Consider the following 57,668-nt stretch of genomic DNA (forward strand, 5'->3'; position numbering starts at 1 on the left):
CAGATGAAATGTAGAAAATCCTTCCAATACTTGCCTTTGGCTTCACTGAGTCCCCTTGTAGCACGTGCATGTGTGGGCATGTGTGGGCATGTGTGGTTTGATCTAAGTTAGTCTGTTTGCTACCTCAAAAATGTCCAGCTCAGGGCACTGTTAAGAGCTGAAAAGAACAAGTCAGAAATCCTTTAAAAATAATACTTTTATTATTGTGTTACCAGCTGGTGTCTTCTGTCTGCTTGGACCTTTAAGTCAGGGAGCCTAATGGGCGTCCCTTCCTTCTGGTACGTTACTAGGACTGGGATTTGCCAGGCATATGTTTCTTTCTTATGAGCTAATGTTTCTTATCAGACTCATAAAAATAAAATATTGCAACAAACCACCCCTCCCTCTACTTGCAAAGAAAGGTGAGGGAGTTTTCTTAACAATGTCTTTCCTAATGACCCTACAAATATGAACTTAAGCTACAGCTTGGCTTCGAGAATTAGTTCCTGGTCTGACCTTTAGTTCAATACATGCCCTGAACAGAACCCTGTTGTGTGGGAAATTATCTAGAAGCAATTGTGGTCTCCGAGTACGTGGCCAGTGGCAGAACAAAGGGGTACACAGACCAAATTAAGGTGTGAAACCTGCTATTTATTAAATCGATTGACAGCATGTAGTGGAAAATGAGGGAAAGAGGAGGTGAACACCTCATAGAGGTGTGGGAGGGTAGAAGGACCGCACGCCTGAATTCTGGCCACAAGGCAGTTGTGTGTCCTCTCCCTCTCTCCACCTTCTCCACCAGGGTCATGGTAATGGAGATCTCAGCTGGGGACCAGGAGGTGGAGGGAGCCTGGGGCTAACACATGCTCTTGCTTCATCTAAGAGATTCTGGGTGAGGGTTCCTGAGCCCGGCTGCAGCCCCGCATGATCCTCAGAGCAGCCCGTGTTTACTGCGTATTTCCAGGGCCAAGTGCACAGGGGCGTCACCGAGAGATGCTGGTTCAGGGCTGAAGGAGTTGTCAGCCTGGAATGCACCATTGGTTCCCTGTGATGCGGCCTTCTTGTCCTTTTCTCTCCCTAATGATGTTCTTGTTGGTTCCATCCTTCTCATCACATAGCATTTCTCACGGGGGACCACTCCCTCACTATCCACCTTGAACATTCCTTACGAATGTATGCCCCCATATGCATCTGACACACCTCCAGTTTCCCAAAATCCACTTTGTTTTCTTGTCACCCACAGCAGAATTGCCTCGCCTCACACAGTGGTGAACAATGGTGAACAATGGTGAACAATGGTGCCGGCACTCTAATTATTTGCATTGGCCAGGGCTCCTTGGTTGCGGGGAACAAATACCACTGTTACGGCCCAACTGTTCTTCTATGTGGAAGCCGGAACCCCCAGCACCTCAGAGTGGGATCATATCTGGAGAAGGGGTCTTTAATCACCTTTAAAGAGATGATTAAAATTGTGAAATCAAGTTTAGCCTAAAGTTGCCCCCTTACATATTTTAACTTTGACCTAAAGGTTTCTCTGTACATCGTGGACTATAACGGGTGGAGGCGTAAACTGACCGTAGCCTACACTTGTGCCAATCATAGAGTTCTGACCAATCAAATGTAGCCAACTGTCCGAACTTAGTTCAAGTGAGGCAAAGGCGGAGCTGTAACCAGTCCGGCTGTTTCCTTGCCTCACATCCGTTTTCTGTGGGTCACTTTCCTGTCTCTGTCCATAAATCTGCTTCCACCACGTGACCGTGCTGGAGTCTGAGCCTACTGCCCAATTTGTGAATGGTTCGTTGCTCAATTAAACTTCTTTAAATTTAATTCAGCTGAAGTTTTTCTTTTTTTTCTTTTCTTTTCTTTTCTTTTCTTTTTTTTTTTTTTTGAGACGGAGTTTCATGCTTGTTGCCCAGGCTGGAGTGCAGTGGCACAATCTTGGCTCATGGCAACCTCTGCCTCCTGGGTTCCAGCAATTCTTCTGCCTCAGTCTCTGGAGTAGCTGGGATTACAGGAATGTGCCACCATGCCTGGGTAATTTTGTATTTTTAGTAGATGGGGTTTCTCCACGTTGGTCGGGCTGGTCTCGAACTCCTGACCTCGGGTGATCTGCCCACCTCAGACTCCCAAAGTGCTGGGATTACAGGAGTGAGCCACCATGTCTGGTCAAGTTTTTCTTTTATCAAGTTACAATGGGGTTGTTAGGGTGGGCCCTAATCCAACCTGACTGGTGTCCTTATGAGAAGGGGACATTTGGACATGCAGACCCCAGACACACAGAAAGACAAGCATGAGAAGACGCAGCACAAGGATGCTGCTTGCAAGCCAAGGAGCAGCTTACAAGAGAAGTGTAAACTGACATGTAACTCCATTGAGCAGATCTGAGTGGAAGGGCGCCTCTTTTTTTTTTTTTTTTTTTTTTTTTTGAGACAGTGTCTCACTCTGTCACCCAGGCTGTAATGCAGTAGCACAATCTCAGCTCACTGCAGCCTCCACCTCCTGGGCTCAAGAAATCCTTCCACTTCAGCCTCCCTAGTAACTGGGACTACAGGCATGCACCACATACTCAGCTAATTTTTTTATTTTTAGTAGAAACAGAGTTTTGCCCTGTTGCCCAGGCTCCACTGGGTGGAGGCCCAGGGAAACCACAGGAAGGCAGTGACTCACCTTGTTAAATGGCTCTACCTGCAGTCCTTGGTGAGAGCAGTTGTTCCTGGTCATTGTGGCTGGGCCATAGGCTCACTGCTCTATGGTAGAGGGAAGATATGGACCTTGGTAATATACTGAAATGTAACAGGAAACCAAACTGGCAGTGATTTAACCCATAAGCACACTTAGGTTTATTTGACATGATGTCTGGAGGTGGTTGAGGGGTTCAAATCAGCAACTCAGGGTTATTAAGGCTCTAGCGCTTGGGCCTTACCTCATTATCACAGAATGGCTGACTGCAACACTACATCACACCTACCTTCCACAATAGCCAAAGGCAGGTTGCAGGGGCTGGCCTAGGAAGCCAGAGGGCGCTCTTCAATCATTAAGGGAGAAGCCTGTCCCACATTCAAGTAGATGCCCCCTACGTCTCATGGGCCACATAGAATTGCATGGCCATTTCTGGCTAAAAGAGGGGCTAGAAAAGTGAACTCTTTTTCCCCTTTCCTTTGTAGAGTGCAAATTAGGTAGGAAAGAAGGGAAGGAATGGATGGTGGATAGCCAGGAAACGGTCGGCTACGAGGTGTCATGGGGAAAGCCCACCTTTCGGGCACTGGGGAACCGTGGGGAGAAGGGACAGGCCACACACCAGCTGGGCTCTGAGAACCCCCAGCCACTGCTCCACAGTGGGCCAGCAGGAATCCAAGGGGCATGGGCAGACCCAGGGGCTCCTTCACCCCACCCAGGGGTAGAGAGGGCAAGATGGGGTGGAGCGAGGTAAGAGAGTGAGCAACGCGTCCCCAAAGACTGTGACCGACAGAAGCTGTGCAAATTATTATGACAAACTGAATTTTAAGAGGAATTGGACTAAATAGTTAGCTTGTTTTTGCCTGTAATTAGCAGGCAGAAAGTGTAAGATCAGAGATACCATAGATGGAAAAGAGAAGCTAAAACTTCCTTGCACATCTGAGAGGTAAGAGAAGGTGTCTGTGGCCCCCCTGACACATATGTGACAACATGTATTGTTACGGCTCATGTGTGTGCTGCTGTGTGCCGGGGGCAAGGGGTTTCCCGTTCCTGATGCTTCTTCATGGTGGGTGTCTCCTGGCCTCTCGGGCCTCTTTACCTGCTGATCCTAGTGGCCAAGGGTTTGGGAATGATTTACCGGACTGGTTAATGTGGAGAGAGCTGGCCCCACTCAATTCTGCACCTCCCTCTTCCTCCCTGGAACCAGCTGCCTGCAGAGAGCAGGAGTTTTCCAGAACTCCTGGGACCCCATCTCCAGTATAATTGTGCAATGTATGCCCAGCACAAGAGCACCAGATGGAGGGACAGGTGGGAGGAGTAGGAACCCAGGGTGCAGTTGGCTTGGGGCTTGCTGAGCTGAGGCCCCTGGAGCAAGGATGACTAGGTCGGAGGGACACCCTCTCCCAATCCTTGCCAAGGTACAGAGGGGCCAGTGGGAAGAAAGTGACATTTTGGCTTCTGTATCCCTCCCCTGCTGTTCTATTTTCTAGTTCATTCAGATCTCAAGTTGGGGAGGGGTTTTCCTGGAGGGGTCAGCCCATGCCACCCTCTGCAATTTTTATTATGCATGCTTTCAGACACTCTGCTATGGGTTTCATCTCCTACGCCAGTTTCTATTTGGGAAAGCAAATACATGGAAAGGTAACTTGTATCACTTGGTCGCTGGGGCATCCGCGGTGAGTAGTTAAGAAATGCCAGGGGAGTTGGTGTCCAGTTTCACGACTGGACAAGAGTACGGCTTGGACTTGCTTCTGGGGGACTCTGTGGTTTCGTAGAAGGAGCCTGAGGTCTGGTCCTTGGGTATTAGCACTGAGCGCTGAGCCGGGCACCTGCTGCACACCTCACCGTCCCTGCTTTCTGCACTCAGCTGCCCACTCATATCCCAGTTCAGGAAGCCCAGAAAACTCAGAACCCACAGAGAAAGCCCAGAGTGAAAGGTTGTACTTCACTTTCAAGAAAGGAAAATCATTCATATTCTTTACAAGAATGAAAAGCACAGATTAACATTGATCTCTTTTAATTTTTAGGCCGATTTTGAGTAGTCAAAGTCAGAGCAGTCAATCTGTGTCGTGAGCCGACAGCTGCAGAAGTGTGTCTGAGGTGTCCGGTGGAGGTGGCGGCCGAGCTCTGGGACTAACCAGCATGCTGGGGATGGCACCGTGTCAGGATGCAGGCAGATCCGCGCAGAAGTGTCTAAAATTAACAGTCCTCTACAGGGGTGAGGGAGAGGGAGGAAGAGATGCTTTAGTGAGGATAAATATTTTCTTTCACATTTAAGCAATTACAGAGTTTTTACTTTCAACTATCAACAGGCACATTCTTTAGAAAACATGAACTGTCAGCCGGGCACGGTGGCTCACGCCTGTAACCCCAGCTCTCTGGGAGGCTGAGGCAGGTAGATCACCTGAGGTCAAGAGTTCAAGACCAGCCTGGCCAAAATGGTGAAACCCCGTCCCTACTAAAAATACAAAAAAAGTTAGCTGGGCACAGTGGCACACGCCTGTAATCTCAGCTACTAGAAAGCTGAGGTTGTCCTCGCTAACCTGGCGAAACCCCGTCTCTACTAAAAAATACAAAAAATTAGCTGGACGAGGTGGCGGGTGCCTGTAATCCCAGCTACTCGGGAGGCTGAGGCAGGAGAATGGCGTAAACCCGGGAGGCGGAGCTTGCAGTGAGCTGAGATCCGGCCACTGCACTCCAGCCCGGGCCACAGAGCGAGACTCCGTCTCAAAAAAAAAGAAAGAAAGAAAGCTGAGGTTGAACTCAGGAGGCGGAGGCTGTAGTGAGCCGAGATCCCGCCATTGCACTCCAGCTCAAGGGCAACAGAGTGAGACTCCATCTCAAAAAAAAAAAAAAAAAGAAAGAAAAGAATACATGAACTGTCTTCAAATTTTGTCATGCCTTCCCCCTCTATCCTAGGCAAGCTAGAAAGCATTACCAACAGTGGCTCTTCACAGGCTTTTGGTTGGAGATGTGAAGAGAAGCCGGGGAAAAATCAGGTTTCTTTCCAAGCCCCTCAGCCCTGCCTTTCTATTCCCAGACCTGAATGCAGTCTGATTCAGGCTACCCCATTGCATCACCACCTGCGGCCATGACTCTGTGGAAAGGCACAGCTGGTGATGCCGATCAGAGCCTCTGCAGTCTTATGTGGCTTTTCTAACTAATTCTAAACCTTCAGATCCCATGGTATAAAAAGGTCGTACCTTCTGGAGGGACTTCGATGGTTTTAGGATGGAAGCACCAGAGGACCCCACGAACGCTGTCATTGAAACAGCAGCCCCTACTTGCACACTGGGAGGCCGTGATGCCAGGATAACCACAGTTCTGTCTTTCTTCAGGGTCCACTTCACATGTCTCTAGAAGTGCACAGGTGAGAAGCAAAGTAAGTTGTGGGCTGAATTCCTTGATGTTATTGTGCACACACCCATCCAGCTTCCTTCTCCAATGACATCAGCAACCATCCGGTGAGGCAGATAGAAAACCCTCAGGACATGAGAGGGAGATGTGGTCCTCACATCCTGATGTGCAAACATTACCCTCAGGGAAAATGCAAGGTGCCCCGGGTTTGTGGACTTTGCATCTTTCTAGGTAACTTATTTATTCACTTTTTAATTTCAACAAATGATTATTAAATTTTACTCAATACATAAATATTTACTGAGCACCATCTGTGTGCATGAGAAGTGGGAACTAGCATGGCAAAAGCCAGGCACTGTGCCAGGTGAGAGGGACCCAGAAATTAAAACCAGAGAAGTCGTCATTAAGAGTCTAAGGATCTGGGCCAGGCTCACGCCTGTAATCCCAGCACTTTGGGAGGCCGAGGGAGGTGGATCACTTGAGGTCAGGAGTTCAAGAGCAGCCTGGCCAACATGATGAAGCTCCATCTCTACTAAAAATACAAAAAATTAGCCGGGCATCATGGCACATGTCTGTATTCCCAGCTACTTGGGAGGCTGAGGCAGGAGAATCACTTGAACCCAGGGGGCGGAGGTTGTAGTGAGCCAAGATCGCACCACTGCACTCCAGCCTGAGTGACAGAGCAAAACTCTGTCTCAAAAACAAAACAAAAGAGTCTGAGGATCTGATGGAGGAGAAAGGCAAGAAAATGTGCGAGACAACGCAAGGCCGTCATCCCAGGGTGCCCGGGGTAACCACGGGGGTAGGGGGCGCTCCCAGGAGGAGCCAATGACAAACAGGCTGAACAAAGCAGGGGGGGTCCCTGCCGGAGGAGATTCACCAGGGGAAGATGGAGCCACACGGGCAAAGGCCATTCCAGAGACCCAGATGTGCTCAAGAGGTGGAGGGCCATTGCAGGTAAGGTGAGAGGACGACCGGGTGGGGTGGTCTAGGAGGAGCTGACAGAGGGCTGTGAGCTGTGAAACAGCTTGAAGCAGGGCAGTGAGGAAAGGGGCTAGAGGGGGAAGACACGTGGACAGATGGAGCTGGCTGGGGCTGCCACAGGATCTTATACAAGACGTTCTAACACAAGAGCTTCAGACTCAGAGCTCCGCAGAATCAAAGGTCTAAGAAAGCAACCTATTAGGATCTGGCGGTTGACAGCCTGCAGCAGGGCGGGAAAGAGGAGCCCAGAGCACCCTCCCTGTCCCTGTCCCTGTCTGTGTCCCTGTCCCTGTCTTGGGGCATAGGAGGGGAGGAGCTCCGCTGGCCACACTGGCTCAGGTGAGGGTGCCCCAGGGGAGGCCAGGAGGGGCTGCTCTCTTGTCTGCTTTGCTATCGGGGACGGCCTCGAGCTCTCTTTGGAGAAAGTGTTCCTGGCTTGCTGGGAAGGATCCGGGTTCACCTCCCGCTGCCCAGCAGCTTCCATGGGAACGTTGCCCTCCTGGGGTCTGGATCCATCACGAAGTGAAGTGACCATCGCCCACCCCCAGGGTATTGTGGGGGTCAAGAGAGGCCCTGTGGTGAGGGAGGATCATCATCCTGGGGGGTGAGGGAGTTTCCTCCGCAGGAAGGATTTCCAGCCCCGGCGCTCTGCCTCCAGCAGACGCTGTCTTGCCCACCCGCTTTGTCGGGTGACGGAAATAAATGGAAATGGTTTCCACATGTGAATGCGCTAAATTGTAATCACAATTTTCTAGATTTCTGTTGTAACAGGATCATGGACCTGAGTCACCCACAAAGAAGCTCTGAGCCTTGAGCCAGAGGGTGTGTGGGGCAGGGGGAGAGGAGTTAGCCGCGGCCTCTGTGATCTCACAGCACAGGGGGCAGGGCTGGGGGCTGGGTGGGAGCAAGGGCGGAGGCAGATGGGCCTGGGGGTGGCCAGCATGGGGACCCACCCAGTTCATTCTGTACACTGAGGCCACCTCCTCTCTCGGGTTCCAAAGCTCCCCCGCTCCCTGCCATGGGCTTGGGGGCTTCCCACTGGCACCCAATGCTGGCTTCTATGCTGCGCAAGCCCACCCCTCAGGCCCCGTACCCCACAACAGCGATCAAGAGGTGGCTGGAGGGCAGTAGAGGCATGGACAGCACCACTGGGTGCCCCCTCTTCAGGCCTCTCTGGAAAGCCTTGCTTTGGAAACGTGGAAAGCCCTTTCTCCTGCCTCCACCTTGAAACTGTACCTAACAACAGCAAATAACTTATTCATCTCCCTGCAGCTAACAAAGTGCAAGTCCCAGACGCTGCCACACCACATTTCCTGACAGCCCTAGGGCAGACCATTGATCCATTCTGCAGGTAAAGGAGTTGAGATGCAAACACTTCCCAAGGAAGCAAGAGTGGGCTCTTCCTCCACTCCCTAGAAGGAGCCAGGGCAACCGATCCACTTGACAACACCAGGGAACAGGGGTTGCCAGCCACGCATTCATGGGATGATGGCTTTGACTCCCAGAGCATGGATCCCAGGGGAGCCCAGGAACCTGTGGGAGAGGGTCTCCCAGTTGGCCACCACTGGGACGGGCATTTGGGCCTGTGGAAGAGGGTCTCCCAGTTGGCCATCACTGGAATGGGCATTTGGGCCTATCTGGATGGGCCTTGGGAGGGTCTGCCCCTGGGGGAAATGTTGGCATGAACACTCGGAAGCACTATTCTGAGACTCCACACCAACACTTCCTCTTTGAAACATGACACTTGGGAGGATTGTGAAGTCTTCCCAACATGGGAAAACAGCCCTGACCGAGGGCAGCACCCTCCTCATTGCACATCTCAAAGGCCTCCTGGGGCCCTGCCATCCTGTGTTAGTTATTCTCCCCCTGTTTTTGCCGATCCTGTAACATTGGACCTAGAACAGCACCTGGCACAAAACAGGTGCTCAAAAATATGTATGTAAAACAGTGGCTCCAGGCAGAGGCTGCCCGAGCTGGCTGTGGCCCCACAGAGCAGGAAGAAGCACGCCTTACCTGTCTGGGCCTGGGCCAGGGTGCCAAGGGCCAGCATGGACACCAGGACCAGGACGCAGATCACCTTGTTCTGCATGGGGGCCATTGCCTTCTCTCTGCTCCAAAGGCGACCCCGAGTCAGGGATGAGATGCCGTCCGAGCCCCGGATTTTATAGGGCAGGCTCTGTTTGCTTAAAGAACATTAAGTAACGTTTGCCTAAGGAGGTTCTGGGATCCTCTGAGACAATAATCTCCACTGATTTGTAGCAAAGGTGTTTCCCAGACACGGTTAAGCCACATGGAAGGATTTGCTGATAGAAGAGAGGGCATGTGGGGAGGTCATCTTGGCTGAGGGATCTGAGATTCAGAAAGTCCCTCTTATCCCGTGGGAGTCTCCTCCAACCTGACCGTAATCCAGGTCCTACCCATATCTGAGAGGCCCTCCCACCAGGGTAAATACTGCACTCACTGCAGAAGTGATTCATAGTGAGAGATGGCGGGGAAAGGCTCGGCCGTGACAAGAGTGGCTCACAGGGTGGCCACCGTGACCTTGCAGGGGGAAGGGAAGGAGCTCATGAAGTCCATTCCATCTGCTCTGGTCTCAGATTGAAATGGGCCTGTGAGCAGTTTTCAACTATTTTGAAATCCAAGTCTCCAAGTCTGTGTCTGAACAAGACGAGTAGGGAAATACAAGGCCTGTTCCTCCCGCCCCCAAGGGATCTGGGCCTTCAAACTGCATCTTTTCTCATGAATTTCATCCGGTTAGACATGTCCACGGCAAATTTGCATGTGAGCAAAGCACCCGAGGTCCTTCATGGGGGAAATGGGCCCCATCTAAAGGGGCTCCTGCTTGGGTTCGCACGGACGGCAGTAACTGGCAACCGTTCAGCATCCTAAGCCAAGGAACTGCATGCACATTTTTACTTATGTATCTAAGCTAATTCTTTCTTTTCTGTTCTTTTCCCTTTTACAGTGGAATTGTTTTAGTAATGAAATTGTAGGCCTGGTGCAGTGGCTCACGCCTGTAATCCCAACACTTTTGGAGGCCGAGGCAGGCAGATCACTTAAGGTCAGGAGTTCAAGACCAGCCTGGCCAACATGGTGAAATCCCGTCTCTACAAAAAATACAAAAATTAGCTGGCATGTTGGCGGGTGCCTGTAATCCTAGCTACTCCTGAGATTAAGTCAGAATCACTTGAACCTGGGAGGCGGAGGTTGCAGCGAGTCGAGATCACACCACTGCACTCCAGCCTGAGTGACAGATTAAGTCTCCTTCTGGGAGGGGTTGGGGGCAGGGGGGGAGAAACAAATTGTATATACCAGCTGCCATCAAAAACTGACAAAGTGAACATGGTTCACTCTGCTGTGTCTATGGGACTCCCTCCCTCCCCCTCCCACGCCTTCCCAGTTAGTCCCCTGGACTCCTGTATTTTAAAGGACAGCCTCCTCCTCTCCTGCTCCAGGCCTCCAGAACTGTGCGAGAATCCATCTCTGTCGTTTAAGCCACTCAGTCTGTGGGACTTTATTACAACAACTCCAGGAAGTTAACACAACCAGAGTGACTCTGCCCTGGGAAGAAGAAAGTATCGAGATCTGACTGCACTAAATATTAGCTCTAAACTAACACCAGTCAGAGACCCAGACCCCATCGTGGTTCACCAAAGGGTGCACCTTGTGGGTTGGAGGTGACGGGGCAGTCTGGGCCCACGTGGGTCTCACAATGGGTCCAATAAGGTCACACACCCTCCACTGGGGGAAACAGATACCTACAGACACAAAAAGTGGAAATTGGTGTCACCTTTTTGGAAATTAACATGGTACTTTGTATCAAGAATCTGAGAAAAAGTCCACTCTTAGACCCAGTAGATCTGCACTGGTGGGTGTTCTCCCATCTAAGTCCTAACCAGGCCCAACCCTGCTTAGCTTCTGAGATTCAGACAAGATCAGATGCACTCAGGGTGCTATGGCTACAGACTATGTTGGTGGATGATCTAAAGAAAAAATCCTATACACAGGGAAAATCACTTTGCATGAAGATATCCATCAAAAGAAATCTTAGTTCATAATAAAAACGTGTAATACGAGGAATTATTAACTAAATGTTAGTTTAGCTACATGATGAAATATTATTGAACCCTCCCTAGCATATTTCTGTGGAATTTGTAATAACATGGAATAGTTTCATGCTTTAGTGTTAAAAAGAACAGGATACAAAAGTTTACAAACCACTCAGTAGAAAAAAGCAAAGAAAAAAAAAAAGAAAATATACAGTGGCCATCAGAGAGTGCTTAAGTATCAGTTACGTCTTTTTCCCTGGATTCTGCCTTCCTATTTACTGAAATATCTCTATGATAAACATCATTAACTTTTACAGTGGAAAAATACTGTATGCTTACAGATAAAATGTTAATGATTTTACTCTCCCCAAAAAGAGAGAGGAGTTCCCCTACCTTCCCCAGTCAATGACTCAGTGAGTAAGAGACGGAGGCGGGTGTTTAACTTTGGGGTTCTCTGCAGGCCATGTCCCATGACACGCTTGCCCCATGACCTGTGTCCTCGCACCTTCCCTGAAGTTAAACACAGGTCTAAGGTTGTGGTGTGAGTGGCCTGTAATCTCTTAGATTGTAGCACCTGCTAGGGAGAAGCTGCCCATTCCTGCCCACTGAGTCCTCCTCGTCCCACCCAACAAATCCCAGAGGCCCAACTCAGTACAAACCAGTGAGATGCAGATGTGTCCATGGAGGGAGGAGAACACATCTGACCTCATCAATGGTAAAACGGCCCCCGCCCCTCCTCTCCACACTCCCTGCCCCTCACAGCCACCTGCTGCAGCTCCCACCACCATTCCTGTTCAGAGGGGCACTGCAAGGCAGGACAGCCCTTCCATCGATCACGGCTCCAAGAGCCAAGAAAGCCTAACCGTGGCCTCCAAAGAGCTGAGAACTGGGAGTGAGACATCACTCACATCATCAAATGTCGAAGAGAAAAACCTGACAGAAGCAATGGGGAAAAGATTCCCTATTTAATAAATGATGTTGGGAGAACTGGCTAGCCATGTGCAGAAAATTGAAACTGGACCCCTTCCTTACACCTTAGACAAAAATTAGCACAAGATGGACTAAAGACTTAAAGGTAAAACCCAAAACCATAAAAACCCTAGAAGAAAATCTAGGCAATACCGTTCAGAACATAGGTACAGGGAAAGTTTTCATGACAAAAATGCCCAAAACAATTGCAACAAAAGCAAAAATTGACAACGGGTTCCAATTAATGAGCTTCTGCATGGCAAAAGAAACTATCATCAGAGCAAACAGACAGCCTACAGAATGGGAGAAAGTTTTCACAATCTATCCATCTGACAAAGGTCTAATATCCAATCTACAGGGAACTTAAACAAATTTACGAGAAAAAACAACCCCATTAAAAAGTAGGCAAAGGACATGAACAGACGCTTCTCAGAAGGAGATATTCATGTGGCCAACAAACGTGAAAAAAGCTCAACATCACTGGTCATTAGAGAAATGCAAATCAAAACCACAACGAGATACCATCTCATGCCAGCCAGAATGGCAGTTACTAAAAAGTCAACAAACAATAGATGCCAGTGAGGTTGCAGAGAAAAGGAACGCTTTTACACTGTTGGTGGGAATGTAAATTAGTTCAACCATTGTGGAAGACAATGTGACGATTCCTCAAAGATCTAGAAGCAGAATTATCACTTGACCAAGCAATCTCATTACTGGGTATATACTGAAATATAAATCATTCTATTATAAAGATATATGCACGCATATGTTCATTGCAGCATGATTCACAATAGCAAGGACATGGAATCAACCCAAATGCCCATCAATGATAGACTGCATAAAGAAAATGTGGCACACCAGTGGAATACTATGCAGCCATAAAAAGGAATGAGATCATGTCCTTTGCAGGGACATGGGTGGAGCTGGAAGCCATTATCCTCAGCAAACTAACACAGGAACAGAAAACTAGGCATCAAATGTTCTCACTTATAAGTGGGAGCTCAATGACAAGAACACATGGATACATCGGGGAAAAAGACACACTGGGGCCTGTGGAGGAGGGACGGGGTGGGTGGAGGAAGAGCATCAGGAAGAAAAGCTAATGGATGCTGGGTTTAATACCTGGGTGATGGGTTGATCTGTGCAGCAAACCACTGTGACACATGCTTCCTTATGTAACAACCTGCACTTCCTGCCCATGCACCCTGGAACTTAAAAGTTGAAGAAAATAATAATAATAATAATAATAATAATAACTCCTCTTGTATTGGTAATTTAGGTTGCTTACAATATTTCACTATAAAGGAAGATTTCTTTTGATGGACATCTTCACACAAAGTGATTTTCCTGAGTTTAGGATTCTTTCTGGGACGCAGATACACAGGTCTCAATTCTACACCCTCCTTTCCAGGTGACACCAACTCTGCCAAGCTGTAGTTACTTAAACTACCAATGCTTAGGCACAGCTCCAACCAGGCTAGAATGCAGACCTGCTCCTCCCAGTGGGTGACTTTGGAATTAAGCTGCTGACTCCTTGCCAAGGTTTCAGCCTGGGTTAGTGTGGACTCTGTGGATTCTCATTTATCAGCACCCCAGTCCCTGCAGTGAGTGGACTGGGCCAGCTCCCTTCCTCGACACCATGTCCCTTCCTCCCTCTCACGGGCACTGCTGGAGCCTTGGCTCCTTGGCCTCTGTGCTGCCCCTGTCCTGGCCACGTGCACTGGCTGGTGCAGCCCAAAGACCCTCCTCCTCCCATGACCCAAGTATTCCCTCTGGCCACCTGCCCACCACCCTGGCCTCAACCCTGTGAATATGGCCCCTGGTGGTGGTCAACCCATACCTACCCAAGACATAAACATGTGGTGAAGTTTTTAGTCCAGGTGTGAAGATTTTCTGTCTGGTTTGGACTGATGATGAACAGTTCCTGCTTCTACTGAGGAAAGGTCAAGAACTACAAATTATCTGTATGGAGAAGGTCCCAAGGATGGTGGTGGCTCATCCCTGGTACTGCTTCCAAGGCCTGTTCCCACCATGATACTCCATGAGTCCCAGAGATAAAGACATGATGAAGAAGAGGCCAGAGTGTCCATTGGTTTAGTGATCCGTCAAGATTGACCAAGAGGAAAACTTTCGTTTGCTGGACAAAGGCCCAGGATTTGATCACCTCTAAAGACACTCATTACACTTTATTTCTATTTTTATACCTTGTAACCATGTCTTCTCTTTGTCAATTACTTGCTCTGAAGCCCAGGCACCCTGACCGAATGTCCATCATCCATCGGTGGGGGATGCGTGCGGGATTGTGCCGTCTGGGCATATCGTATCTCGTCGGTTGTGTCCTTATCCGAGTCTCTGTGTCCCTGTTGTGCTGTGCCTTTGGAAGACAGAGGCCCTGACAACAGGTGTGGCCCGGGCCACCTGTCTGAGGGGGCCACCTGTCTGAGGGGGCCACCAGTCTTCCGCCTCTGTACAAACTTCACACCTGCAGGAGACACCGAAGACGTTCATACCACTTTTATCATTCGACTTGCTGCTGGAAGTTAATGCAAAAGCATAGGGCTGCAATGGTCCCTCCCAACAACAATCCTGTTTCATCATCCTAACAACCCTAGGATTTAGCTAAGAGAAGTTACGAGGGAGGACTCAGGAAAAGAGGGGGCTTAAGGAAAATGCCTGAGCTGCATGATCACCCAGGGGGCAAGGCCTGGACTCCTGGGGTTCCTGTTCCCACCCCGGGTTCACTGCCCATGTTCTAGGGTGGCACTGCCTCACTCTTGGGCCGTCCTCACCACTAGAGAACCACCGAGGCACTCAGTGGCACGCAGGCTGTTGCCCTTGGTAACAAGGGCCCACGCATTGTGTGGCCGCAGTCAGCGCTGCTCAGCAGTCCTCCAGGATGTCACCAGGTGTGTTAAATGCATGACTTCATTTTTAAATATATGTTGGGGGAGATCCAAGCATCTCTCTGTTTTGTTTTTCTAAGACCACCAGAGCGGGTACAAAAGAACCAGCGACTAGGCAAGGGTAGGAGCAAAACTGCAAGTTTATTTTGGTCACCTAGCTTCAAGGGAAGAAGGTGGGTAGGGAGAGGTCTGTTGGCCCCCCGACAAAAGGGGCCCCCAGAGTCACCCATACAGCTCTCGGACGGAGTTCCCACAGTCCTGACATCCCGACAGGAGTGGAGGACTGAGGAAGGCCGTGCGTGGCGTGCCTCCGGAGCGGCTTTTCTAGGAGTGGGAGGGCAATAGACGGGGCACGGGCGTGTCCGGGGCGTTCCACAGGTGCGACCAGGTAAATCTTGGTCTCTTCAGATTGACATCACCTGGCGCATGCCTAGTTGGTCTGCACCTTCCCGGGTCACCGGCTGGATTTTCGCGCGCGCGGGAAAAGTTGGGGGGGGATGAAGAACCCGGAAGTGCGCCATCTTGCCTCCGTTCATCCAAACAGTCCAACCTTTTATTGATAATAGTGATAAGGGGCGCCGTGGTCTGTCTGGCTACTTCCTGCTGTTAAGGGGCACTGTTAAGGTCGGGGCCCATGGTTGGCATTTGGACGTACGGATGAAGAATAAAATAAAGCACAGTATTAGTATAGGAACGAGGTATGGAAGCATTTGAGGGTTTGAATGTTAGTGTCTGCTAGGCCTGACTTGCTAACATAATAGCAACACTCTTCTCTAAGGAAGAGACAAGTGCCTCCTTTTTCAGCTGTAAACAAGCCTAGGGCTTGCCTGTTTTGGGCAGCTACTTAGGCTATTGAGGTAGTTCGGCGCTGTAGGGAGGCCAGGCTTTCAGCTGATTTCAATAACTAGAGGGAGGAAAAACAGCCCGTTTTGACGGGAGTGGCGTAGTGGCATGGAAAGTTGCTGGAAAAGCTCTGCTACTTCTGCCTGGCTGTATAGAGTTAGACTGGGGACCAAGGACATGGGGACATAGAGGGATCAGTTAGTGGCTGTATGGTTAAGAGTTTTAGAGAGAGATCAGTTGCACGAGAAATAGCCTTCAATGGGGGCTGTTTTGGCCTCCATTGGGTGCCTGAGTATGATTACCTCAGGATGAATTTGGAGTTGAATAACGGAAAGGAAGGATTGGGCAGTAGCACGAGAAATAGCCTTAAGGAAGACAACTGGCAGAACTATGTACTACTGAGTGTGTTCGGCTGTCTTATGGCCAAGTTTCAGTGATGAGAAAAAAATTGCCATACAGTAGGTGGACTAGCAAAGGTCTGAGTGTATGAGTGAAACAGCAATATAAGTATAAAATGAGACTTCATTTTCAGTGTAGTCACGGAGTGTCCCTTGCCACTGGAGATGTGTCTGGGTCCTCCCATGTGAAAGCAAAAAGGAACTGGCAGTCTGTGTGTAGGGGTATGGTAAAGAAAGCATCCTTAAGGTCTAGCACAGTAAAATAAGTAGAATTGGTGGGGATATGGGACAGAAGGGTGTAAGGGTTGGGAACTACAGGGTGCGTGGGACGGGTGGCTTCATTGACTAGCCGAAGATCCTGTACTAACCTATACGTTCCATCTGCCTTTTTAACTGGAAGTATTGGAGTGTTACAGGGGGAATGTGTGCGGACAAGAATATGTTGGCTAAGTAGTCGCATGATAATTGGCTTTAAACCTTCTAGATGTGTTGGAGAGAGAGAGAATTGGGGGCAGTTTGGGAAACGAGTGGGATCTTTGAGCTTGACGAGAATTGGTGGGTGGTGAGCAGCTATGACCGGGGTGGAAGTGTCCCACACTTGAGGGTGTACAGAAATAGGGAAGATGGGGGTTGGGGGCGACATAGGAGGAGCCTGTGCACTTGCACAAAGCATGAGCAACAGGTCATGAGGGGGTTGAAGGGGAGTGGATGAGTTGGTGGGAATGTATATGGAGGCCTTTAAGGTGCTCAGGATGTCTTGGCCTAGTAAGGGGGTAGGGCATGAGGGTATAATGAGAAACGAGTGCGCAAAGTAGTTGTTGGCCAGGCAGCAATTAAGGAGTGGAGTTTTTCGTGGGGTGGATGGCTTTCCGTCTACTCCTACTACAGAGATATCGGATGGAAGGCTAGGTCCAGAGAAGGACGGCAAAACAGAATAGGTAGCCCCGCTATCTATTAAAAAAAAATCAATTGTCTTACCCGCTACCAGGAGAGTTACCCGCGGCTCAGCGAGGGTGATGGGGGTCCCCGAGTCTCGGCACCTTCAGTTGTCGTCGTCGTCCAGATGTAGGAGCTGGAAGGAGCTCCCAGGATCCTGGGAAAGGGGGTCACGTGGAGACGCAGCACCTGTTCTCAGGGTGGGGCAATCAGACTTCCAGTGTCCTCCCTGCTGGCAAGCAGGGCAGGGGGTTGCTGGTGGACGAGGCTTAGGACATTCATTGGCCCAATGTCCTGACGCCTTGCACTTATGGCAAGGCTGCGTTGGGGCTCAGGGACCTTGCGGACACCTGTTGGCATAGTGTCCCGCCTTGCCGCACTTATAGCAGGCTCCTTTCGTGGCCTTGGAGTCTGTGGGGTGTGTACTCTCTGGTCTGGGGTTACAACTGGGCTGTAAAGCCGCTGCTAGGAGCTGGGCCTTCTGTTTGAGGCGTGCCTGTCGCACTGCCTCAGCCGTCTCCTCTCTGGAGTTATAGACCTTAAAGGCTAATTTAACCAGGTCTTGTATTGGTGCCTGAGGACCATCCTCTACCTTCTGAAGTTTCTTACGAATGTCAGGAGCTGATTGAGAAATGAAATAAGACGCCAAAATGGTGGCCCCTGTGGGGGAGGCCGGATCTAACTGGGTATACTGGGTTAGAACCTCAGTCAGCCTATTTAAGAATGCGGCTGGATTTTCTTCTGGATTTTGAATAATTTCTTTTAATTTGTTAAAATTTACAGTTTTGTTTGAGGCCGTTTGCATACCAGCCAACAGACACTGAACCATTATGTCTCGACTACGGCACCCAGGCTGGTTTGCTTGATAGTTCCAGTCCGGGTCTGCCGAGGGGACTGCTTGCTCCCCTAGTGGGATGGTGGCGTCAGTTAAATGTAGTTGGTTGGCGTGCTGCCTGGCGGCCGCTAGGATGCGCTCTTGCTCCTCAGGGTTTAGGGTGGAGGTTAGGATAACCTGGAGGTCATGCCAAGTTAAGTCATAGGCCTGACAAAGGTATCTAAATTCCTTTATGTAGACGGTGGGATTAGCTGAGAAATCCCCTAAACACTTCTCAATTTTGGAAAGATCGGCCAATGAAAAAGGGACATGCACTCTGACTACCCCCTCCGCCCCAGCCACCTCTCGCAAAGGCGCTAACACTGTAGGAGGGTGTGGGGCAGGAGTGGAGGCATCAGCAGGGCACTTAGAGCGGGTGTGTGCATAGACAGGAGACTCAAGACAGCCAGTTGGGGGCCCCGAAGGAAGCACGGGACTGAGTGGATTACTAGTAGGTAAGGAAAAGGAAGGAGGAGTCCAAGCGGAGGGAGGAGAAGTATAGGGCGGAAGTGAGGGAAACCCTAGATCCTCCGGCTGAACAGAAAGGAATGAGGACTCCTCTTTTTCGGGTTCCTGTGAGCCGGCGTCCTTGGCTAGCATAACTTGGGCCAAAGAGCATCGGCTACACAGGTCGGGATGAGAGCGTAAGGCCCAAAAGCCTTGTACGTAATTAATTTCAGACCACTTGCCTAGCCGCTGGCAGAAGTTGCTGAGGTCGATCACGCCACAGTGGAAAGGAAAATTAACCGCTTCCTCCTAAGGTCTTGTTCAAGCTGTAAGGTTTTTAAATTGGCTAGGAGGCACCCTAAGGGGGTGCTCTTTGGAAATTTGGACTGGGGGTTTCCCATTTGTTTCCTCTTTACCGACACAATGGACCCAATGGACATGGGAATGGATCCCTGCCTGGCTTCAAAGCGTCCTTTGGAACCAGCAGAGACAGACGAGAGGCTCTTGAAGCCTAAGTGGAGATTACCTTCAGGCGGACGTCTCCGTCCTGAACGGGTCTCCCGAGCCACTTGGTGGCTCCAAATGGACCCCGGACCTGCGCAGGATTTCTGGCCGAGGGAGGTAAAGAGGAGACAAGGGCACTTACCCCAGAGAGGCCGTGGGAGTGAGGGAAGCGGGTCTCAGGTCCTGGTCCGTCTGCTGCGTGGGAGCAGGAGGAGGTTCCTCAACCCTTAGAGGCCTGAGGAGGGGTCTCCTCCCTGGTTTTCGGCACCAACTGTTTTGTTTTTCTAAGACCACCAGAGCGGGTACAAAAGAACCAGCGACTAGGCAAGGGTAGGAGCAAAACTGCAAGTTTATTTTGGTCACCTAGCTTCAAGGGAAGAAGGTGGGTAGGGAGAGGTCTGTTGGCCCCCCGACAAAAGGGGCCCCCAGAGTCACCCATACAGCTCTCGGACGGAGTTCCCACAGTCCTGACATCCCGACAGGAGTGGAGGACTGAGGAAGGCCGCGCGTGGCGTGCCTCCGGAGCGGCTTTTCTAGGAGTGGGAGGGCAATAGGCGGGGCACGGGCGTGTCAGGGGGCGTTCCACAGGTGCGACCAGGTAAATCTTGGTCTCTTCAGATTGACATCACCTGGCGCATGCCTAGTTGGTCTGCACCTTCCCGGGTCACCGGCTGGATTTTCGCGCGCGCGGGAAAAGTTGGGGGGGATGAAGAACCCGGAAGTGCGCCATCTTGCCTCCGTTCATCCAAACACTCTCTATCAAGCTGCTCTCCCTCTTTTGTATCCTCACATACTTGCTTCAGCATGAGAGGAAGGGGTGACTGTGTTCTCTCAAGCTCAGAGCTGAACGTAGCCAGGCTCCCCGTGACAGACTCGTCTTTAATGCACATGGCAGAGAATGTGTGAAGTGCACTCCTCTGTCTGTTACTTTCTGTTTTTAAATTCCTACTTTATCAAGGGGATGGAATGTTTAGAAAACTCCTTTGCAAGTCCACCCTTCATCTCTTTTCATTTTTCCACAGAAGGAGTTGCCCCTAAGATTGGGAATGAGGGAAGGATGTTCATTTGTATTTAACATAGTCCTAGATGTTCTAGTCACTGGAATAAGGCAAGAAAAACAAAAAAACAAAAATGATACAGATGGAAAGGGAAGAAATAAAATTAGCTCTTTGCAAATGGCATAATCCCCTATGCACAAAATCTCAAGGAGTCTGTGAAACAAAATGAAAACAAAAAAACTTTCAGAAATGGGAGAGCTCAGCAAGATCATAGCACACAATATCAGCACACAAAAACCAACCACATTTCTATACACTATCAGTGAATGCGAAGAAACTGACATTAAAATCACAAATGCCATTTACAATCACTCAAAAAATTGAATATGTAGGTATACACTTCACAAAACATGTATAGGATCTATATGCTGGAAATGACAACATTCTGACAAAGGAAATTAAATGACAAATGGAGAGGCATACCATGTTCATGGATTGGAAGACAATGCAGCAAAGACGTCATTTCTCCCCAGATTGATTTATAGGTTTAATGCAATTCCTATCAAAACCCTGTGGGGAAAAGAACGAGAGATCAGCTTGTTACCATGTCTATATAGAAGGAAGTAGACAAAAAAGACTCCATTTAGTTCTGTATTCGAGATGCTGTTAATCTGTGACCTTACCTTCAACTTTGTCCTTGCAAGAGACATGTGCGAAGGTGATTTAAGGTTAAAAGGATTTTGGGCTGTGCAGAATGTGCTTTGTTAAACAAGTGCCTAAAGGCTGCTTGTGGTTAAAAGTCATCACCATTCTCTTAAATCTCAAGAAAGAGAAAAACATTTGTCTCCTGCCCCTCCCTGGGCAATGGAACATCTCCGGGTAATACCCATTGTGTGCCTTGTTTACTGAGTGAGGAGAAACCGCCTTTAGGAATAAGGTGGGACTTGCTGGAGCAATACTGCTAAAAGGTTTATGGAGATGTCGCATATACATCTCAAGGCACAGCATTTTCTGTTAAACTTATTCATATTACAAGGATTTTTTCATATGTCTTACTGCTGATTTCCTCCCTACAATAATCCTATTGTCCAGCCACTCCCTTATCCTTTTAATGACTAAGATAATTCTCAATAAATACCAAGGGAACTCAGAGGCTGGTGCCGGCGTGGGTCCTCTGTAAGCTGAGTGCCGGTCCCCTGGGCCCCGCTTTTCTTTCTCTACACTTTGTCTCTGTGTTTTATTCCTTTTCTCAAGTCTTTCGTTTCCACCTAACGAGAAACACCCACAAGTGTGGAGGGGCAGGCCACCCCTTCAAACCCCAATAGGCTTTTTGGCGAACATAGATAAGCTTATTTTAGAATTTTCAAGGAAAGACACACTCCCTGTAATAGTTAAAACAGTAAGAAGCAAACGGAAGGGATCACTCTACATGATATGAAAGTTTACTATAGAGCTGTAGAAACCAAAGTAGTGTGGTAGTGGCAGCAGGATAGACACGGAGATCAATAGAACAGACCAGAGAATGCTGAAATAGCCCCACACAGATATGCCCAGCAGATTTTGGCAACGGTGTAAAAGTGATTCCATGGAAGAAATAGAGGCTTTTCAACAAACAGTGCAAGAACAATTGGACCTCCATGGGGGGAATGGGGGGAATGAACCTTGATCTAAATAAACCTTGTACAAAACTCAAAATACATCATAAAGTGTAAAGCATAAAACCATAAAACTTTCAGAAAAACATCTTTGGGACCTCAAACTGAGCAAAGGCATCTTCCACTTGACACCATGAACATGATACTTAAAAGGAAACATTGATAAATTAGATCTCATTGAAAGCAAAACTCTTGCCCTGTGAAAGCCCATGAGAAGAGGATAAAGAGTTAAGCCACAGACTGGGAGAAAATATTTACAAACTACATATTTGGCAAAGGAGTTGTATCTAGAACATATAAAAACTTTCAAAACTCAGGACCTTTGCAATCCAATGAAAATATGGGCCAAAGACATGAGCAGACATCTTACCAAAGAGGATATACAGCTGGCAGAAAACATCATTTGCCATCAGGGAACCCAAATTAAAAGCATAATGAGATACTGATCAGAGTGGTAAATAAACACAGTGGCAACACCAGATGCTGGTGAGGGTTTGAAAAACCATATCCCTCCTGTGTTGCTGGTAGAAATGTAAAATGGTGGCGCCACTCTGGAAAAGAGTGTGGCAGTTTCTTTCTTTCTTTCTCTTTCTTTCCTTTCTTTCTTTCCTTCTTTCTTTTTTCTTTCTCTCTCTCTCTTTCTTTCCCTTCCTTCCTTCCTTCCTTCCTTCCTTCCTTCCCTGCCTTCCCTCCCTCCCTCCCTTTTCTCTTTCTTTCTTTCTTTTCTTTCTTTCTTTCTTTCTTTCTTTCTTTCTTTCTTTCTTTCTTTCTTTCTTTCTTTCTTTCTTTCTTTCTCTCTCTCTCTCTCTCTCTCTCTCTCTCCTTCCTTCCTCCCTCCCTCCCTTCCTTCCTTCCTTCCTTCCTTCCTTCCTTCCTTCCTTCCTTCCTTCCTTCCTTCCTTCCTTCTTTTTAGACGGAATCTTGCTTTGTCACCAGGCTGGAGTGCAGTGGCACTATCTTGGCTCACTACAACCTCCGCCTCCTGGGTTCAAGCAATTCTCCTGCCTCAGCCTCCCAAGTAGCTGGGGCTACAGGTGCGCACCACCATGCCTGGCTAATTTTTTTGGTATTTTTAGTAGAGATGGGATTTCACCATGTTGGCCAGGATGGTCTCGATCTCTGGACCTCGTGATCTGCCTGCCGCCTCAGCCTCCCAAAGTGCTGGGATTACAGGCGTAAGCCACCATCCCTGACCCAGTTTCTTAAAAATCGAAGTATGCAGCTATTAAATGCCCCAGTAATTGCACCTGGGCTTTTACTTAACAGAAGTGAAGACTTGTACACAAATGCAAAAACCTGAAAACAAACCTTCGTAACAGTCTTAATTGTAACAGCAAATAACGGGGATCCATCCAGCTGTTTTTCAATAGGTGAATGGTTATCTAAGCACTGGCATAGCCACACTATGGAATACTACTCAGTAATAAAAAAAAAGGAACAAAGTACTGATACTCCAAACAACTTGGATGACTGTCTAGGGAATTACTCTGAGCCAAAAAGTCAATTCCAAACGGTTCCATACTGGATGATTCCATTTCCGTAACACTTTTGAAATGACAACATTGTAGAAATGGAGAACTGATTAGTGGTTGCCTGGGGTTAGAGACAGGGGTGGAACACTCATGAGGGAATTGGGTGTAGTTTTATAAAGAACAACAGGAAGGGTCCTTTTGATGATGGAATTACTCTGTATCTTCACTGTGGCGGTGGATACTTGAACCTGTACAGGTCATAGTATCTTAGAGCTGAACACACACACACACATACACACACACGCAACTGGAGAAATTTGAGTAAGATGAATTGCCTACATCAATGTCAATATCCCACTTGTGACCTTGAACTATGGTTTTGCAAAATATTATCATTAGGGAAATGGGGCACCGTTTACACGGGCCCCCTGTGTGTTACGACTGTGTGTGACTCTGCTATTATCTCCATAAAATTTTCCGTTACAAAAGGTATTATTAGTCCAGTAAGAATGTTTCTGAAATCATAGTTCTCATGACTTCACAAACCAAAAATAATTTTAAAAAATCCTTTTCCTAGGTAGTTTTTCTGTGGCTAGCGATGGTCTCCTCTCCTGGGGACGTGGGAACACTCCTCGGAGGTGATTAAACCGAATACTCAGCCCTAAGTCTCCTGTCCCTGGGGTGTCGCGGCTCCTCCCGGATCCAAAGGACTCACTTAGGAGTTCTTGCCTGAGCCTTACGGAAGCCCCTGGGCTGCAGAACTGTTCTTAACATTGCCCAGCTGAAGGGTTGACTCCTAATGAGATAAAAGACCTGTCTGCTGGGGCTGAAGTGGGTTGCAGACTCTAAACCCTTGACCGTGGTCCCTGAGGCCTGCCTAGCCATCGAGCCTATTTCCTGCTTTAGCTTTCAGGCCAACTCTCACTACAGAACCCCCAGGTATGGCTGCTGTGAGTAGCTCTGGTCTGGCAGGAAGTAGACCCCCAAGTTGCCCAGTCCTTCTATCCTCCAGGGAGCTCTGACAGCAGGAGGGAGGTGAGATGAGGCACCCAGGCCACAGGCCTAGAAGACAACTGCCTAGGGGTCTGGAAATAGCACCTGATCTGGAAGTTTCCAGGTCCGTGGAGGAGTGGGACTGGCTGCCCTCCCCGGAGCCCTTCCTGGCAGCCAGGTCTGGGAAGTTCTTGGGTTTCCTCCGAGAGTGAGCTCGATAGGCCAGCAGCACTCTGGTCCTGGGCTCCGTCCCCCACTCCTGTCCCTTCCCTTTCCCCGCCTCTTCCTCTGTGGCCTCCAGGAACTGAGTACACAACTTTAATACTGCATTGGGAGCCAATAATATTGTAGAAAATATAACTTAAAGGTTTGGCCAGCTCCTACACAACATCCCTGCCTGGAGGTTCCCTGGCCTCTGCTGGACCAGTCCCAGGTGCTAACGAGGGAGGATTAGGAGCAGGAGGGTTGAAGGTGGGGGGCTGCGTCCTTGCACCAGCAACTCCTGGTGAAGAGAGTGATTGGTAAATGGCCATGGCACATGTGAAGGGAACAGCAGACCTCAGCAACTCCTGTGACCCTTGGGTCACTGCTCACACCCTCCAGCCACCACTCACTCCCTGTGGCTAAGGCCAACTCCCTCTAGCCAGCGCGCACACCCTCTGGACACCATCCACTCCCTCCAGACACTGCTCACACCCTCCAGCCACCGCCAACTCCTTCCGGCCTCCGATCACACCCTCTGGTCACCGCTCACTCCCTCCAGTCAGGGCTTACTCCCTCCAACGACCACTCACACCCTCCGGCTACTGTTCACTCCCTCCGGCCACCACTCAAACCCTCTGTCCAGGTCCCACATCTTCTGATCAGTGCTCACTCCCTCTGGCCACAGCCCACACCCTTCAGCCACCACTCACACCCTCTGGCCACCGCTAACACCCTTCGGCCACTGCTCACTCCCTCAAACTACGGTTACTCCCTCCGGCCACCCCTCACACCGTCTGGCTGTTGCTCACGCCCTCCTGCCACTGCCCACTCCTTCCAACCAGAGCTCATTCCCTCTGACCACCGCTTACACCCTTTGGCCACCACTCAAAACCTCCGGCCATGGCTCACACAGTCCGGCCACCACTTATACTATCCAGTCACTGCTTACGCTCTCTGGCCACCGTGGACTCCCTCTGGCCACCGCTCACATTCTCCGGCCACTGCTCACACACTACTGCCACCACTCAGACCCTCCATCCAGGCCTCACACCCTCGAGCCACCACTCACTCCCTCTGACCACCACTAACACACTATGGCCACCACTCAGACCCTCCGTCCAGGTCTCACACCCTCCAGCCACCACTCACTCCCTCCTGCCACCACTAACACACTATGGCCACCACTCAGACCCTCCGTCCAGGCCTCACACCCTCTGGCCACCACTCACTCCCTCCTGCCACCACTAACATACTATGGCCACCACTCAGACCCTCCGTCCAGGTCTCATACCCTCTGGCCACCACTCACTCCCTCCGGCCACCACTAACACACTATGGCCACCACTCAGACCCTCCGTCCAGGTCTCACACCCTCTGGCCACCACTCACTCCCTCCAGCTACCACTAACGCACTATGGCCACCACTCAGACCCTCCGTCCAGGTCTCACACCCTCTGGCCACCACTCACTCCCTCCAGCTACCACTAACGCACTATGGCCACCACTCACTCCCTCCAGCTACCACTAACGCACTATGGCCACCACTCACTCCCTCCAGCTACCACTAACGCACTATGGCCAACACTCAGACCCTCCGTCCAGGTCTCACACCCTCTGGCCACCACTCACTCCCTCCAGCTACCACTAACGCACTATGGCCACCACTCAGACCCTCCGTCCAGGTCTCACACCCTCGAGCCACCACTCACTCCCTCCGGCCACTGCTCACACCCACTACTTTGCCTGGCCTTGCTCTGCTTTTGGGTTTTGTGTATGACATGAGCCGATGCTAATCTGCTGAGCAACCTGCTCTGACAGAAGAATGCCAAATGCGCAGTGCACGCAGGAGAGATGACGGTAATGGAGCCTCTGGAATTCAGTGGATGACTTTGATTCACATGACCAGTCAGTGTCCACTCAGACACGCCACACAATGAGGGAAGAAAACATATTATTTGGAATCGAAGGACGATAATACATCAAGCACCAAATGCTACAAAGAATCATGAAAACATGCCTTAAATGAGTCATTCATAGATTAACTTCCCCGCGTGTGAAAACAAGTCTTGGAAGTGAAAGGGTGGGTTTGGTTCTGGTCCCTACGGATAAAAACGTGCAATGACTGCAATTGTGCAGTTCTGGGCCGGTGCGTCTTTACTGAGCGGCTGTTAGTGGCTTTGCACATGAGGTCACATAACTGCTTATCTTATCAGGAATTTTGCAAGACCCCTAGAGAGAAAGCCAAGTGGACCAGTGGGAAAGGCCGCACTTGTGAGTTGCTCCTTCTGTTGTTCTTAGTGAAGATCAGAAAGGAGCACGAGGCTGGGCATGGTGGCCCATGCCTGTAATCCCCGCACTGTGGGAGGCTAAAGCAGGCACATCATTTGAGGTCAGGAGTTCGAGAGCAGCCTGGCCAACATGGTGAAACCCCATCTCTACTAAAAATACAAAAATTAACTGGGCATGGTGGCAGGTGCCTGTGGTCCCAGCTACTGGGAAAGCTGAGGCAAGAGAATCACTTGAACCCGGGAGGCAGAGGCTGCAGTGAGCAGAGATTTCGCCACTGCACTCCAGCCTGGGCGACAGAGCAAGACTCCATCTCACACAAAAAAAAGGAGCTGGAAGGTTGTGCTGGAATCCGATGGAAGGGCGCCTCTCTCGGGCCTGCTGCTGGTGCTGGGACGCAGAGCTCTGAGGGTGTTTGCTTATGTGCAGGTTCCCACACGGGAAGCCAGGGGAGGATTGGGCTGTCTTCATCACCGCAGGAACTCAGGTTTGTCCCCTCCCTCTTCAGGTTTTTAGGTCTCTCTGTAAATGAAAACAAAGGTGTTATTGTTTTTAGCACTTCCATTCGTCCATCCATCATGGTGACGGAACAGGCACCTGCATTTTGCCCTACAGGAATTGTGAGGCTGTTCTCCACAATGAAGGCAAGGTTGGCCTCCCCCTGGGGCTGCCAGCTCTGAGCGGATCTGAGGCAGGCAGGAAAAGCTCCGACCAGCAAAGCATCTGCAGGTCCCATCTCTGCCCTGTGACCGTCCCGTCACTTCCATAGGAAACTTCTAGGTCTCGGCACTGTGTTCCTAAGTTCTGGTTTGAGTCAGAACAATTTTGTTTTAAGCCCTCAACTAGATAGAGAAAAGTGCTGGATGAAAATGAAGATGAGGCCGCGGGCATGCCACCAACTAGCACACGGGACAATTCCCCGCAAGAGACTGAGTCCTCGGAAGGCCCTCCCGTTGACATTCCTCACAACGGAACAAGTGAAACGCACAGCGGGCCCACTGGAAAGCCTCCCAGGAAAGGAAATCTCTTCTGAGTCTCCCCTAGGATGTCTGAAGAGGGACTTGGGAAAGGGTGTGTCTGAGGCCGCGCATCTCACACATGCACTAGTGGGTTGAAGGCAGCAGATGACTAAGGCGTTGTGCAAGGAGCAGGGGCTCCAGGCACCACCGGAGCCAGCGTCACAGACGAGCTCCTCCACCACAGCTTCCCACAGCTTCACCACAATAGGGGAAACTGCCTCCAAGACCCTCCCAGGGCTTCTCAGTGTGCCCTGAAGCCCCCGTGCAACAAATTCACCAGGGTCTTCACCCCAGACCTCCCAATCAGACTCTGGAGAAACGCCCTGCAATCTTCACATTTAACAAACAGCCTGAGAGAGCTTTCTGCACCCCTAAGTTTGAGATCTGTTGATTCCGCTGTGCAGTCGCGCTGGAGAACCACGTCGGGATCTGATGTGACTCACACTCTGCCCTTGTTAGCTGGGGGCCTCATGCAGGTCGCCTCCGCTGTAGTACAGGAAGGGTCACAGGCTCTGTGGCCCAGGATGGTGCTGACAGGGGAGGGGCTGAGGCGGCCCCGTCGTGGCACCATTGTGAGCGGGCTCCCCAAGCTGATTTTGAACGTTTTTCTCCAGCTCGCCCACGACAGCTGGAGGACATGGGAGTGGGCTTCTCTGCCTTGCACCTTCAGTGTCTTAAGGAGGACTTTTAGGCTCACCAGCTCAGTGCTCAGCCCCTGGGGATCTGTGTCCCGTGAACGCTTCCGCAGACCCATGCAGAGGACCAGCTTCTCCTTTCCTGCCCTTTGCCCTCTGCACACACGACCCTCCTGTGCCCCAGGCTCCCACAGAACCCTGAACAGTGAGGAGGTCCCCCATTCAGCTGTCCATCCTGGTCCTTTCTACAGTGCGGGCAGGCTGAGCTGAGCTTTGTACTGAAGAGCACTGCAGGCCACTCAGTGCCCAGGACGAGGCCAGGCTGCCTCTCCCAGCAAGGTGAACAGGAGCAAGCACTTTCCACCAAGCTGGAGCACAGCCCTCACCACGCCCCGAGGGTTGTGACTGTGCTCAGGGCTGCAAGCAGCAGTGCTGAAGGTGAAACTAGCCCAGGTCTCAGTCCCAGGCCTCGCCCTCTGCCGTGGGCACCGTTCTGTAGTTTCTCATTTAAAGCACAAAATCAATGAGAGCAAAATGGGAATTAATGCCTGAGGCACATTCAGCATTTGATATCCTTTCATGGTCAATTGTTTCAAATGAAAGGTTTTTAAAAAGGTCCTTGAGCCTTGGAGACAGAAAGCTGACTGGTGGGTGCCAGAGCCTGGGGAGAAGAGTGGAGTGGGGAGGAACTGCGCGCTTCTAGGGTGCCACGTGTCTTTTGGGAGATGAGAATGCTGGGAACTGGCAGAGGTGGTGGCTGCACAGCCCTGGGAATGTGCTGATGCTACAGGGTTGTTCACTTTAAAATGGTGAATTGTATGTTATATAAATTTCACCTGAATTAGGAAAAAAACCGTACTCACTTTGACATCATTGTTAGTTATTGGAAACTACAACTTTAAGCAAAATGATATATAATGAAACCAATTTTTTTCTCATCGACTTTAAAACAAAATTATGTTGCAAGCAAGGACGTTGCTGGAGGGCCTGTGTACGCTGTTTCTCCTAAAGCTGCAGTTTCCAAGATCCCATCAACCGTATTGAGTGAGGACCTCCTGTGTTTAAAACCATCCCAAGGAGTGGGGTGAGAGACGTTGAGATCAAGTCAGCAAATGTTTCCCCAGCGCCCACATGAGACAGGCTCTGCGTTCACCTGCCAGGATCCCAGCGAAGCCCTAAGCCTCCTTCTTCCTCCTCCATCGTCTCAGCGTTCCCCTCCATGCCCGGGTCCTGCCAAGCCAGCCTCGCTGTTCGGTGCCCCCCTGTAGGCCCCTCCCACTTCCACCCCTCCCCCTCCAGGACCCCCCACCCCTACACCACCAGTGCAGAGCTCTCCAAGCCCCTCCTGACTGCGGACACCGCCTCACATTCCTGGCTCCCAGCGAGGTTCCCGCCCCTCAGCGGTCGGGCAGGGTCCTCTCTCCAACTGTCTCAGCCCCTCCCATTTTCTCCCTGCTCCTGGCACACAGGGGCACACCTGACCCATCCCCATCCCAGCAGGGGCTCCTCCTCACTGCCTCCTCCTTTCCCATGTCATGAGGCTCCTTCTTCCTCCCGGCCCCAGCTCCTCTGCCTGCCAGGCTGTACCCACCCAGAGCTGCCCAGGACTAGCTGTGATCTCTGTTTTCAGCACAAGCGTCTGACACCCTGGGGTCACCAAATCACTGCTGCTGAATTGACAACCACTTGGTCACTCCCTGGTTCTTTACGGCAAGGCCAGGGTTGCATTTAATGAACCCTAGGGGTCAAAAACCAGGGACAATATGAGCCTGGGGGCGCTGCACCCACCTCCATCTGCTCATGGATCCAGTCCAGGAAGGAGGTGACGCGCGTGTACACCCCGGGCTTGTTCGCCTCAGCGCAGCCGATGCCAAAGCTGGTCGCTCCCACTAACTTCCACAGCCTCCTCTCTTGACACACCAGGGGCCCCCCGCTGTCCCCCTGGGTGACAGGAGAGAAGCAAAGGTTGGGGGACAGGCACTGCCATGCGAGGTTGCTTTCTGGGGACAGACTGCCATGCGAGGCTGTTTGCTGTGGAGTTGGGATCCCCTTCATGATGTCACAATGGACCACCCAGGTTACAGAAGAAAACCCACCAGCCCTTCCAGACACAGCATTCCCAAGAGAGGATGTCCCTGGACCCCTTTGGGGTGCCGCCTCCAGCTATGTGTTCCTTCCAGAATGCAGACCCCGACCTTTTGTAGCTCAAGGCAGCTGGTGAGAGGGAGGGTCTGCCTGGCCAGGGCCCTCAGGTGACCTGAGATCCACCTGGTAGAACTGGAGTCCCACCCACTGCAGCTTTTGGAGGGCCAGATTCACTGGTTCCCTGCCACCTACCTCCCCTGTGGCCCCCCACAAAGTCAGAATTGGAGGGGAGCAGCACGAGACCCCTCCCACCACCCAGCACCCACGCAGAGCCAGATCACTGGGTAAACATAGGCCTGGCAGCCAGGAAAAGGAGTGATATCTTGAGCAAATTTCTTCTCCACGCCCTGTAAATTTACTTTTTGTTCTGTCACAGGGAAATGCTGGCAACGGCCTGTCCCAAGGGCTGGGTCACCCTGCCATGGCACCACCCACTGCTGTGGCCCCGTACCTGGCAGCTGTCCACGCCGCCCTTCAGGTAGCCCGCGCAGAGCATGGAGGGGGAGATGATGCCACCGTACACATCCCTGTGGTTGCAGATCTTGTTGGAAATCAAAGGGACGGCCGCGTGGTTCAGTACAGGGGAGGCATCACCTGCTTCAATGCAAGTAAGGGGAGGCGTGTGAGAAGGAAGTCTGGCTCAAAACACAGAGGGCACGTGCTGGGATCAGGGGGACGAGGGAACGAGGGATGAGGGGGGTGCTCCCTGGTGTGATGCAACAGCAGAAAAGGACAGGGCCCTGTTGGTGGGACGAGTAGACTCCCACTGTCTTGAAGCATGTCACGCCCAGAGCTTGCCCACCTATTAGGTGGCTGCAAGGGGTCACTCTGCTTCAAGGCAGGGCCACCGACTCTCCTAAAGTGTCCAAAGTGGAGGAGGAGGGGGGCAACGGTGGCCAAGGCACCTCCCCAGGGCACCAGCCCAATCAGCCATCAGAGCACCCCAAGTTATGGGAGGGAAACTGAGGCTCAGGAAGGTCACTCAGCATCTTTGTGAACTCTGGGATGGTCAGCAGAAAAATGACCCCCAAAGACATTCTCACCCCAATCCCCAGAAGCTGTGACTGTGTCACCTTACAGGGCAAATGGGACATCGCAGGTGCATTGAGGGACAGGGCTTGAGCGGGGAGATGATCCTGAGTAAGAGGGTGGACCCAACGAAGTCACAGGGGTCTTTGGAGGAGCCGGAGGAGAAGCCGTGACGACAGAGCAGGGACCAGAGTCAGAGAGTCAGAGAGAGATTAGAAGATGCGGCACTGCTGACCTGGAAGACCAAGGAGGGGCACGAGCCAAGCAGTGCGGGCAGAGCGCAGATGCTGGGGAAGGCAGGAGACAGGTTCCCCAAGGGCCTCCAGGAGAAGCCAGCCCAGCCCACACTTGACACCAGCGCCCTGAGACTGAGTTTGGACCTGTGACCTTCCTAACTATGAGATGATACCTTTGTGTCATTTTAAGCCACGAATTTGGGGTCGTTTGTTGCAACAGTCACAGGAGACTCCATCCACCTGCAGTGGGCCAAGCACACCCCCGACACCGAGCGATGGACCCCTCCAACCTAGCTGGTTTATGTGACCCAGGCATCTTGATGTTTTAAAGACTCCATAGACTTCATGGAGACAACAAAATCACACAATGACAGGACCCTGAGGGGCTGCTCTGAGGAGCACATGGTATCACAAGACACTCAGCTTCCTGCCTGGAATGTGGCAAAACAGCTCAACGCATTATGGGAGAAGATTCCAGCACAGGCTGGGGCTGAAGCCGCATCAGAACAGGGGCTCACTGGACCTTTTGTGCTGGACAGAGCAGATTGACAGCGAGAAGCAAATCTGCAGCAGGATGGAGAATCTGCTGGGAGGATGAAGCTGTTGCACAGCCTCCTCTTCAGAGCCCAGTGTCATTAGAATGACTCTGGTGGGCGGGGTGGTCCTGAATGAGAGCCCACCATGAGAGGAAGGGAAGCAAAGATTGGTCTCCCAGCTCCCACCACACAGCAGGGGTGCTGGTTCTGATGAAGCTGGAAGGGCCCTGGACCAGCCACAATGGCTCAGAGCTGGGCCTGGGCCACATGGGTGGGCTGGAAACTACAGAGAGCTCTGAGTGCCCTCGGCCAGCTGAGCAGCACTGCCAGTGGGCGGGGGGTAGGTAGGCCCCGCAGACTCGAAGCATCCGGGTCAGCCCCTGCGTGCCTTCAGCAGGGCGAGGGGCTCAAGTAATCGGTGTTGAGAGGAAAACACTGAACTTCCTGTGTTGGGCTGAACTGTGGGCCCCTCCAAAATATGCCTACCTGCCACTATGGAGCCCAGCCTTATTTGGAATAGGGTCTTTGCAGATGTAATTAACGTAAGAATCTCAACATGAGATCTCCCTGCGTTTAGGGTGGACCCTAAATCCAACGACTTGGTGTCCTTATAAGACACAGGAGAGGGAAGTTTGAGATACAGAGACACAAGGGGCAAAGCCACAAGAGGATGGACGCTGAGGCTGGAGATCCAGCTACAAGCATAGGAACGCCAGTGTAGCTGCAGCCACCAGAACCCAAGGAAATGGGTCAGAGCCTCCAGGAAAACCACCCTACAGACACCACAATTGGATGTGGAAATAAATCTCCACATTTTCCTTATTTGCTGTTGTTGTTGTTTTTTAATTTTTGTTTTTTTAAACACAAAGTCTCACTCTATCACTCAGGATGGAGTATGGTGGCATGATCACAGCTCACTGTAGCTTAGAATTCCTGGACTCAAGCAATCCCACCCCAGCCTCCTGAGTAGCTGGGACCACTGTGTCAGGCTAATGTTTGTTTGTTTGTTTCTTTGTTTGTTTGTTTGTTTTGAGATAGAGTCTTGCTCTATCACCAAGACTGGAATGGAATGGCGTGATCTTGGCTCACTGCAACCTCTGCCTCCCGGGTTCAAGTGATTCTACAGCCTCAGTCTCCTGAATAGCTGGGATTACAGGTATGTGCCATCATGCCTGGCTAATTTTTGTATTTTTAGTAGAGGCAGGGTTTCACTATGTTGGCCAGGCTGGTCTCAAACTCCTGACCTCAAGTGATCCACTTGCCTCAGCCTCCCAAAGTGCTGGGATTATAGGCATGAGCCACTGCACCCAGCCCAGGCTAATTTTTTATAGAGACAGGGTCTTGCCATGTTGCCCAGGTTGGTCTCAAACTCCTGGGCTCAAGCAATCCTCCTGCCTTGGCCTCCCAAAGTCCTGGGATTATAGGTGCATGCCACCATGCCTGGCTAATTTCTGTATTTTTTTTGTAGAGATGACGTCTCTCTGTGTTGCCCAGGCTGATCTCAAACTAATGGCCTCAAGGGATCCCATAGACTTGGCCTCCCAAAGTGCTGGGACTACAGGTGTGAGCGAACACACCTGGCCAATTTCCATCGTTTTGAGGCACACAGACTGTGAGAATTTGTTACAGCAGCCACAGAAAATGAATCCTCTTCCTACTAACAAAGAAAGTGATTGATGGAAAAACCTAAGACTTGTGACCAGCTCTGTGCCCACACTAAGGAAAGGCACCCAGGCTTCACTTGCATGGACTATGGTTACTGCCACTCCTGCTTCCCTTATTATTACAGCAATCTCATCTGCTGCTGCTTCCACTTGCTCTTTGTAGGATGAAAGAACACATCTTCCAAAGTCCCACAAGGCAAAGAGTCTTCACAAACAAATCTTTGAGTTCTGAATGAAGCCTGGGAGTGTTGTCTAGGTGGGCTCTGTATGTCCTCAGTTAACGAGGTGGGGGGTCTGGGCAGGGGAAGGGAAACATCTGCTGTGTTTGAGAAGGTCTAACTCTCTCCTGAGAAGGTCTGCAGTGTCATGTTGTCCCCACAACAGTGGAACCGTGACTCCTGACCCACAGCTCCTCTGCTGACTGTGTCCTGAGCAGTTGACATACACTCCCTGGCCGGCATATCTGGGCAGCCCATGGGAACATCACATTGGAACGTTGGGGGAGCCCCCTCCGCAGCCCTCTGGGTTCTGGGTTCCCGGGCTCAGAATCTTGGCTTCAGCCCACTGACCTCCATCCTCTGTGGCCCCCCATCCTGACGTCCAGCACACTTTTCCATCAGGGAAGTTCTCTTCAGAGTTGGGCAGGCACACAGGCTGGATCATCTCTGTTTGAAAGGAAACAGTAGTTCTCAACTCAGTTGAAGCAGGAGTCCAAGAAAACCATCTCATCTGTGCTTCTGTCTCAGAGGAGCACGAACCATCTCCCAAGGGAAGGTCAAGCCCTTGGTTCCTTGAAAACGATCAGCTCACAGCAGGAGCCCCTTACCCCATCCACCACTCCCAGAGCACTTAAAACTGTAGAACAGCCCTCCACCGTGGCAGAGTGAGGGAGCCTAGACCAGGGTCAGCACACCTCTTGTGGAAAGGGCTGAATAGTCAATGTTTTGGGCTTCGTAGGCTGTGCAGTCTCTATGGCTGCCATTGGAGCATGAAGACAGCCCCAGGTGATAGGTACCCACATAGGTGTGACTGTGTCCAGTAAAATGTCTATTTACCAAAACACAATGGGGCAGACCTGGCCCTCAGGCCAGCACATGCCCACTCCTGGTCTAGATCACAGTACATGTGTTGCTTATAGAACACGGCTCCATGAATATTGCTAAGGTTCCTGGGACATCTAGAGACGACAAGTTTGCCTGTGTGTAGAGCCGGGTCCTATGGGCCTCCCCCAAAGCCAGAGTGCTCTGCACATACCTCAGGCTTCCATGTGAACACACCCTGAGACTCCCCCAAGCTTTTCTGTGCAGCACAGTAATGGAGAGGTAGAGAAGGAATGAAAGAACTCACTCGAATTTTTGTCAAAGTACAAGTGCTGGCACCTCATTTCCTATAACCAGTATCATTAATAATAGTTGGCAAACTGGCACCACCATAACCATTTTCCTGCCTCTCTGGAAATATTTGTTTTCGGGCATTACGTGTCCATGAGATGGACGCAATAATGACTCTGCCAAGTAGAGCCTGCAGCTGGTCTCAGGCCAGGATTCTGCTCCAGTAAAGGGGAATTCACCTATTTATTATGCTCTCCCTGTTTTCTTGAGAAGGAGAAAGGGCTTTAATTTATTTGAGAGTAGTCTCCTAGTACTTTATTTGCATCTACGAGATGTTTGCAAGTTTTATCAGGTGTGTCTCTTCTGGCATTTTCGTAATGTCCAGAGGGCAGGGCTTGACTTTTTCAAGAAACAGGGTATTTAGGAGCTGCTGGTAGGGAGAGAACTTTTCTGTACTTCCAGGGAGCTGAGGGTGCCCAGCATCTTTCAGCCTGTAAAGAAATGAGAGGATGCCACCACACCACCTGGCCAGCCTGGGAGGTTCTGTTTCTCAACCGAGATGGCCCCTCTACCTGGAGAAAACAGGCAGGTGGGTGGCACTGGCTGAGGCGACGCATCCCCAGTAGGCATCTGGACAGGGAAGGGCTCTTTGTCCCTATAGATGGATGACTCTCTTCCACCACCTAGAGGCCCCAGGTGGTCTGGCCTCAAGAAGCTCTTCCTGCCTCCAGGTGGTACCAACAGGGAGAAGGTGGCACCAGACAAAGCACACAGCCCACGAAGGCTCTAAAGTTAAGATATGGTTGGAACCACAACCCACCAATCTACCTGGCAGAGTCATCAGTGATTCATTCTGTAGCCAGGATCTACAAACTACATTTAAACAGGGTAACATTGAAAAGGTACGTAGGACTCAAATCTGCAAACATGATAGCCACCTTGTCCAGGATACAATTGAAAATCACATGAAATACCAAGAACTAGGAACATCACAACTTTAATGAGAAAAGATAATCAACTGATGCCAACACCAACATGAATCAGGAGTTGGAATTATTAATATCTGACAAGGATTATAAAGCAGCCATCATAAGACGGCTTCATTGAGCAATTGCAAATCCTCTTGAAACAAAGGAAGAGTCACAGAACCACATAGAGACCCAGATGTACCATTGAACGTGAGCGGCCCAGTCAGCTTCATGAGGGCGATGTCATTCCCCAGCCTCTTTGGCTTGTACTTGCTGTGGTAGACAATCTTCTCCACCAAGTGGGATGGGGCTGGATTGTCCAGCAGGGAAACTAGACCCACCTGGATGGTCCATGACTTGGGGAGGTACAAGCTGAAATGAGAAGAGCAAGAGGTGAAGCACAGGAAAAGTCCGACCACTGAACTCATTGACCTCAGGTGTCTTGAAAACCTAGGAAGATGGTGGGAGAGGTTATCAGGCAAGAGGTGGTCCCATCACCCTGCTTGTTTATGCTGTATATGTAACTGCACTCTCATGCCCTGCAGAAACACAGAGCCACACCCCATGTGTTTCCCAGACAGGCCTCACTCTTGGCACCTCTGAGGTCTTCTTGGCATTTGAGGGCTGAACTCAACGTTGCTCACTGCAAGGAGTCTATCAGGGCCCATTCTTCATCAAACAGCAACAAAATTGGGGGTAAAAATATCAGGGAGAATCATTGTGTTTGGAAGTCTTTTCTGCAGTTTTCTTGCACTCTAAGCTCCTGAGATTTTAAGAAGAGACCCAGTACCTGGCCCCCAACATATTCCCTCTAGCCTCCCTCACCACCATCTCACCCTGTCTCTGCCATAACATGGTCCACTGGAATTAGCTACAGGAAGGTCTAGGTCCTTTCATTTTTGTGGGTTTCCTCCAGCACAAGAGCTTCCTTCCTCCTCTGTCTGTCCTTTCTGTAGGAGCTACAATCCTGAAAACAAGCTCAAGGTCACCAGTCACCACCAGCCGATGACGATGGTCCACAGTGAGGCTGGAGGCACCTCTCACCTCTCCAACTGGACATTACTTGGCGGTTGGTCTCTCTGTCTTCCCTCTGGACCTGCTTCTCACCACCCAAAGCAGCCCCGCCCCGACATGACCCAGAAGTGAACAGGGATCTGGGAAGAAGGTCAGCAGCACTCACTCGTAAACACAGTGTGCAGCGGTGACGATCCACAGGGGCGTGATGACAGAGCCCCCGCACAGGTGGTAGCCCTGGAACTGAAGGCTGGCCTGCCAGGGCCACTGCGAAGGCGAGGACATGTTTCCACCCACGATGCGTGAGCTGTAGCCCCTTCTATGACCACAGGCTATGGAAGGGAACAAGAGCTTGTGGGTCTACCCTGCAGACTTCTTTGGGGGACATGGTGTCACCACCATGCACCTGCTCCTCTCTCCCCACCCTCACTGCTCCCCACCCTCCCAGAGCTCACAGCAGCTGTAAGAAAAGTGCTACAAGGGGGAGCTCAGCAGGGGAGGTGGTCAGGCTCTTGGGGAGACCTGAGGATGGTGGGTGCTGTGGGGGATGTGGTGGGAAAAGCACCTGCCCTACTTGGTCAGTGCCCAGCATTGGCAGTGCCACTCCCCATCCTGTTCCCCCAGTGATGACAACACCCTGGAATGTCAGGAGCAGGCAGGAACCTTCTGCAGCCCCCTCCTCATGGCCGCAGGTGCATGCACCTCCCTGACTGCTCCAGACCCCACCCTTGCGGTATGAACACCCCCCTCTGCCAGGAATGAGAGATACTGCCCGAGTATCCTGGAGTGAGCACTGTGCACATGTAAGGAGGAAGTGGGTACTAAGTCAGGGACTCAAGGCTCTACAGAGCGATGGGACATCATGGGCCTTGGTCCTGTCTGCTGCTAATGAGTTGCTTTGGCTGTCTCCCCCACCTGACAGGTGAGGCCAACAGGTGAGGATGACACTGCTCCCCTCGTCCGGCAGGTAGGGGTACACAGAGTTCCCACCTGGCACTCAGGAGGAAGGGACACAGAGCCCCACGGGAGAGAGGACTCAGAGGGCAAGGAGATAGGACACAGCATGTGCTTGCTTACCCGGGACCCCTGCCTTTCTAGAACTCTTACCTGTGCACTGCAAGGTAACCACGTGGCCAGAGGCACATCCTTCCCTAAAGTGGAGGAAAAATAGGCTCCATGAAAAATGCCCCAGGTCTATGAAAGGAACACTCTTAAAAACTGAATCTTAGGGTAACAGAGAAATAAATTCTATTTCCCCCTCTCTTGAATATAGATTACAGTTTTAGTCTATGTTTAAAAAAAAATGAGGATGAGGTCACACAATTCATTCTAAAACACTCGACTGACAGTGAAGTATTGTGTCTGCAATGGGCTGTTCTGTATTTCTAAGCTTTAAGATAGCTAGTGATAAAGGATGTATAAGGAGATATATTCTATCAACATATCACGCTGTCATTGCGTGGCGATTCAGCTCAATGTTCTCCACCTCCTGACCCCTGGGGACACAAGAGTGCCCAAGGGACAGCGTGGCAAGCTCTCCAGGACCCCTTGTAGCCTGGGTTTACACACCTGGCAGAGGACTCATTCCCCAGAGCAACAAAGTATGATTGCCCCAAAACTGACAGTCCTACTCCCAACCCCACACACAGGTGGAGACCAGGGTGTGTGCTTTTTCTTATAGTGAAGGGAAAAGGATCCCAAAATCTTTGTCATGTTTTCTGCCTTTTGAGCCCCAACTCCTCATGCAAGAGAAAGCTAGTGTCACCAGACTGTGGATTTAGCACCCAAGACATGAGCTGTCCCTCCAGACTGCATGTGGGTCCCAGGTGCTTGTTCATCCCTGATGGACAGACCAATAAGCCTGTCATTCCAGGAGCAGAAAACACGCATCTTAGGGTTTAGGCCAAGGTGTCAGGAAGACAATACGGAATTGGATTCAGAACTCTTGGCTGTATCTGCTATGTACAGTCTAACCTGGGGCAAGGCAGGTGGTCCCTGTAGGTTTCAGCTACCTGATGGTTATTTAAGGACACCTGATTTTACCTTCCCCATGAGTTGTTGGGGAAAACATGTAAATTAAAGAATGAATGCTAAAATATTTAGTAAACAAAGTAGGATAAATTTCTATCTTAATTTCTGTTTTTCTTCCTTTTACCCTTACTCTTTTCCTTCCTTCTTTCCTTCCTTCCTTCCTTCCTCCCTTCCTCCCTCCCTTCCTTCCTTCCTGTCTTCCTTCCTTCCCTTCCTTCCTTCCTTCCTTCCTTCCTTCTTCCCTCTCTTCCTCCCTCCCTTCCTTCCTTCCTTCTTCCATCTCCTCCTCCCTTCCTTCTTTCCTTCCTTCATTCCTCCTTCCTTCCTCCCTCCCTCCCTTCCTCTTTTCCTCCCCACCCCCCTTCTTTCTTGCCTGCTTTCACTCCCCAGACACACCCAGAGTGCCTGTCATGTGACAGTACCTTGGTCACATGCACAGCACTGTTATCCTTCTACTCTATTTTCTTCCCTTTCTTTGTTGGGCCATACTTGCCCAGTTGGGACCAGGTTCTCACATCCCCAGTCTGGTGCATCCACCAGTCTCACCAAGGTGGCCAACTCCCACCTTCCATCTGAGATAACACACGTATGCCTCTTACGTCCTTGTGGAGTTGAGAACAGTGTCACAAATCCAGCAGGTGACTCGACACCCGTGCAGACAACAGCATTGCCTGACCACCTACCTCACATATACCGAGTGGTGTAACGCAGTCACCTTGTCGTCTGGCAAGAGGTGATTGATGGACACAAACTCCTCCCGGAACTGCCCCTCCAGCGAGCTCACTCTGAGGTTATCTGAACTTACATAGCTGCAAGCACATCGGAAACACAGACCCAATGTGGTAAATTTACCCTTTGAAGCATTCAGCCTATGTGCGAGTCACAATATTACAGGGATTGTACCTGGGAGATGTCATTTTGTCTCCCCAAACCCATCAAAGGCTTCCTTTTGCCAAGAGAATGAAGTTCACTCACCCTGGCAAGGCATTCATTCCAGGCCTGCTGTGTTCTGGGATGACCCCCGCTTCTGGCCTGCACCTGACGGCCCTGCCCACCCACCCCGGGCTGCAGCCACACAGTGAGTGACCACCTCCTGATGTCCCTGGATGGGTCACTCTTTGCACATTCCAGGGAAGTGCCCTTTGCTTGGCCTGAAGCAAGTCCAGAGGGGAGGTGAGCACAGAAATAGGCGCAGTATTGTCGGGGGGCACCCAAGCAGGGACACTGAGTTGTTCCCCAAGAACAATGAGTTGGAGGAACAGGAGAGACATTTCTTATCTGCCCAGGACCCGCGTGGGGCCCCACTGGAAAGAGATGAACACATACAAGAAAGTGATTCCACGAACACCAGAGCCCAGCTCGTGTTTACAGTGCCAGGACACAGGTCTTCTGGAGAACAGTGGAGAAAGTCGTGCAACTTTTTAAAAAAGAATCAAATGTTTGGAGAGTCACAAGATGGAAGATGGTGAATAAACAGCCATGTTCTCCTTTCTTTGTGAAATGAACAAAACATAGTGCAGTAGCTTGTTGTCATGACGAGCGCACCAGCTTATCAATAGGATTTCTTCAGCTTACTGTAAATGCTATGGGATGTGTACGTAGAATACAAAGTTCAGTCAACTTTGAGTTTTGAGGAAAATGTAATCAAGGCAGCAGGCACGATCTTCGCAAGGAAGAGAAATGTCTGACGGGGAAGCTCTCAGCTGTGTGCAGTGTGTGTGCAGTGTGTGTGTGTGTGTGTGTGTGTACCTCTTCCTCCTTGTCTCTGAGGAGTAATATATAATTCCTGAAGGTGTTAGTGTGGATGATTTTTGCTGTTCTCATTGAACTTGAATTGCAGCTCATTTCTGAATCTCAGTTGATGTGGAGGGAGAAGGAGGCAGACCTCAGGGCTGGAGGCTGGAGAGCATTTTGGCTTCCACCGGCTTTGGGGAAAGAGAGCTGAGAATATGATGCATGGAATTTGAAAACTGAGACTGTGGAGGACTCAGGGCAGTGTGGCTTTAATGACCCCGTCTACTTGAGGGCAAAGCAGGATGCAGCCTGCTTGCTTTGAGCGCTGAGACTTGACAGCAAAGAGGAGTAAGGTGGCCGCTAGGGGAACCCGTGGAAGTACAGGGGCTGCAGGAAGTCAGAAGGAAGGGGCCAGGGAAGAGAAGGAGGCCCATGCCTGGGCCAAAAATGTGTCACCCCAATGCAAAAAATCATGGAGGCAACACAAACACTAAAAAGTGAACAGTCAGCTGTTATAGTTCTTTGTTCTACATGTTGCTAAACAACTGTTTTGGATGATTTTGTCTTCACTAAATTTCTGACTCAACAGTTGGTTCTGTGGGGTTCTTGGGGAAGCATGCATGGACACTGATGTGACCACCAGGACCAAGCAGGAAAGTGTCCAGGAAGCTACTCTAGGAGCTGCAAGCGGACGAGCTGGAGGGTTTTTTGGTTTTGTTTTTGTTTTTTTGTTTTTCACTTTGAAGCTTTTTATTGCATGTGTGCATCTCCGATCCTGGCCTGGCCCTGAGAATCCCCAAACATGCCATTTCCCATGTGCCTTGAGCAAGTCACTTAGCCTCTCTGGCCCTGGTTTGCTTGCCTGTGAAGTGAGGATGATATCGGGCATCCTAAGGTGGCTGCGAGGATGGAATCTGAGGCGTGAAAGCACCCAATGGTGCCCAACTAAACGGTAGTTGTCTTTCTTCATTGTTATCCTCTCTGTGTTTTGCCCATGGCTTGGAAATGCTCTTTAACTTACCTTGGGAAACCCAGCTGGGCACAGGCAACATTTGCATAGTGACCCTTCCAGTCATCGGAGCACATGGTCTTCCACGAAGCAGCTGTGAACACCTGGAGCACGGCATTCTGACCGCTCACCCGGACTGGCCAATGTGCAGAGAGAAAGGCTCATTAGTGGCAGGTGGAACCCTGAGACCGCAGGCAGGGGTTTCTCCACAGCCAGCTCAAACCCCTCCTCTGCCAAATCTGACCCACTTCTTGTCCACAGCAGCCTCCCCATCACAGAGCAGTGACTCTGGACCCCTGAGACTTCTCGGTGGTCTCATCTTATTGCTTCTGTGGTCTCCCCAAGTGAGGCAGAGCTCCATGGAAGGCCCTCCGTGCCCCCAGTCCAACATGTCTTTGGGCAAATGCCAGTTCAATCCCAGCTGAGGACGTGGCCTAAAAATGGCAATGACTTGGACCCATTTTACAGATGGGAAGGGTCAGGGTTGGCTTCACCTGCTTCCTTCTACTTCCCCAGGGAAAAGCCATGACCTTACCACAGCGGTACTCGTCCTCCCCGTCTTTGCAATCTGAGACTCCATCACATCGAGCTGTCAGCTCAATACACTTAAAGGACGAGCGACACCTGTACTTCCCCGAGCAGTCGAAGTGGACTGGGAAAGGTAGGAAGGCAGGAAGTCACCAACAGCTCTTTCAGAGTGCCACACGAACAACTGTCCACCTGCCACACGGCACGGAGCTGCCCGTAAATAACGCAACTTGTGTGGAAATTGCATCCCTGTCAGCAGCCTGTTTCCTGCAGCCCAGTTTCTGTTTTGAATTCCAAGGGGTGGGGCTGCTGTGCCCCACTTTGTCTCGCTAAGTGGCCTGGCCCGGGAACCACAACGCAAGGTGAATTGAGACTCTGGAGGGCTCAAAGTCAAGAGAGAAACTGCACGGCTGGGGGCCGACCTGCTGAGCCGGCCGAGCAAGGAGTCCTGACTGAGAACTGCTTGAGCCTTCCTGGTTTCTCTTACCAAGGGCAAAAAGTGAATGAACTGTGGACCACACAGTGGGGCAGGTGGCGAATTAAACTGACCTGCGATTCAGGTATTTGAAAGAAAAATTGTTCCCTATTAGAGACCCTCCGTCCAAATGACCCAGTTTCTCAAAAGTCACATGCACCTTATTGTAAAAGCAGCTGGTGTGCCTGCATTGCTTGAATGGGCCGCTTTGTCTTCTCCCCGCTGCCCCGGTCAGTGCCTCCTTTCCACCTGCAGGATTCTATTTCATCAGCTGCCTTTGGCCACTCCTAACCGGGCAGGTTCCTTGGTGACAAAGGCATGAGCATGGCCAGCAGCCCTTGCTGCACCCCAGACTGGCTTTACATTCATGTGGGCAAATAAAACTTCAAGTCAGCAAACCAAAAGGATGTTTGCCTCCAGTAATTAAGGCTGGGCAGCAGCAAAATCCTGGGGTGAGAGGGGGTGCTCATGAAAGGTTAATTACTTGGCTAGGTATTTGAGATCCTATTAAATAATGAATTGTACTCACTGCCCAGACCAATGGCCAGTGCTAATATCAATGCAATGATCCCAATGACGATGATTGGAAAAAACTTCAATGGCAGCAGTGACAGGATCTGTGCAGCAACGGCATCTGCATCTGAAAACCAGAAAGAGGAAGAGCAGAAAGCCACAGAGCTTGACTTGGAGGGGCATGGAACTTACACATTAGCTATCCATTCCCCCTCCCCTCTTTGCAGAGAAGTCTGAGCCCAAAGAAAGGTGCCTTAATGAGGGAAAGGGCCACCAATCATGGGGCACATTCTTTAGAAGTTCAGTCCTACCTGCTCCATCTCTGACCCGGTTCTTCCATGGGGGATGAGGGGATGGTGCTATGGGTTGAATAGTATCCCCCAGAAAGACACGTTGAGGTCTTAACTCTTAGTACCTCAGAATGGCATCTTATTTGGAGATGGACTGGAGAGTCTGTACAAAGTCATCTAGTTAAAAAGAGGTCATTAGGGTGGGCCCTAATCCAAAGTGACTGTTGTCCTTATAAAAAGGGGAAAACAGCTGGGTGCAGTGGCTCACTCCTGTAATCCCAGCAGTCTGGGAGGCCGAAGCAGGTGGATCACCTGAGGTCAGGAGTTTAAGACCAGCCTGGCCAACATGGTGAAACCCCATCTCTACTAAAAATACAAAAATTAGCTAGGCATGATGGCAGGCACCTATAATCCCAACTACTCAGGAGGCTGAGGCGTGAGAATCACTTGAACCCAGGAGGCAGAGGTTGCAGTGAGCCGAGATCACGCCAATGTACTCCAGCCTGGGCAACAAGAGTGAAACTCCATCTCCAAAAAACAAAAACAAAAAGGGGGAAATCAGGACACAGTGACAAACATGTATGAAGGGAAGAGGATGGGAGGAGACACAGGCAGAAGTCAGCCCATGAAGATGAAGGCAGAGATGGGAGCAAGGCATCTACATGCCAAGAAATGCCAAAGACCATTGGCAAACCACCAGGAGCTAGGAAGAGGCAGGGCATGGTGCTCCGTGGGTTTAAGAGGGAGTATGGCCTTGATGACACCTTGGAATTTGGACTTCCAGCCTCCAGAACTAAGACAACAAATTCCTGTTGTTTTAAATCACCCAGTTTTGGGGACTTTGTTTCAGCAGCCCTAGGACACTAATATGGAGGGGAAGTAGCATCCCAGTTTCCAAGGCTGTTCCCCTGCAGAGGAGGGTGTGAAACCCACACAGGGGACTTGCAGGCAGAGGTAGGGCTGGGATCTCCCAGAGGAGATGCAAGGACAAGATGTTGATTTTTGTTTGTTTGTTTAAATTTTTTCTTATAGATATGGGGATCTCACTATGTTGCCCACATTGATATCAAACTCCTGGACTCAGGTGATTCTCCCCTCTCGGCCTTCCAAAGTACTGGGATTACAGGCGTGAGCCATCATGTCCAGCTGAGGACAGGATGTTGATACACCATTCTCCACAGTTGCTGTGCACAGACACTGACAGCTTTCATTCCAGATCATCTCTTCAAGGATGTGTGTAGAGCAAACAGCCTTGGAAGATACAGATAGTGTCTCCCTCCAGAGCAAGAGGCAGGTTTGTTTACTGTCCAGTTTAACAAATGTAATGTCTTCCTCCAGAGCAAAGTTTGCACAGGTCTGCTTTCAGACCATTATAAAGATGAGCATTCTCTTGACTCTGGGATATGCAGCAGCAATGCAAACTGCTTGCATGTGCAGTGTACACGTAGGCAGCTCCACATGCCTCTGTGGGACTGAGAAGGCAAAGGCAGCCAGCACAAACAGGATGCTTGTGCCCCTTGCTGCACTGTGAGGAACAGAGTCCTTTGTCTCCGACCCAGGACTCTCGTGTCTTCCAAAGCACCCATGAAACTGTAGCAAGCTAAATTTTGGCTTGCAAGTAGGGTGACATCTCAGACCCTTTACAGTTCTTGCCTCCAGAACCAGGGAAATCTGGTGGAAACAGTATCTAAGGAGCATCCAGATGCCTGGACAGAAGTATAAGCCTCTCTGGGCAGCAGAAGAATTCCCACTAGCACTCTTCCCTCCTAGGGAGAGCAGGCCACTTCACATAAATTACTTCATCAATCCTGAAAATACGTGAATGCCCAAGTTGTCTTTGTTATAAATTAGGAAGATTGAAATCCAGAAAGGGGAGAGAAGCCTGCCCATGGCATACAATTGTCCAGAATGAGACTAGCACCTGCCTCTCTTCTCCTAGACTTGGACATGTTGAGCCAAGAACTCTCTCATGGAAGAGCTGAAAAGATCTTTCCCTGCCTGTCCGTGGAGACTCACAACTTCACCCTCTGGCAATAAGGAGTGTGATTATAAAATGATCAGTATCAGCTGAGGCTGCCTAAGAAAGAAGGGAATTTGAAGACAAAAATGATGTAAAGACATGGAATGCGAGGAGAAAAGAGTGTGCGGAGGGGAGGGTGAGCGGGAGATGGAGGAAGAGCAGGGAAATAGGAGCTGCACGTCGCAGATGTGGAGGCTGCGAGGAATGCAGAGTGAGGGAGGACGAGAGACCGTGGCAAGCTCTGTGTTTCAGGCCTGGACAAGCTCAGTGGTTTGTTGAGTCTGCATTCTCCATACCTAGAACAGCAGGGGACACACCGCAGTCCTTGACAAAAATGTGCTAGATGAATGAATGAATGACATCATGATAATGAAGGTGGTTTTAACTCAGGGTCTGAGACCAAGTCCTTCCAGGACAGCCCATCTGTGGTGGTGAGCGGGCAGAAAGGATCCTCTCTCCACCCTCACACCTCAATCCCCCACACACTAACGATTCTCCTCTATGAGGATGCCTACCCTCCGTCTTACACTTAGAAATCTGCAGGAACCCCAGCAATGACCTCTTCGCCTTCCACCTGCTCTGTATCTAAGTTAGATTTAGAAAATGACCCCAAATTGTCAAATCAAAGATTGATATTTAATAGAAACGTTGTATCAGTTCCCGTTTGCCCTGCTCTGCCAGGCTGCCCTGAGGGCACTGCAGGTGCCCCACGTCTCCTCTGTACTTGGTCCTTGAGGGCATTGCCTGGAATAAACAATGAAATGCACAGTATTTCTCCAAAGAAGGAATGCAAGTGGCACACAAGTGTGAAAAACAACTTCTTGACCAGCCTGCCCAACGTGGTGAAACCTGCCTCTACTAAAAACACAAAAATTAGCGGGGTGCGGTGGCATGTGCCTGTAATCCCAGCTACTCAGGAGGCTGAGGCAGGAGAATCGCTTGAACCCGGGAGGTGGAGGTTGCAGTGAGCCAAGATCACGTCGTTGCACTCCAGCCTGGGCGACAGAGCGAGACTCCGTCTCAAGAAAAAAAAAAAAAAAAAGTTTTTGACTTTTTGAGAAATGAAAATGACAAACAATGCAAATTAGACATAACTACGTACCAACTTCACAATGATTCACATGGAGTGAAAGGAAATGGCCCCCCACCTACAGTCACAGAGGTAGAAATTGTGTAAACTTCCCAACTGTGTAAACTTAGACACCAGAAAGCTCAAAAACAGATGAAAGCTTTGACCTAGCAGTTCCACTTCTAGAAATTTATCCCAAAATGTCACCATAGATATACACAAATATCGACCCCCAAGGACACTTAGAAGAATGGCACTTATAATATTGATGCACAGGAAATAGAACAAATTACTCACAAAAAAGAACGGATAAAATAACAAATGAGGTACATACGTAATGGAATACCTATGGGAGGACAAGATGATACAGAAAAGGGGTGGCGAGCTTTTTCTGTAAAGGACCAGATACTAAATATAGTACTTAAACTTTATGGACCATGTGGTCTGTCCTAACAACCCCACTCTGTTGTTATGGCATGAAAGCAGCCACAGACAGTATGTGAACAAATGAGTGTGTCTGTATTCCAATAAAACTTTATTTACAAAAGCAAGGGGTGGGCCAGATTTGACCCATCAGCCATAGTTTGTCAACATCTAGAAAATATTTAATTATTTAATGCCATAGAAAGGTGAAGGTGATATTGTTAAAAGTTTTAAAAAGCTTGAAAATAATACAAATAGTACATGTTACTTGCAAGAGGAAATATAGATATATAAATAGAAAAAGGCAAGAAATTCAATAACACATTGCTGATAGGATTATCTCTGAGTAATGGTGCCTTTGTGGGTAATTTTTTAAAATCCTTTTGATGAACTATATTTTCTAAATTGTTCTTCTAATGAAAATTGTAGAATTTTCTACAATTATTCTTCTAACGTAAATTGTTCTATTTACAAGGAAAAGTTTTTGTTCCTCCCCACTACGTAGTCATAGCAAAATAATCAAAAATCAGAGAAAGGAATATTATAATGCTATTAATATTTATATTATTTATGTTATAAAATATTAGGAACAACTATAGGTCAAACTATGACCAAATGGCTATGAAAATTGCGTATCTACTTGATGGAATATTGTGATTCCATAAGAAAAAATTTATAAAAACCTTTTATGGAAAAAAACCCACCTGCCTGTGTGCATGAAACCACACATATGAGCAAAAGCAGGAAGACACTTTGCAGATGTAAAAACCAGGTAAGTTTTGGGGGTCAGGTGGTTGCAAGATTTTTTTTTCTTTCATTGACACTTATGCTCATTTTGAGCCATATTTTTAAATAGTGTGTCTTTTCAATTACTTGAAACCTCTTCTCCCACTTCCCATCCTTTCCAAACCTCCTCCAAGCCAATTTTCCAGGTGGTTTAAAAGAAATCATTAGGGTCATCCCCACTCCCGCTTTCTGGAACTTCAGGCAGAGCTCCTGCGGTTCTTCCCCAGAACCAATGGGTCAGGAATCTGCCTGCATCCAAGCCCCGACTTCCAGAACCAGCAACCCCACAGCTCCCTTTGACCAGTCCTGACCATCTCTGGTCAAAAAGATCCTAGCCATATAGGTTGCTAGAGAGTCCACTGTTTTACCAGGCATTTGTGACTTATTTACAAAACCAACTTTTTTCCTTCAGTTCTTAGGAGTCACTCTGTCATCTGCTGCTGGATTTTAATCTAGGCCTCTAATATCTTTGGCGACCTCCAGTTTATCCTGAGTTTTCGGAAGAACTGGTGGCCACTGCTTCTCAGGACTTCCTGGAGGGCTCAGAGATTTCCTGGCCAGGATCTGACCTCCTTCAAGATTGACAGGGCAATTGTGGAGCCCCAGTCTCTGAAAACCTCCAACAAGGGAAGAAAACACCCATCTCCAGGGAGAGAGCAAGGGGCTTCACCAAACGATCCCCTCTCCAATACCCCTTCTCCCCGAGATTCCACAGGTCTAGGGAAGTCCAGCCTATGGGTGTCAGAATGGCTGGGGAGATATTTCCCCGACAGGGACAGTCAGCCACACTGGTCATCTACATGGGGGTGTGGTCAGAAATCACAGGGTCCTCACCTGGGTCTACTTACCTGGTGCAACAGGACTTATTTTCAAATCATCAAGGCCAAAAAGCGATCGGAATGAGAAGGGGGCTTCAGCGGCAGGCGGATCATTTTCCCCCATGGTGACTATTTCAGGACCTCTGACCTCCGGCTCCACCTCCACCTCTATCTCCTTAGCCGAGGAAGAACAGAAAGCACTTGTTCCCCTATTTATAATTGTAGCAATCAGGTGAATCTTGGTCATACGATAAATCTTTGAAATTCGACAGTCTACACAAAGCGCATTCAGTATCGATTAACCGAAAACACTCGTCTGGTGAGAATGCATTTTTGTCTGAGCTACAGCAGATAACAGAAAACCTAGAATTAGCGCAAAAAAAAAAAAAAGTATGAATTTAATTCTGCTAAAACAACGACTTTCCCGCTGTTTGTCCAACCAGTCTTCAAATCGATTGCTTTAGAGAGATTCCTTCTCACCATTCAGAAATTACCATATCGTTATTCTTCAGAAGATAAATTCCTCTCACAGCCCTTTCCATCGCTTTTCTGCGACTGTTTTCACCTGTCCCACATAAACGCAATTCTTTCCCTGTGCGTGCGTACACCTACCATAAGCATAAGTAGTTTCGGTACTCACATCATTCCCGAGTCCCAAAAATGTAGATGGCACCACAGAAGAGATAGTAGGCAACAGTATTACTAGCTTCGCATAAACACAGACCTTTCCTGGCTCACACGGGCATGACCTAATTAAGAACGAAAGTATCCAAGCCATCCGGTGCTCGGTCCTTCCCCTACATAGCAAAGCAGGGAGTGGCTTTGGACCAACGGCTTGCATCAAAACAACCCTGTGGCTGTGTTTCCTATGAAAGAATTCCACCTATCACAACGCCAAAGACCAGAGACCTTTCCAAGTCATTCCCAGTAACTCTGAGAGGGCAGAGGAAGTAGAAAAATAGCAGATGCTTCTCAATTAAACTCCAGTTCCCTCTCCCAGGTATCAGGCATGGCTGCTCTGGGAACCTGCTTCCTTCAAGCGCTAAAATCCACAGGGGCTCCAGCAGGCACATCAACACAGATACTCAGATCATCCGCTTTCATTCCCTTTGTGACTACCTGTTGTAACGTTTGAAATTCCAAAGGAAACTAGTAAAGTCATTGGAAACAAACCGTATTTCCCAAGGTCACAGTAAAATCTAAACAAGAGTTTTGTGCCAAAAATGTTTATTTCGTTTCTATCGCAAGACGAGCTTGGAAGACTATCTTAGAAAAACAAGAAGTTCACATTGGGCCATTTTTTTGGCTTTCATTCTTGCTGATACCTCTGTTTACTGTCAGCATATAGCAAATTACATAGTTTGTCCATATAAACAGAGTAAGAATAAGTGGGAAAATGGCTTCTGAAAGATGGAACCTGGGTGAGAACGTCCCCTCCCAAACAGGCTGTGGTTGGCAGGCTCTACAACATTGAGAAATGTTGAGAAGTGTCTTCTCTCCCCACATCCATTTTACTCACCATTTCTGGAGCTGCCATCATTAAAAGCAGAAATAATTTCCTTTTTCATTATAAAAACAAGTGTGATGGTAAGCAGGCCGCCAACAGGTTAGTCCAATCGGGGAATGTTTTCCCTAAGTCACTCAGCCTAGTCAACTCAATCATCACAGCAAATGGCATTATCATGGGCATCTGTGTAACCCAAGCTGCAAGCGCCTATCAAGTAGCCCTTGGTGGTATGGCTGCAGAGACCAGGGAGGGAAAACTGTGGCTTCCCTTTAATTAGTCAGTAAGGTGAGCAAACCTTTTCAGAAACTTTGCATCACAGGGTGATCGGAACACAGGCGCTCCGTTTACTTGAAAGAAGGGGTGGGCTCTGCCCAGTGCTGACAGTGCGGCCATCGAGAGGGCAGGCACGCTCTTTGGTGGGGGTTTCTGTCCCTCCCTGTAACTGAGTCCCCAAGTTCAATTCTGCAGCTGCCCCTGCAGACAAAAGACAGGGAGCCCAAAGATGCTCATCGCAGCCAGCACTCCACAAAAGACAGGTCATGTTTCCTTCCTCGGGGGCCTCTGCATCCCAAGAGGCCTCTGCACACAGCACTGCTTAAAGGGGTTTAACTGCTGCTGTGGGGACAGGAGCTCCGAGCATCTTTGAAGGGCTGAATTTACCATTGTGGATGGCAAATTGCGAATCCATGCATTTATTCAGCCAATATTTAGCAAGCATCTGCCATGAGCCAGACTCTAGACACAGCGCAGCCAGCAAGAAAAAGCACTCCCATGTGGCCCCAGATGATAAGCACTAGGAAGAGATTAGCCGGGGAGGGTCTGAGAGAGATGAGGGCAGAGTGGTACAGGATGGCCTCTAGGGAGAGTGATGTTTTAGCAGGGACCTTGATGATGTTTTAGTAGAGACCTTGGTGACCAGCGAAGTGAGTCTTGTGAAATTCCTCCAGGGAGAGTAACCACCAACTCCAAAGCCTGGAAAAGGGGCCACGCTGGAGTGTTTGAGGAACCCCAAGAGGGGCTGTGAGCCTAGAGAGCAGGGAACAGGGAGTAGCAGGAGGTGAGACCGGCGGGACGGATGGCAGATCCCGGGGCCCAGGGGCACGGGAAGGGCTCTGGTTTGCCTTTGGTATGTGGAAAGCCTTGGGGGATCTGGATGGGGCAAATCCTGATTGACAGGGCATAGAGTGGGGTAAGGATGGGGGACATAAGGACAGCCACAAGGAGGCTGAACCTCATGGGCCACAAGGGCCATGACATGGACCAGGCACTAGTGGTGCCGACAGTGAGGACTGGCTACCTGAGGTTAATTTCGAAGGCAGAATGGGCGGGATGTGCTGATGGCAAACACCTGAGAGATGCGTCCAGGTTGTCTTTGATTCAGTCAGTCTTCCTTTCTCCCTCCCAGTAGGACCTGCCCACATACATGTCAGTGCCTTTTGGCTGTGATCTGCGGTCTCCTTCAAGCTCACACATTTCTCCTTCATGAACTCTTTCCTGACTACTCTCTACGGTCCCTCAACGAATGTTTGCCCTCAAAGGCAATGACAGGAAATTTAACATGTCATTCATTCCTTGCTTTTACCTGTGTGTTACAGGAGATGCTCCCCGCTGGAGTACAGCTCTGGGGGGACAGAGTCTGTAATGCACTTTCACTCCTGAGACCTTGCCGTGCCCAGCACAGCCATGTGTGTATGACAGGGGATCTGTATGCGTGGATGAGCTGATCATAAACCCTGTGGGGACAAATAACACCAAATGGACATGCAATAACCAACGATGAGGGCGTGTTAACACGTGCATCAGATGTCGGTCCAAGGTCAAGCCAGCTCCCCACCAGGGAGTAACAGGGAGAGGCCTCACAGGGGTGGCTGGTCTTCCTTGCTATAAAATATCCTCTCAGAAAGTTTACCTACAAATCAATTCCATTGAGCTCAAACTAAAATTTTGAGGAAGCAAACAAATAAGCTTATTTGGGGCCCAGCGTGTGATAGTTACGCAGCCAGAGCCATAAACAGACTTGGTTTCAGGGCATGAGTGCCTTATCCTATGCTGACGTCTCCTGGGAGCCCTGCGAAGCTTTAGTAACGATTTGCAAACAGCTTGAGTTACAGGCACTTTCTTTTCAGTTAAGTGAGGGAGGAAACTGGTAGACTGTTCCCCAATGTTCTTGGAAGAGAACTTTCCAAGTTATGAAGGAAGCATTAAGCTAGATAGGGTATCTCCTGGCTTACGCAAATAAGATTTTTTTAAGAGAAATGCATAGAAGCATTTTTCATTTTAATATGTTATAAACATAACACAGTTGCTTAAAACAGGGTTTATTATTTAGAAGAGAAAAATATACTTGAGTAGAGACTATATTTCACACCCAAATCTGCTTTTTCCCTCTGGGTCACAAGTTTTCTCTATTTGGAGACTTTCAAATTCAAGATAAATCATTTGATTGTGGAATTATTTCATCTTTTGAATTCCTCATAGAAAAAGGATAATGAACTGTGAGGACATTATGCTGAGTGAAATAAGCCAGCCAGACAAAGACAAATACTGCTTGATCTCACTTATATGTGGAATCTTAAAAAAAAAACCAACTTCAATACATACAGAATAAGGTGGGTGTTCTCAGGGGAGGGCGTGGGGGCAGGAAATGGAGAGGTGTGGGTCAAAGGATGCAAAGTTGCAGATGTGTAGGATGAAGTCCAGAGACAGAAGGTACAGCTGACAGCCAGAAGTGTAATATCTTATTGAATACTGAAAATTTGCCCAGAGGAGATTTTAGTTTCGGTTACAGCGAAAAAAAAAAGTTAAAAAAGTAACAATGCAAGATGATAGATATGTTAATTTGCTTGATGACAGCGCTCATTTCACTATTATGAATATAGCAAAATATCCCATTGTACCACTTAAATACGTACAGTAGAAAAATATTATTATTATTATTATTATTATTATTATTATTATTATTTTGAGACAGTCTCGCTCTGTTGCCCCGGTTGGAGTGCAGTGGCACGATCTCGGCTCACTGCAAGCTCTGCCTCCTGGGTTCATGCCATTCTCCTACCTCAGCCTCCCTAGTAGCTGGGACTACAGGTGCCTGCCACCACACCCGGCTAATCTTTTTGTATTTTTAGTAGAGACAGGGTTTCACCATGTTAGCCAGGATGGTCTCGATCTCCTGACCTCATGATTCACCCGCCTTGGCCTCCCAAAGTGCTGGGATTACAGGCATGAGCCACCACGCCCAGCCCCAAAAGAATATTATTTAAAAATCAAGTGGAGTGCAGTGGCTCACACCTGTAATTCCAGCACTTTGGGAGGCTGAGGCAGGTGGATCACCTGAGGTCTGGAGTTCCAGCCTGGCCAACATAGTGAAACCCCATCTCTACTAAATATATAAAAATTAGCCAGGCATGGTGGTGCACACCTGTAGTCCCAGCTACATGGGAGGCTGAGGCAGGAGAATTGCTTGAACCCAGGAGGCAGAGGTTGCAGTGAGCCTAGATCATGCCACTGCACTCCAGCCTGGGTGACAGAGTGAGACTCTGCCTCAAAAAAATAAAAATAAAAATATACAAATAAATAAATATCATAATATGCTCACATTTAATGGTGAAATATTGAGACCTTGTCCTCTGAGATGGAGAGTTATACAAGAAGGTGCACTAGTACCCCATCTGTTCACCATTTGACTTGGGGTCCAAGCCAGTGCAATAAAGCCAAAAAATAATAGAAGGAACTATTATGCGTAGAGCTGCCATGAACATTCATAGACCAGTCTTTGTGTGGACACACATTTTCATGTATATTTACCTTTATAAGAAACCCTCCAAATGTTCCCCAAAGTGGTTAGACAGTTATGCATTCCCACCAGCACTGTGTGAGAGCTCCTGTTGTTCCCCAGCCTGGTGTAAACCTGGTAGTTTCCATTTTAGGTCTTCTGGTGGGTGTGCTGTGGAATCATGTTGTGGTTTTAATTTGCATTTCCCTGATGACTCATGATGTTGGGCATCTTTTCATGTCTATGTGTATATCTTCTTTTTGCAAGTATCTTTTTCGATATTTTGCCCATTCTTAAATTAGATGCTTGTTTTCTTATTATTTAAGTATCTGTAAAATATTCTGTATATTCTAGATACAAATCCTTTGTCTGGTATATGTAGAGTGATCCTTTCTCCCAGTCTGTGGTTGACCTTATTACATTCTTTATGGTGTCTTTCAAAGATCAGAAGTTTTCAACTTTGGTGAAGTCCAGTTCATCAATTTTTTCTTTTGTTGGTTTATTCATTTTATGTCCTAAGAAAACTTTGCAAACTCCAACCTCCAACATAGCAAACTTTTTTTTTTATTATACTTTAAGTTCTAGGGTACAGGTGCATAACGTGCAGGTTTGTTACATATGTATACTTGTGCCATGTTGGTGTGCTGCACCCATCAACTCGTCAGCACCCATCAATTCGACATTTATATCAGGTATAACTCCCAATGCAATCCCTTCCCCCTCCCCATGATAGGCCCCGGTGTGTGATGTTCCCCTTCCGGAGCCAGAGTGATCTCATTGTTCAGTTCCCATCTATGAGTGAGAACATGCGGTGTTTGGTTTTCTGCTCTTGTGATAGTTTGCTAAGAATGATGGTTTCCAGCTGCATCCATGTCCGTACAAAGGACGCAAACTCATCCTTTTTTATGGCTGCATAATATTCCATGGTGTATATGTGCCACATTTTCTTAATCCAGTCTGTCACAGATGGACATTTGGGTTGATTCCAAGTCTTTGCTATTGTGAATAGTGCCGCAATAAACATACGTGTGCATGTGTCTTTATAGCAGCATGATTTATAATCCTTTGGGTATATACCCAGTAGTGGGATGGCTGGGTCATATGGTACATCTAGTTCTAGATCCTTGAGGAATCGCCATACTGTTTTCCATAATGGTTGAACTAGTTTACAATCCCACCAACAGTGTAAAAGTGTTCCTATTTCTCCACATCCTCTCCAGCACCTGTTGTTTCCTGACTTTTTAATGATTGCCATTCTAACTGGTGTGAGATGGTATCTCATTGTGGTTTTGATTTGCATTTCTCTGATGGCCAGTGATGATGAGCATTTTTTCATGTGTCTGTTGGCTGTATGAATGTCTTCTTTTGAGAAATGTCTGTTCATATCCTTTGCCCACTTTTTGATGGGGTTGTTTGTTTTTTTCTTGTAAATTTGGCAAACATTTTTTTTCTAGATTTTCTTAAGGAGTTTTATAGTTTTAGCATTCACATTTTGAGTTAATTTTTGTATATAATGTGAGGTAAGGGTTGAGGTTCCTTTTTCCTCATACCAATATGCAGTTTTCCTAGCACTAATTTTTTTTTTTTTTTTTTTTTTTTTTTTTTCTTTTGAGACGGGGTTGCCTCATTCTGTCATCCAGGCTGGAGTGCAGTGATGCAATCACAGCTCACTGCAGGCTTGACTTCTTGGACTTAAACCATCATCCCACCTCAGCCTCCTAAGTAGCTGAAACTAACACCACCATGGCCTTTTTTTTTTTTTTTTTTCTTGAGATGAAGTCTCACTCTACTGCCCTGGCTGATCCCAAACTCCTAGACCCAAGTGATCCTCCCACTTTGGCCTCCCGAAGTGCTGAGATTATGGGCATGAGCCTCTAGCACCATTTATCAAAAGCATTATCCTTTCCCCCATTGAATTTCATTGGCATCCTTGTTGAAAATCAATTGATTGTAGGTGTGAATCTTTTTGCACGACCCAGTGACACACTGACACGCCATGGCAACTTGATTTCTAAATGCTTACAACAAAGCAAAAGACAAAACCAGAGGGTTTAGCACTATAGTGATTAAAACAGTGTAGAATGGGCACAAAAAGGGACAAATCAAACAAGAGAGCATAACAGTTAGAAAAAACTAATCCATATGCAGTCACTTGATTTACAATAAGCCTCCTACTACAATTCATTGGGCAAAGGATGGCCGTTTCAATAGAGAAGTAGATGAAAGTTTACCCCTACCTCACACTGTACACAGAATGAATTCAAATGGATCATAAAGCTAAATATGAACAGCAAAAGTAGCAAAACTTCTAGAACAAAACATAGATGATCTTCGTCAATGTTGGATCAACAACAGTCTCCTGAACAGGATGAAGAAAACTCTAACCAGAGTTCCTACAAATTGGTAAGAAAAAGCAAACAACCTAGTGAGAAAAAAAAAAAAAAGAGCAGAATATCTGAACAGGAACTTCCCCAGAGAAGATATTCAAATGGACTATAAGCCTGTGAAATGATGCTCAATATCATTATGCCTCAGGGAAATACAAATGGAAACCACAGGGAGATACCACTACACACCACCCCCACCACAGAGTGGCTAAAATTAGGGACTGATAATGTTAAGTGTGAATGAGGATGTAGAGCTTTGTACAACTGCTTGGCAGCTCCTAATGGAGTTTCACATGCTCTATGATCCAACAACCCCACTCCTAGATGTACACCTAACAGAAATGCATGCACAAGGCACTCAAAGACACATACAAGAACGTCCTCAGCAACGTTAGTTACAATAGCAAAACAACTAAAAACTTCCTGAATGCACATCAACAGAGAAATGGATAAATGAATTATGTTATATTTATTTTATTTGTTTATTTTTGAGCTGGAGTCTCGCTGTGTCCCAGGCTGAAGTGCAGTGGTGCAGTCTCCACTCACTGCAACCTCCACCTCCTGGGTTCAATGATTCTCCTGCCTCACCCTCCCGAGTAGCTGGGATTCCAGGCATGCACCACCATGCCTGGCTAATTTTTGTATTTTTTAGTAGATACAGGGCTTCAACATGTTGGCCAGGCTAGTCTCGAACTCCTGACCTCAGGTGATCCACCCCCCGCCCCTTGGACTCCCAAAGTGCTGGGATTACAGGCATGAGCCACCACGCCTGGCCGGTATATTTATTAATCGAATACTACACAGCAGTAACAGTGAACTAACTGTGGCTACAAGCAAAAATGTGGATAAATTTTACAGGCATAATTTGAGGAAAAAGAAACTAGACATGATAGAGAATATGCTCTATGGTTCTATTTATATGAGGCTCAACAACAGGCACAATTCATATATAAGCAATATAGCAGTTTACTTTCTGGGGGAGGGAGGAGCTAACTGGAGGAGGCTGGGCTGGGGGCAGAGGTGCATCTGAGGTTCTGAGAATGTTCCAGAGCAGGCTTTCTCCACCTTGGCACTACTGACATTTTGTTGGGGAGACTGTCCTGGGCACTGTGACATTTAATGTCCACCCCACCCACCACCACCACCACCACCACCTCATTTTGGAAACAAAAATGTCTCCAGACATTGCTAAATGTCCC

At 49.1% G+C, this 57,668-nt stretch overlaps 2 protein-coding genes across 3 annotated transcripts; both read right to left on the reverse strand.

Moving 5' to 3' along the window:
- Positions 1–4,655: 4,655 nt before the first annotated feature.
- TFF1 (trefoil factor 1) lies at positions 4,656–9,215 on the reverse strand. The gene is made up of 3 exons (XM_030914661.1): positions 9,010–9,215; positions 5,859–6,011; positions 4,656–4,865 (listed from the first exon to the last, which is right to left on the reverse strand). The coding sequence occupies exons 1-3, from the start codon at positions 9,092–9,094 to the stop codon at positions 4,855–4,857; spliced, it is 249 nt and encodes an 82-aa protein (XP_030770521.1). The 5' UTR covers positions 9,095–9,215; the 3' UTR covers positions 4,656–4,854.
- Positions 9,216–26,172: 16,957 nt separating this feature from the next.
- On the reverse strand, positions 26,173–50,351 carry TMPRSS3 (transmembrane serine protease 3). Of its 2 annotated transcripts, none has more exons than XM_010383185.2 (13): positions 49,441–50,351; positions 48,831–48,975; positions 43,411–43,521; positions 42,414–42,530; positions 41,891–42,014; positions 39,819–39,944; positions 38,212–38,255; positions 37,271–37,436; positions 36,293–36,462; positions 34,361–34,456; positions 30,778–30,923; positions 29,970–30,122; positions 26,173–27,049 (listed from the first exon to the last, which is right to left on the reverse strand). In XM_010383185.2, the coding sequence occupies exons 1-13, from the start codon at positions 49,639–49,641 to the stop codon at positions 27,032–27,034; spliced, it is 1,617 nt and encodes a 538-aa protein (XP_010381487.2). In that variant the 5' UTR covers positions 49,642–50,351; the 3' UTR covers positions 26,173–27,031. The 2 variants fall into 2 exon arrangements, with proteins under 2 accessions (XP_010381487.2, XP_010381488.2); XM_010383186.2 differs by having other exon boundaries at positions 30,778–30,920; positions 49,441–49,552.
- Positions 50,352–57,668: the final 7,317 nt, after the last annotated feature.

The sequence above is a fragment of the Rhinopithecus roxellana genome, chromosome 13 (assembly GCF_007565055.1).
Source record: "Rhinopithecus roxellana isolate Shanxi Qingling chromosome 13, ASM756505v1, whole genome shotgun sequence".
Lineage (NCBI taxonomy): Eukaryota > Metazoa > Chordata > Mammalia > Primates > Cercopithecidae > Rhinopithecus > Rhinopithecus roxellana.

Coding starts and splice junctions, on each gene's coding strand:
- TFF1 (XM_030914661.1), bottom strand. CDS start 9,094: ATGGCCCCCATGCAGAACAAGGTGATCTGCGTCCTGGTCCTGGTGTCC. Junction 6,012..9,009: donor CCTGGCCCAGGCCCAGACAG/GTAAGGCGTGCT, acceptor GTGCACTTCTAG/AGACATGTGAAGTGGACCCT.
- TMPRSS3 (XM_010383185.2), bottom strand. CDS start 49,641: ATGCAAGCCGTTGGTCCAAAGCCACTCCCTGCTTTGCTATGTAGGGGA. Junction 34,457..36,292: donor TGGGCCGCTCACGTTCAATG/GTACATCTGGGT, acceptor CCTTTCAAACAG/AGATGATCCAGCCTGTGTGC. Junction 30,924..34,360: donor GGGGGCCACAGAGGATGGAG/GTCAGTGGGCTG, acceptor CTTGCATTGAAG/CAGGTGATGCCTCCCCTGTA.